Source organism: Hyla sarda, chromosome 1, assembly GCF_029499605.1.
Source record: "Hyla sarda isolate aHylSar1 chromosome 1, aHylSar1.hap1, whole genome shotgun sequence".
Classification (NCBI taxonomy): domain Eukaryota; kingdom Metazoa; phylum Chordata; class Amphibia; order Anura; family Hylidae; genus Hyla; species Hyla sarda.
Window position 1 is genome coordinate 221,049,554 of NC_079189.1, and position 72,089 is coordinate 221,121,642.

Here is a 72,089-nt window from a genome sequence, read left to right on the forward strand (position 1 = left end):
TCGCCTTCTAAAAATCATAACTCTTTTATATTTTCATCCACAGACTAGTATGAGGGCTTGTTTTTTGCGCAACCAGTTGTCCTTTGTAATGACATCACTCATTATATCATAAAATGTATGGCGCAACCAAAAAACACTATTTTTGTGGGGAAATTAAAACGAAAAACGCAATTTTGCTAATTTTGGAAGGTTTTGTTTTCACGCCGTACAATTTCTGGTAAAAATGACATGTGTTCTTTATTCTGAGGGTCAATACGATTAAAATGATACCCATTATTATATACTTTTATATTATTGTTGCGCTTAAAAAAAATCACAAACTTTTTAACCAAATTAGTACGTTTATAATCCCTTTATTTTGATGACCTATAACTTTTTTATTTTTCAGTATAAGCGGCGGTATGGGGGCTCATTTTATGCGCCATGATCTGTACTTTTTTTTGATACCACATTTGTATATAAAAAACTTTTAATACATTTTTTATAATTTTTTTTTTTAATAAAATGTATTAAAAAAGTAGGAATTTTGGACTTTTTAAAAATTTTTTCGTTCACGCCGTTCACCGTACGGGATCATTAACATTTTATTTTAATAGTTCGGACATTTACGCACGCGGCGATACCAAATATGTCTATAAAAAATGTTTTTTACGCTTTTTGGGGGTAAAATAGGAAAAAACGGACGTTTTACTTTTTTATTGGGGGAGGGGATTTTTCACTTTTTTTTTACTTTTACTTTTACATTTTTTTACATTTTTTTTTTACACTTGAATAGTCCCCATAGGGGACTATTCATAGCAATACCATGATTGCTAATACTGATCTGTTCTATGTATAGGACATAGAACAGATCAGTATTATCGGTCATCTCCTGCTCTGGTCTGCTCGATCACAGACCAGAGCAGGAGACGCCGGGAGCCGCACGGAGGAAGGTGAGGGGACCTCCGTGCGGCGTTATGAATGATCGGATCCCCGCAGCAGCGCTGCGGGCGATCCGATCGTTCATTTTAATCGCGAACTCCCGCAGATGCCGGGATCTGTATTGATCCCGGCACCTGAGGGGTTAATGGCGGACGCCCGCGAGATCGCGGGCGTCGGCCATTGCCGGCGGGTCCCTGGCTGCGATGAGCAGCCGGGATCAGCCGCGCATGACACGGGCATCGCTCCGATGCCCGCGGTTATGCTTAGGACGTAAATGTACGTCCTGGTGCGTTAAGTACCACCTCACCAGGACGTACATTTACGTCCTGCGTCCTTAAGGGGTTAAGGGTACTTTGGAGGTCACTTTGGAGGTCACCTGGTCACTGGGGTACTCTGGGTAACAATACAATCATGTGGTACAAAGACTTAAGTATATTACACTTATAATACATAACTACATATATACTGTAAATACTATAGGGTTTGCTGCAGGAGAGCCCCAAGGACATGCAGGGACTCTGCCTGACAGGGCAGAAATACAGCACGACAACATCCCGAACTGGGACATTACACTTATAAATCTTTGGTGTAACACAAGGTCTGGGAGCCGATCGTATTAGTGTTGCGCTGTCTATACTGGCATAACTACTGTGGCCAATGACCGATTATCATGATCACATGTGAAGCATAGTGTCATTTGCTCTAGGCTTATAAACGTGAACTGTCTATATGGGAATGGCGTGGATTTTAAAGCAGACATATGTGATATTTAGACAGACATGTAAAGGTTTTGGGAATAAGTATGTGAATAAGTATTGAGACTGAACCAAATTCTTATATTTTGATTTATGTTTTTTTCTTGTTTTCAGATTGTAAATGAAACGGTTCCTGGAAAGTCAGTCTGGTTGGGTGAAACCAGCTCAGCATATGGTGGAGGATCCCCAGGATTATCAAATACATTTATTGATGGTTTCATGTGAGTTGATCAGCATCCGCTACTGTAGCTACCAAAACTACTTTATGCATCTAAATGCATTCAAATTAACCAGTAGGTTAGTTTGAAAACACTGTAGAAATTCTACTCGTTTCTTCCTTTATACAGTGACCCCCCCGACCTACGATGGCCCCGACATACGATCGTTTCAACATATGATGGCCTCTCAGAAGCCATCGCGTGTTGAAGGCAGCATCAACATACGATGCTTTTGTATGTCGGGGCCATCGCATAAACGGCTATCCAGCAGCGCAGACTGCTTCAGCTGCCACCTGATAGCCGTTTACGGTGCCCCGCGTGGTCCGCTGACGATCACTTACCTGTCCTTGGGGCTCCGGCGCGTCCTCTTCGGGATCCCCTGCATTGTCGGCGCTCTCCGTCGTCGTCATCACGTCGCTGTGCACGCCGTCCCGCCACCCAATAGAAGCGGCGTGTGTAGCCACGTGATGGCGGCGACGTGAGAGCGAGGATGCCGGGGAAGCAGAGGCCTTGCCGGAGCGTCGGGGACACCCCGGGGAAGCGGCGACAGCGGTGGAAGGCGACATCCAGGGCAGCGGTGAGGAGCGGTGTTGGAGTATAACCTCCAATACCAGTGGTCTTCAACCTGCGGACCTCCAGATGTTGCAAAACTACAACTCCCAGCATGCCCGGACAGCCGTTGGCTGTCCGGGCATGCTGGGTGTTGTAGTTTTGCAACATCTGGAGGTCCGCAGGTTGTAGACCACTGTCCTATATTTTACATTGCACGGATCCCTCAACATACGATGGTTTCAACAAACGATGGTTCATTTGGAACGGATTACCATCGTATGTTGAGGGAGCACTGTATATGATTCTTCTTTTGACCATTTTCCAAAAATGACAATTGTGATTAGGGCACACTTATAGTGGGGTTTCAACAAGTGGTCCTGGAGAAATCTTTGTGTCTTTTTGTGCCATTTCAAGTGCTTTGGAAATACTCCAGTGCTTTCTTAACCTCTTAAGGACTTTAGGGCGCACCTGTACCCTGCATCACACCGGGTCGGTCCCGGCTGCTAACGATAGCCGGGACCCTGGGCTAACAGCGTGTGGCACCGATCGTTGTGCCGCGCGCTGTTAACCCTTCAGATGCCGCGTCTGAAAACGAAAGTAAACGCTTCCCGGCAGCTCAGTCGGGCTGATCGGGACATCACGATAAAATCGCTATGTTACGATCAGCTGGGACGCAGGCAGAGGTCTCCTTACCTGATTCCGCGGCGTCCGATTGTCGATTGATTGCTCCAAGCCTGAGCTACAGGCTTGAGCAATCGAGCCCCTATCTCACTGATCCCTGCTAAGCTATGGCTTTGCAGGGATCAGCATAGGAGATCAGTGTGTGCAGTGTTATAGGTCCCTATGGGAGCTATAGCAGTGCAAAAAAAAAGTGAAAAAAAAAGTTAACAAAGGTCATTTAACCCCTTCTCTAATAAAAGTTTGAATCACCCCCCTTTTCCCATAAAAAAAAAACTGTGTAGATAAAAATAAAAATTAACATATGTGGTATCACCGCATGCATAAATGTCCGAACTATAAAATGATATTATTAATTAAACCGCATGGTCAATGGCGTACGCGCAAAAATATTCCAAAGTCCAAAATAGCGTATTTTTGATCACTTTTTATATCATAAAAAAATGAATAAAAAGCGATCAAAAAGTTCGATCAACACAAAAATGGTACTGATAAAAACTTCAAAACACGGCGCAAAAAATGAGCCCTCATACCGGCCCATACGCAGAAAAATAAATAAGTTACAGGGGTGAGAAGATGACAATTTTAAACGTACATGTCACGGATCGGCAGGCTGGAGGTGGATCCTCTGTGTCAGAGAGGGTTTGGCGAGGACCGTGTCGGTGGACCGGTTCTAAGTAGCTACTGGTTTTCACCAGAGCCCGCCGCAAAGCGGGATGGTCTTGCAGCGGCGGTAGCAACCAGGTCGTATCCACCGGCAACGGCTCAACCTCTCTGACTGCTGAGATAGGCATGGTACAAGGGATAAGGCAAGAGCAAGGTCGGACGTAGCAGAAGGTCAGGGCAGGGAGCAAGGGTCGTAGTCAGGGGCAACGGCAGGAGGTCTGGAACACGGGCTAGGAACAAACAAGGGAACGCTTTCACTAGGCACAAGGGCAACAAGATCCGGCAAGGGAGTGCAGGGGAAGTGAGGTATAAGTAGGGAGTGCACAGGTGGAAACTAATCAAGGTAATTGGGAAGATTGGGCCAGGCACCATCATTGGTGCACTGGCCCTTTAAATCTAGAGAGCTGGCGCGCGCGCGCCCTAGAGAGCGGAGCCGCGCGCGCCAGAGCATGACAGCCGGGGACCGGGACGGGTAAGTGACTTGGGACGCGATTCGCAAGCGGGCGCATCCCGCTGTGCGAATCGCATCCCCGACGGCCATGACAGTGGAGCGCTCCCGGTCAGCGGGACCGACCGGGGCGCTGCAGGGAGAGAGCCGCCGTGAGCGCTCCGGGGAGGAGCGGGGACCCGGAGCGCTCGGCGTAACAGTACCCCCCCCCCTTGGGTCTCCCCCTCTTCTTGGAGCCTGAGAACCTGAGGATAAGACTTTTGTCCAGGATGATGTCCTCAGGTTCCCAAGATCTCTCCTCTGAGCACTCAACTCCAAAGGGTCCAAGATAATGTGGTCCGCGATTAAAACTGGGGACACGGAAGCGGATATACTTGGTGGAGAGCCACACAAAAACAGGAGGGGTTCTTCGTTTTCCTCCGGCAAGCTTCTTCACCCGGGATGAGGCTAGTATGAGGGATTTAAGAGTCTTTTCCCAGATGGTGGCGAAGCCCCGGAAAACCTCATCAACAGCGGGCACACAAGAAGGCGTGGGGGTGGGGAGGGAGGGAAGAGGGTCAAGCCCGGCACGGGGCAGAGTGTCAACAGGACGGGAGCCATGAGGAGGAGACACAGCATAGTCCAGACAGGCCTTGGGGAGGCCAGGTAAAGGGGGAGACACAGAGGCTTGACTGACGGGACTGGGAGCAGACGTGAGGCACTTCCTGTGGCAAGAAGCACCCCAGCTCCCGATCTCCCCGGTGGTCCAGACAAGGGCAGAAGATGGGGGTTGGAGCCATGGCAGACCGAGGAGGACTTCAGAGGAGCATTTGGGCAAAACAAAAAGTTCCATGCTGAAGAGCAGGGGTTCTGTGCGGTAACGCACAGTGCAGTGTAGAAGTAAATCTTCTTTCGTCCTGCGGCGAGTCCTCTCTTCAGGGGTCAGGCGGGACCGATCCAGTTGCATAGCCTCCTCGGCGGGAGGCACAGGGGTGGATTGCAAAGGATACTGTAAGAGAGGTGCTCCGGGCGGTGTGGCACATGGCAGGGCCTTCCCAGGCAGGAGACCACGGCAGAGTCTAGAGTCCTCATCAAATTTGTCCGGCAGGGACAAGCAGGGGTTAGGAGCGGCCGGTTGCTGCGGAGGAGTTGCAGGAGCCGGCGGAGGAGATGGTTGTTGCAGCTGCTGTGTCTGTGACTGAAGTTGCTGTATCTGCGGCAGCAGCTGCTGTATCTGTGGCTGAAGTTGCAGTGTCACGGTGGTCAAGTATGCCAGCTGGTGATTTCGTTGGGTGATCTTTAGGGCTTGCTGGGCGATCACCGTGGAAATGTCGGCAAGACTTGACAGTGGCACCTCAGCGGAATCCATGGCCGGATCTACTGTCACGGATCGGCAGGCTGGAGGTGGATCCTCTGTGTCAGAGAGGGTTTGGCGAGGACCGTGTCGGTGGACCGGTTCTAAGTAGCTACTGGTTTTCACCAGAGCCCGCCGCAAAGCGGGATGGTCTTGCAGCGGCGGTAGCAACCAGGTCGTATCCACCGGCAACGGCTCAACCTCTCTGACTGCTGAGATAGGCATGGTACAAGGGATAAGGCAAGAGCAAGGTCAGACGTAGCAGAAGGTCAGGGCAGGCAGCAAGGGTCGTAGTCAGGGGCAACGGCAGGAGGTCTGGAACACGGGCTAGGAACAAACAAGGGAACGCTTTCACTAGGCACAAGGGCAACAAGATCCGGCAAGGGAGTGCAGAGGAAGTGAGGTATAAGTAGGGAGTGCACAGGTGGAAACTAATCAAGGTAATTGGGAAGATTGGGCCAGGCACCATCATTGGTGCACTGGCCCTTTAAATCTAGAGAGCTGGCGCGCGCGCGCCCTAGAGAGCGGAGCCGCGCGCGCCAGAGCATGACAGCCGGGGACCGGGACGGGTAAGTGACTTGGGACGCGATTCGCAAGCGGGCGCGTCCCGCTGTGCGAATCGCATCCCCGACGACCATGACAGTGCAGCGCTCCCGGTCAGCGGGACCGACCGGGGCGCTGCAGGGAGAGAGACGCCGTGAGCGCTCCGGGGAGGAGCGGGGACCCGGAGCGCTCGGCGTAACAGTACACATTTTCCTGCATGTAGTTATGATTTTTTTCAGAAGTACGACAAAATCAAACCTATATAAGTAGGGTATCATTTTAATCGTATGGACCTACAGAATAAAGATAAGGTGTTATTTTGACCAAAAAATTCACTGCGTAGAAACGGAAGCCCCCAAAAGTTACAAAATGAATTTTTCTTCAAATTTCTCGCACAATTATTATTTTTTTCGTTTCGCCGTGGATTTTTTGATAAAATTACTAATGTCACTGCAAAGTAGAATTGGTGGCGCAAAAAATAAGCCATCATATGGATTATTAGGTGCAAAATTTAAAGCGTTGATTTTTAGAAGGTGATGAGGAAAAAATGAAAACGGAAAAACGCTGAGTCCTTAAGGGGTTAAAAAAATATGGTGGTGAGAATTGCGGGGGAGGGAGTTGTGCGGTATAGAAAAAAAGTCATACTTACCCTGGTCGCCCGCTGTTCTCGTTCTACTCCATCCTTCATGCTTCTGAGACTAGTGTTCGGAGCAGGACCTGCTCCAATCTCCCGGCCTGAACTGTAAAGGAATACCATAAAAGAAAGAGGAAACTAAACAATCGGCTTTAGTTTTATGCCCCAGACCATAGAAGGTGGAGGGGCAGAAGCAGTAGTCTGTGTGGAAAATAGTTTTTGAGGGGGCATAAAAATCTATTTGTTAAAGGGGAATTAGAAGACATCAGTGAGAGAGGGGAGAGCAGTCATCTGTGAGAGAGGGGAGAGCAGTCATCTGTGAGAGAGGGGAGAGCAGTCACCTGTGAGAGAGGGGAGAGCAGTCACCTGTGAGAGGGGAGAGCAGTCATCTGTGAGAGAAGGGAGAGCAGTCATCTGTGAGAGAGGGGAGAGCAGCCATCTGTGAGAGAGGGGAGAGCAGCCATCTGTGAGAGAGGGGAGAGCAGTCATCTGTGAGCGAGGGGAGAGCAGCCATCTGTGAGCGAGGGGAGAGCAGCCATCTGTGAGAGAGGGGAGAGCAGTCATCTGTGAGAGAGGGGAGAGCAGTCATCTGTGAGAGAGGGGAGAGCCAGGTGCAGTTGTTTAGCAGTTTCTCAATCTTCTATTATGGTGTACAGTGTTCAGACTATATTATTGCCTCAGTTGGTGGTGAAGCGGACCAGAAATGCTCTTTGTTCCAGACATTCTCAAACTGAACATCAATCTGTGCCAGTCCTATCATGGGTATTATTGGACTGTTTTCAGGCATCAGAAGGACCCAAGAGGTCATGCTGATATCTGAGCTATTGAGCTATTCTGGTAAGTTGGGGCACATTTAAAGGGTTTATCCAGGAATAGAAAAACACAGCTACTTTCTTTCAAAAACTGCTCCCTGTCTGTCTCCAGGTTGGGTGTATTTTTACAACTTGGCTCCATTGACTTCAATGGAATTGAGCTGCAGAACCACACCCAATCTGGAGACAGACAGGGAGCGTTAAAAAGAAAGCAGTTCTGTTTTTCTATTCCTGGATAAACCCTTTAACTTTCTATTTTAAGTAAATTTAATAAGAGTTTTTTTGTGAATTATTTACAACTCTAATTCTATTGTTGTTCTTTGATACTTCACACAGGTGGCTAGACAAGCTGGGACTGTCTGCTAAACTGGGAATTGATGTGGTTATGCGGCAGGCCTTGTTTGGTGCTGGGTCATACAATTTGGTGGATTCAAATTTTGAACCTTTACCTGTAAGTACTTACAAAGTAGGAATATGGTTTATAATAACTTGTATTAGTGCAATGCTTGTCATACAGTATTATGTAGCACCTCAGCCCTGTTGTGTGCTACATTTATACCTTCCTTTACCATTTGAGGTATCATAAAATACTTTTTAATGGTATACTGCTAGACTCATCTTTGCAAAGGGCACTGGCTCAACAGAGCTACAAAGTGTACATGATGTTTTTATTATTGCAAACAGAATACTTACAATTTCATAAAATTTTTATTTAGGATTACTGGTTGTCACTGGTGTACAAGAAGCTTGTTGGATCTATTGTACTGAATGCCAGTGTAAGAAGTTACAAAAAATTTAATATGACAAATATTAGGCTTTATCTTCACTGTACAAATATTAACAAGTAAGTATATTTCTGTGCTTTACATATTATTGAAATAGCATTATCCATTTATTATCTACTATTATACACTTGATGACATAAAAAATAATGCACTTAGATGGAAATATCTGATTGATGCAGAACTCTGCATGTCTCAGGCAGCTATATAAATAATTATAGGTGAGGTCTGATTAAATGCTGGTCTTGCCCCAAGAGTGCATAAAAGTGCTTCCTCTGCTGCCCTAGAAAGGATCTTAGAGGCCACTTTTGGGTAGCATACCTCTTGGTAAGAGATCGTTAACTGCTAGACATTCCTGTACTACGCACTAGTATACATTTTTACACACTTTGATAGGGATGCACACCATTGGACCGAGATGAGCAGGATGGTCATTTTTGACATATTGACCATCATCTAGGTCGTTATGACCAAGCTTTTAGGTGTTGGGTGCAGTGGTTACGTGAGGGCATGCACACATGGCGTCAAATGACACCGGTAGAGAGGATTGTTTGATTTGCAGACAAGCATGAGCAACTCTCACACTTTCCTTATACACCATTCAAACACTGGTGGCCCCTTCATGACATGCCCCTATCTTTGCCCAGACCATTTCCAGGCACTTAGCAAAAGGAAATTTGGAGTCATGGCACCCATTATATGTCCTGTCTTTGATGACATTTTCCTTCATTTGCAGTAATGTTGTAATTTAGAAACTTGGAATGTTACAAACTGGTATCATCTCTAACAACAAATCCAGGTTCTCATGTGGTTCCAACATTAGTTAAAGGACATCTATAGTGCAAAATAACTTATCCCCAATCCAAAGGATAGGGGATAAGTTATAGATCGCGGGTGGTCCGAGCGCTGGGGCCCCCCCGCGATCTCCGGTATGGGGCTGTGGCAATATACAGGAAAGGGGTGGTTCCATCCCCGCATGACGCGGCGGCTGACACGCCCCCTCCATGTACCCCATAGAGATACATGGAGGGGGAATGTCTGCCGCGGCTTTCTGCTGGGGACGAAACTTCACTTCCTGCAGACTGCCGAGGCCCCGTCCAGGAGATCCCGGGGGGCACCAGCGCTCGGACCCCCCGCGATCTATAACTTATCCCCTATCCTTTAAATAGGGGATAAGTTATTTTGCGCTGGAGTACTCCTTTAATAGTAATACAAGGGTCACTAAGGGTGACTGACAGTAGAAACCTAACAGCTCAACAATATGGACATCTTGTAGCCGGATGTGTTGCCCCTCATGGCAGGACTTCCAACTGCATTTTTCAGAAGAATAATTGAAGAAGATTGCAAAACTTCTTTGGCCTTAAATGGACTACTCCGACCCTAAGACATCTTATCCCTTATCCTTTGGATAGGGGATAAGATGTCTGATAGCGGGAGTCCCGCCGTCACGCCCCCTCCCATAGACTTGCATTGGGGGCGGAACTCCGGCCCCGTAGTCATGACCCGGCAGACCTTGGATAGGGGATAAGATGTCTAAGGGTGGAGCGCCCCTTTAATGTTTGCTAAATTTATCGCCAATCAAGCATTTATGGGACAGCCTGGGACAATAGCTTGGCAACCCATAAGTGTACAGGTGTCACGATACTGGTGGATACTGCTGGAGACCAATGGCAGAGACTAGGCCAAAATGCAGGAGACTTGCACAGGAGTAGCAGAAAGATAAGCAGAGATCCAGGCTTTTTTATAACAACATTTTTATACATTTTTAAACAGGGATCAATTTATGTGCGCAGGTAGGGCACTAAAAATGTAGCCGACAATAATAAAAATGGAATGTGTGTGTATGTTCCACTTTTTTTTAAACATTTTTTTAGGTAGTACTACTACTCCCAGCATGTAACACACTGTTCCATGATAGGAGTAGTAGTTACCAGTACTAATTGAAAGATCGCTGGCGTCCGTTGCGATCCTGTATAATGTATAGATGTGACCGGCTGCTCTTCTATGGTCCCCTGCACTGCCGTATATATACACATATTCATATTTCCCGCAGAGCTGTGATTAGCCAGATGGTTCCAGCCAATCACAATTCTGTGGGAAATAGGAATATGTGTATAAATATCAGTGCAGGGGACCATAGAAGAGCGGCCGGCCACATCTATACATTATACTGGAGGATCGCAACGGGTGTCAGGAGGAGTGACACTCGCTGCGATCTGTCTATTAATGCAGGTACTACAGCTCCCAGCATGGAGCAGAGTGTACTCCATGTTGGAAGTATTAGTACCTGCAGTAAGGGACAGATCCCAGCGGATGTCACTTCTCCTGACACCCGCTGCGATCAAAGTGACTGTCGGGATCAGCTGTTCTCCGGGCTACAGAGCCGGGAGATCAGAGCAGTATATATACATGGTATACATACTGCCCAGCAAGAACTTACAGTGAGCCTGCAATGTGTATACAGTATACACATTGCTGGCTCACTTAACCCCTTGCTGAGCTGTGTGCTGTGCACCAGCCCAGCAAGGAAAGAGTTAACTTACACTGCTGGACAGTGTAGGTTAACCCTTTGGGCGGTATACACTATATACAGCTATCTATAGATAGCTGTATATAGTGTATACAGAAGATGGAGAAGTCCCCTTACCTCCGTCCAGTCCCCGCGGGTCTGTGTAGCTCCGCCCCCTAGTGATGATGTAATTAGGGGGCGGAGCTACAGACGCGATTCAGGCTGGCAAGGGTATAAGGCTCTGTTAACATTGTCCTTATTGGATAATGGGAACAGACCCTTCTGCCAGTGTCTACCGAGACAGGAAGACTCCAGCTGTCGCTAAACTACAACTCCCAGCATGCCTAGACAGCCAAAGGCTGTCTGGGCATGCTGGGAGTTGTAGTTTTGCACCAATTGGAGGCTCCCTGTTTAGGTAGACATTGCATTATGGGCGCTCTCACCTGCAGAGAGCACAAAAAATGTCCAAACCTATTTTTTTTTTTTTCTTTCTTCTCGTTTCAGTACGTGTATGCAGAGGATTACGACGGATTCGATGGATTACCACGGATGAACAGGATTTTTTATATTTTAATAAAATGGTTAACGAGGGCTGTGGGGAGTGTTTTTTTTTAATAAAATAATTTTTCCAATGTGTTGTGTTTTCTTTTTTATTGAATATTCAGGCTTAGTTATGGAGGCTGTCTAATAGACAGAATCCATTACTAAGTCAGAGCTTAGCGCTAGCCCCAAAAACAGCTAGCGCTAACCCTCAATTATTACCCTGGTACCCACCGCCACAGGGGTGCCGGGAAGAGCCGGTACCAACAGGCCCGGAGCGTCAAAAGTGGCGCTCCTGGGCCTAGGCGGTAACAGGCTGGCGTTATTTAGGCTGGGGAGGGCCAGTAACAATGGTCCTCGCCCACCCTGGTAACGTCAGGCTGTTGCTGCTTGGTTGGTATCTGGCTGATACTGAAAATAGGGGGAACCCTATGCGTTTTTTTTTCCGTATTTTTTTATGAAAAAAAAAAACGCATAGGGTTCCCTGTATATTCAGTATCAGCCAGATACCAACAAAGCAGCAACAGCCTGACATTATCAGGGTGGGCGAGGACCATTGTTACTGGCCCTCCCCAGCCTAAATAACGCCAGCCTGATACCGCCTAGGCCATTTTGACGCTCCGGGCCTGTTTGTACCGGCTCTTCCCGGCACCCCTGTGGCGGTGGGTACCAGGGTAATAATTGGGGGTTAGCGCCAGCTGTTTTTGGGGCTAACACTAAGCCCCGGCTTAGTCATGGATTCCGTCTATTAGACAGCCTCCATAACTAAGCCTGAATATACAATTATAAAAAGACACAACACATTGGAAAACATATTTTAGATTAAAAAACACTCCCCCACAGCCCTCTTTAACCATTTTATTAAAATTAAAAAAATAAAGTTCCTCCGTCGTAATCCATTGAATCCGTCATAATCCTCTGCATACACTGATTTGAAACGAGAAGAAAAAAAAACACAAAAAAAATAGGTTAGGACATTTTTTGCACTCTCTGCAGGGGAGAGTGCCCATAATGCAATATCTACCTAAACAGTGAGCCTCCAATTGGTGCAAAACTACAACTCCCAACATGCCCAGACAGCCTTTGGCTGTCTGGGCATGCTGGGAGTTGTAGTTGAGCAACAGCTGGAGTCTCCCTGTCTGGGTAGACAGTGGCAGAAGGGTCTGTTCCCATTATCCAAAACGGACAATGTGAGCAGAGCTTCAGACTAGCCTGAATACGTCTGTAGCCCCGCCCCTAATGACGTCATCACTAGGGGGCAGAGCTACACGGACCGGCAGTGACAGAAACGAGGGAGGTAAGTGGACCTCCTGTTCTGTATACACTATATACAGCTATCTATAGATAGCTGTATATTCTATATACTGCCCAAAGGGGCTATAGGAGCAGGGAGTCCTGTCAGTCTGGTGACAGGATTCCCGGCTCCTGTATAGTATATATGGGTACACTATGCCCCCCTGTGTACTATACAGCCGGGGAGGTGAGAAGTGATGCTGTACATCCCTCCTCACCTCCCTACACTCTGTGGACCGGGTCCTCAGCATCCGACCTGCAGAGTGGTACCAGAAGGCAGTGAGAAAACTGCCACAGGGGACAAATTTGGCTGTTTCCACACACCAGGGAAAATGCCAGAAAAAACGCCAGAAAAACTTCCAAAATTCAGGAAAAACCTGTGGCAGTTTTTCTGGCGTTTTTGCTGGCATTTTTTTAGGTGTACAAAAAAAAAACAAGTGGAAACCTAGCCTTACTCTGACTATATTTTATTATGCACCTTAGCTATAGTGCTATTTTGACCTTAGCTATAGTGCTATTTTGACCATGTTTGGTTTATCTTGCACCTTGTATTTTTATCTTGTGATATATCTGTGTTTTAGCCATGGTTAATAGTCTTGTTTATTATAGATTTTAGTCTGAAGTATATTTGTCATTTGTTTAGGATTATTGTGTGTCTGTTCTGCTTTAATCTTGTTTCTTTGTCTGTGTTGGAAAAAGAGAAATATGGGGGGCTCAATCCAATATCATATGAAAGAAGCGGCTGCTACTCAGTGATAAAAAAAACAACAATTGATACTCAAGAGAAAAGCAACACTGAAACACAGTAGCACACCAGTATGTAATCTAAATAATCTTTATTGCACAAAAAGTCCTGTATACACACCATAAACTCGTAACAAAGACATATTAAAAACAATTAAAATTAAAGCTCACAAGACCCTAAAGCACAACCCACGAGAGGGGTCATGAACCCCCTCACCTAAAGTTTGATACCCGTCCTCAAAGCAATAAATATGTAGGTACACAAACAAATTTTCAAACTCCAGCTAGGTTAATATTTGCAATTATAAATATACAGTAAGTGTAGGATATGAGCTATTGATTCAGACCAACATTGGGGTAAAGTGACAAGTGCTAAACCTGTATATATAGGATTAATGTCCGTGTACAGATAGAATTCACATAGTATACCCCAAATATCAGTTTGCCACAACTCAGTCCCAATATACTTGCAAGTACCAGATCACAAAACAAAGGCAAGCGTCTCAGGCTGGAAAGGAGAAGAAATGCACAATGAAGTGGAGGACAGGGCCACAAAGGACCCCTTTTTGTGTAATGGTTAGCACTTGTCACTTTACCCAAATGTTGGTCTGAATCAATAGCTCATACCCTACATTTACCATATACAGTGACCCCTCGACCTACGATGGCCCCGACATACGATAATTTCAACATGCGATGGCATCTCAGAGGCCATCGCATGTTGAAGGCAGCATCAACATACAATGCTTTTTTATGTCGGGGCCATCGCATAAACGGCTATCCGGCAGCGCTGACTGCTTCAGCGGCCGCCAGATAGCCATTTACGGTGCCCCGTGAGCTCCGGTGACGATCACTTACCTGTTCTCGGGGCTCCGGCGTGTCCTCTTCGGGAAGGATCCATGGTCTGTGCTCTCCATGGTCGTCATCACGTCGCTGCGCACGCCGTCCCGTCATCCAATAGGAGCGGCGTGCGTAGCGACAGAGAGCGCGGTTGCTGGGGAAGCAGAGGCCTTGCCGGAGCATCGGGGACACGGCGACAGCGATGGACGGCAACATCCCGGGCAGCGGTGACGGTCCGGAGCGGCGGGGACAGGTGAGTACAACTATCTCTTACAGTGGTCTACAACCTGCGGACCTCCAGATGTTGAAAAACTACAACACCCAGCATGCTCAGACAGCCAACGGCTGTCCGGGCATGCTGGGTGTTGTAGTTTTGCAACATCTGGAGGTCCGCAGGTTGTAGACCACTGTCCTATACTTTACATTGCACGGATCCCTCAACAAATGATGGTTTCAACAAACGATGGTCCATTTGGAACGGATTACCATCGTATGTATTTATAATTGCAAATATTTACTTAGCTGGAGTTTGAAAATGTATGTGTGTACCTACATATTAATTGCTTTGAGGACGGGTGCCAAACCTTAGGTTAGGGGGTTCATGGCCTGCTGTATACTTATTCCTTATCTAGTCTTGTTAATTTATTCATATCTGCCGTTTATCCTGATTCCGGTTTCTGAACTGTATGGTAGTACGCTATATCCTGCCATTTGTATATTTATATCCTGTCGGGTTAATCTGGTTCTTTGGTTGTTTTCCTGTTTATGTTTCTGACCTGTTTCCAATCATGTTTAGTATTATTTGTGTACCTTTTATGCCCAATCCACTTTAGCATAGGAAGGGATCGGCACCGTGGTTGTTGATCCACTTAGGGTGATGGGCCAGTAGGCAGGGAGAGTGTTTCTAGGGACAGCTTAGGGCTCACTCTCCCTGTCCATCCCATCGGTCATGACACATATTATCTGTACATCAATAAAATTTGTTTTCTCAAATATACTAAAAGTATGTGGTGAGGGTATGATGAAGGGCAGATGTTATTACCCTAGGGGCAGATGTCCTTAACCCCTTGTACTCGTGAAGCCAGGGCGTGGTTAACCTCTGCACCACCTGAGGTATGGCCGCTGGATCCTGGGGTAGGCGTCGGGCAAATAATGACTCCGATGCAAAGTAACGGAACAACGGCAGCTTTACAGAGGTAGATAGGTGTTATAGTCTTTACAGCTCAGTTAGGCCCAAGGAGATGACCAGTGACTTTGGAGACTTGAGGGCTCGCTGGGACTTGTAGTGGAATTGACTGAATTATGCAGACCCACAATGAATTTAGCAGACTTGACTATGACTGACTTCACCCCTATGGTAATTTACCAGGCTTTAACTTTCACCTGTGGGGCACTTGGTGGTGGAAGCGAAGCTGTGTGGTTAGGCCTTGGGTCTCTTCAGAACACCGGACACTCTAAGGTCTCGACTGTTCTGTACTAGTGTTGAGCGGCATAGGCCATATTCGAATTCGCGAATATTCGCGAATATATGGACGAATATTCGTCATATATTCGCAAATATTCGCATATTCGTTATATCCTCGTTTTATTTTCGCATATGTGAAAATTCGCATACGCGAAAATTAACTTATGTGAAAATTTGCACATACAAAATTAGCATACGCGAAAATTCGCATATGCGGAAATTTGCATATGCTAATTTTCGCATATGCGAATTTTCGCACGACAGTCTCACACAGTAGTATTACAGCCTTCTTTACACCACACAAGCTGGAAGCAGAGAGGGATGATCACTGTGATGTGTACTGTGAAGGAAAAAAAAAAAAAAACGAATATTCGTAATTACGAATATATAGCGCTATATTCGCGCAATTCGCGAATTCGCGAATATGCGATATTCGCGAATAATCGAATTGCGAATATTCGCGAGCAACACTATTCTGTACTCAGCAAAGACTGGAACTCAAAAGAGCTAGCTAACTCCTCCCTTAGCTTATATAGGAGGACTTTTGGAGGGGTCCTATAGGTTACCTACAAGTCACCTGGTCACTAGCACCTTCCTTGGTTACATATCTTAACAGGACTTAAAGGCATATGCATCTTAATAAAATACATTAACCATTTGTATGTACAATCACATAACCAGAGTCTTGAGGAGTGCGGGGCCAGGGGCTTGGACTGAGCCCACCTGAAAAGGACCATAGATTGTACAGAAGGGCCACTTCTGTACTGATTGAAACCATGGGAATGTTTTTAAACTCCCCCCCCCCCTGTCACCTCTGTAACAATGTTAGCAGTTTGAGGGACTTGAAGGGGAACTCCGGTGGAAACAAGTGTTTTCAAATAAACTGGTGCCAGAAAGTTAAACAGATTTGTAAATTACTTCTATTTCAAAATCTGAAGGTTTCCAGTACTTATCTGCTGCTGTATACTAAAATTGTAAAAAGGAGCAAATCCCCATAGAAAACCTCTCCTGCTCTGGACAGTTCCTGACATGGACAGAGGGGTCAGCAGAGAGCACTGTTGTCAGACTGGAAAGAACTTCATACATTTCTCTGACGTATATCTGTAGTAGACAGCAGCTGTACTGGAAGGGTTAAGATTTTGAAATAGAAGACATTTACAAATCTGTTTAACTTTCTGGCACCAGTTGATTTGAAATTTTTTTTGCCACTGGAGTACCCCTTTAAACCCGCTGACTGACTCCCTTTAAGTACATAGTTTGAAACATTAAAAATCGCAAATGTAAGCATGACCTTCCTGAGTAACAGACTAGTACTGAAGGAGAGAGGGTCCTGCCCAGAAATATTACAATCTACGAATACCGTATTTACAGTAGCGTATCTGACGTGATTCCTTTCTTTTCCTTTTCTTTTAATATTGCTGTCTTGAATAAGGATTTTCCTATAGTGTATATTTCTTAAAACAGATTGTACTTGTATTTTGCATATTGAATTGTAACTCTGTTTTCTTCTATGACATCACTTCATCAGTCCTAAATACAAAATGGGAGATGTTACATTGTTTGCAATAAACTTGAACAACCATACTCAGAAAGTGCACTTACCAAGCTTCCTGTCTGGAAAGTATGTGGACCAATATCTCCTTTCCCCCGGAGAAGGAGGACTACTTTCTTCGTAAGTTCTATGACAACGGAAAGTTCTATGAGACACCCATATACTGTGCATTAATATGGTCAGTAACACTATAAGGCCCATTTATCCAGTCTAATAGGTTTAGGCATACAGGGGAAGATTTATTAAATCCTATGCAGAGGAAGAGTGGATTGGTTGCCCATAGCAACCAATCAGATTGCTTCTTTAAATTTTAAAAAGACCTTTGAAAAATTAAAGAAACAATCTGGTTGCTATGGGCAACTGCATTACTCTTTCTCTACACAGGTTTTGATAAATCTCCCGCACAGTGTCACTTTTTGAACGACACCCCCTGCCTCTAGCCCCACTTGTTAAAAGAGGCGCAAAGGAGTCTAAAGGGCATAATAAATGTGGTAAAAGGCATATATGCTAGATTGTAGTCATAGTGAGTCTGCCATAATAACTTTTTTCTTGTGCTTCCCTTCATTCAATTTATAAAAAAAAACATATAAAGTTATTTCTCATGGGGCACCATATGACATTTAACACCGAGAACAGGGGAACTCAGAAAACAGATTTGCCTTAAAGGGGTACTCCAGAGGAAAACCGTTTTCTTTTTAAATCAACTGGTACCAGAAAGTTAAACAGATTTGTAAATGACTTCTATTTAAAATCTTAACCCATTTCAGTGCTTATCAGCTGTTGTATGGTCTACAGGAAGTTCTTTTCTTTTTGTGTCTGACCAAAGTGCTCTTTGCTGCCACCTCTGTCCATTTTAGGAACTGTCCCAGAGTAGGAGAAAATCCTCATAGCAAACCTCTCCTGCTCTGAAGTTCCTATAATGGACAGAGGTGTCAGCAGAGAGCACTTTTGGTCAGACAGAAAGGAAATTCAAAAAGAAAAGAACTTCCTCTGGAACATACAGCAGCTGATAAGTACTGGAAGGGTTAATATTTTAAATAGAAGTAATTTACAAATCTGTTTAACTTTCTGGTACCAGTTGACTAAAAAAAAATGTTTTCCAGTGGAGTACCCCTTTAAGATGTTAAAGGGGTTATCCAGGAAAAAACTTGTTTTTATATATCAACTGGCTCCAGAAAGTTAAACAGATTTGTAAATTACTTCTATCAAAAAAATCCTTTCAGTACTTATGAGCTTCTGAAGTTAAGGTTGTTCTTTTCTGTCTAAGTGCTCTCTGATGACAAGTGTCTCGGGATCCACCCAGTTTAGAAGAGGGTTGCTATGGTGATTTGCTTCTAAACTGGGCATTTCCTGAGATAGGTTTCATCAGAAGAGGACTTAGAAAACAACCTTAACTTCAGAAGCTCATAAGTACTGAAAGGAATAAGATTTTTTAATAGAAGTAATTTACAAATCTGTTTAACTTTCTGGAGCCAGCTGATATATAAAAAGTTTTTTTCCTGGAATACCCCTTTAATGTTAATAGTTAGTGCTATATATATTATTGTAAAGTGGTGGTATACCCATTTACCATCAGGCCCCTGTGCCGCTGCACAGGTTGTAAAAATCACATGCCCATCCATTGTGTGCATATATAAAGAAAAACCTATTAAAAAACTATTGTAGTAAATCAGTATAAAATGCCAAATGTAACACAGTGGGCCCCATTTACTTAGAGTGTTGGGTTTTTACTACAGTGGTCCCTCAAGTTACAATATTAATTGGTTCCAAGATGACCATTGTATGTTGAAATCATTGTATGTTACCATAACTCTATGGAAACCTGGTAATTGGTTCTGAAGCCCCCAAAATGTCATCCAAAAATAGGAAAAAGTGAGGATTAAAGAGAAATAAGTAGATAACTAATACAGATAAACCAAATCCTTACATATAAAAGTAAGAAAGTTCTGCTGGGAGCTGTAAATTACTGTCTATTTCAATGATTCCCAACCAGGGTGGCTCCAGCTGTTGCCAAAGGCTGTCCGGGCATGCTGGATGTTGTAGTTTTGCAAAATCTGAAGGCACCCTCGTTTGGAAACACTGGTCTATGTAGAGGACAGGAGTTTCTTCAGGGTCCTGTACAGAACACACAATGTCCTAAAAAAGTAAAATGGAGCCGCCCTCACCTGGTGTCCAAAGGAGCAGCTAACCCTGGTACAGGTAAAGAGTAGTACAGAACATGTAATACCTCCCTGTACTGTAGGGGGCGCTACCAGACAGCCAGTCAGTGCATGTACTTTAGGAATACAGGGGTTTTACCAGTAAATGTCCATTCTGATTGGTCGCTTCTTCCAGCCATTGACACGCTTCGCAGATTCCATAGCATTGTATGTTGAGTCTGGTTTCAAGTTACAATGATCCAGAAAAGACCACTGTATGTTGAAAGTATTGCATGTTGAGGCCATTGTAAGTTGAGGGATCACTGTAGTGGGAAATGTTGTTTCAGACTTGCCGGATTCCTCTCCATTTACTATGGGAATTCACAGATTTACAAGTCGGGAACATTTTCTGACCAGCTTTTTCTAAGTGGCAATTTCCAGTCCTTTATTCACAGCATTTTCTGCGAATTCAATAGTAAATAGGTCGGGCTGTGAAACCACGCCCCTTTTTGGGACACAACCATTTGAGACAGACCACGCCCCTTTTTTTGGCTTTTCAAAATGCATTGTCAGATTTTCCTGGTGCACACTGTCGCACACTGTCTCAGACATGTCTCAGACACTATGCGCCAAAATAACTTGACAAACTTGACAAAAACTAGTGGGTTTAAAGGGGTACTCCGGCGCTAGGACATCTTATCCCCTATCCAAAGGATAGGGGATAAGATGCCTGGCCGCGGGGGGTCCCAGTGATCTTCCACACCGCACCTCGTTACAATCAGTCCCCGGAACATGTTTGCTCCGGGTCTGATTACTGGCGATCACGGGGCCGCATTGGGATGTCATGGCCTTGCCCCCGTGTGATGTCTCGTTCCGCCCTCTCAATGTAAGCCTATGGAGGGGGCGTGGCAGCTGTCACGCCCCCTCCCATAGGCTTGCATTGAGGGGGCGGAGAGTGACGTCACACGGGGCGGAGCCGTGATGTCACTATGCTCCGTCCCCGTGAGTAATCAGAACCGGAGCGAGCACAATCCGGGGGCTGATTCTAACGGGGTGGGCCGTGGAAGATCACGGGGGTCCCCAGCAGCGGGACCCCTGCGATCAGGTATCTTTTCCCCGTTTTATGTCTCAGCGCCGGAGTACCCCTTTAAGCTTAGTAAATGAGGGCCAATGTACTACTGTATTGTTTTCTTCCCTTATTCTTCACTTATTTAGTTAATATTAACTATTAATATATCTTTTGTTAATTGTAGTCTTTTTACATTGGAATAACTAAGTCTATTATTTCTCCTCTTCATCTAGAACCATCTTGTTGAATGGAGACATTTTAAAGATGGAGGATGAAAAAACGTTGCCAGATTTGAATGGGAAGCAGCTGGATCCAGGCTTACCTCTTATTCTACCTTCTATGAGCTTTGGATTCTTTGTTGTAAAAGGTGCTATGGCCAGTGCTTGCTTATAAGTTCTCTATAAAGATCTAAGATTATTATTTTACCAGATTAATATTATTTTCATCTCCTCAGGTAAACATTTTTTTTGCTGCTATAACTGAAATAAAAAGATTTGTTCAAACAATTCAATGTGTAACCTGTTCTTTTACACTTAAATGCGACTTTGCCATGATCTGTTATTCTCACAAAGGGTATGACCATAATAGGTGCAATGGTATCCCCCCAATAGTCCTGTTGGCTTTCATATTCTAGTGCTGCAATTTGATTTCAATTCCATTAACACATATTTATATTTGATGTGCCTTTCCCAAATTAGCTAGAAATCGTAGATGTATAACAGTATATATAGTTTTTTTCACTATTGCGTTACCATGCGATTCAATTTAGTCTGAAAAATATTCTCTCATGTACAAAAGATGCCTTAAAGGTGTTCTCCGGTGCTTAGACATCTTTGGATAGGGGATAAGATGCCTGATCGTGGGAGTCCCGCCGCTGGGGACCCCTGTGATCTTGCACGTGGCACCCCGTTTATAATCAGTCCCCCTCCCATAGGCTTGCATTGAGGGGCGGAGCGTGACGTCACACAGGGCGGAGGCGTGACGTCACACGGGGGCGGAGGCGTGACGTCACGCGGAGGCATGAGGTCACACGACGCAGGCCCTGTGGTCGCCGGTAATCAGACCCGGAGCGAACACACTCCAGGGACTTGATTATAAAAGGGGTGCCGCGTGAAAGATCCAGGGGGTCCCCAGTGGCAGGACTCCCGCGATCAGGCATCTTATCCCCTATCCTTTGGATAGGAGATAAGATGTCTAAGCACCGGAGAACCCCTTTAAGGTCTATTCACATGTACAGTATCTTGCACAGATTTGATGCACAGGATTTGAAACTGCAGATTTCAATGTAAACTAAATGAGTGAACAAAGCATCGAATCCTGCGCATCAAATATGCATAGAAAAATGTACATGTGAATACACCCTAAGGGTACGTTCACACGTGCGGATTTTCACAGCGTATTTCACTGCAGATCCACCGCTGAAGGACCTCCTATAAGCTGCCTTCTTACGCAGCTCCGAGCAGACACACTGCGATGTGCGAGTCGCAGTGGTGTACTCGCACACATCGCGGCCGCTCCCCCTGCTCAATGAGCTAGGCAGAGAGCTACCGCGATGTGCGAGTATACTGCGCAGGCGCGCAGCGACTCTCACATCGCAGTGTTTCTGCTCGGAGCGGCGTATTGCTGCTCCAAGCAGCCACATGTAAAGGCAGCATATAGAGGTCCTTCAGGGGTGGATCCGCAGCGAAATACGCTGCAAAAATCTGCACGTATGAACGTTCCCTTAGAGTCTATTCACAAAGTATCCTGTGCAGATTTGATGTGCAGGATTTTATCCCGCAGATTATAATGTAAACTAAATGACTGAACACAGCTTTAAATCCTGTGCATCAAATCCTGCGCATGAAATGAGCGGAATCCTGTACATATGAATACATCCTTAGAGTACTTCAGACGTGCATATTTTTGCTGCAGCAGATTTTGCCTTCCACTGACTTCAATGGGCAGCAAAATCTGCTGAAGTAGATCTGCAGCAGAAAATAGGCACGTGTGAATGCACCCTTAAGGGTCTCGTTCACATGGCGGAAAATCCTTACGGGATTCCGCATGAATTTTCCGCGTGGAATTCTGCATTCATTTATTGTCCATTAACTTTAAAGGTATTCTGCACTGTCATTCACACAGCAGAATTTCTGCATGTGAAATTCTGCTGCTGAATTTGTTTTCCGCAGTCCGAAAAAATATAAATCTGGTCTTATATATTTCCGGACTTCTGCTGCGGAATATCATTGAAGTCAATGGGGCTGAATTTCTGCTTAATTTGTGCGGAATTCATGCAGAATGCATGCGGAATGAGAGCCCGTGCGGAATCCGCACAAACTATTACTGTTTAGTTTAATAAAATCTATCTTTTTTTTTCACACTCGCCCACAGACCCCCAGCCGGGGGAACTACTACTCCTATCATGGAAATGAGTCTGTTCCATTATGGGAGAAGTAGTAGTAGTACCGCAGCACTGCAGGTGTCCCGGGTGGCTGCTGAGCAATGTAATGAGATGCGGAATCTGTGTGAACATTTCCGCATGGATTCCGCACAAATTTGTGTTCAAAATCTGCAGAATTCTGCAACGAACCATTGAGGAATCAGAATTCAGGTAGATAGGCAGAAATATGCACGTGTGAACATACTCTTAGGGTACGTTCACACGCGCGGATTTTCAGCATATTTGACGCTGCAGATCCGCTGGTGAAGGCCCGCTCTATGCTGGCTTCACATGTGCCTGCTCGTAGTGGCAATACGCCGCTACCAGCAGGCACACTGTGATGTGCGAGTCGCAGTATACTCGCACATCGTGGAAGCTCTCTGCCTAGCTCAGAGCAGGGTGAGCAGCTGCGATGTGCGAGCACGCCGCGCACATCGCTGCAGTGTGTCTGCTCGTTGCGGCGTATTGCCACTACGAGCAGGCACAGGTAAAGCCAGCATAGAGCGGGCCTTCACCAGCGGATCCGCAGTTAAATACGCTGCAAAAATCCACGCGTGTGAACGTACCCTTAGGGCTCGTTTACACAAGCGGATTTTGCTGTGGATTTTAGTGCGAGTTTTTGCTGCGGATTATCAGCTGCTTATTTTCTACAGCTTTTTTACTGCTGCTTATTTTTTGCTGGTAAGTCAATGATGATAAAATAAGCAGCTGAAAATAAACAGCAGAAAATAAAAACCAGCAGATCAGCTGCGAAAAGTCTGCGCAAAAATCAGTTTGTGCGAACGAGCCCTTAGAGTACATTCACACGTACAGGATCTACTGCATATTCTTGCTGCATATTTTGTGCAGCTGATTTTGCTACTCATTACCTTCAATGAGTAGCAAAATCAGCATCAGAAAATATGTAGCAGATCCTGTACGTGTGCATACACCTTTAGGGTATGTTCCCACCTGGCGTATACGCAGCATATTTCACACTGCGCAAAATCTGCAGCAGCAGCGGGAAGTACGCTGCGTATCCCTCGCTCACCATACACACAAGGCTTTCAGGCGGCAAGCCCTATGTGTGTAGTGAGTTTTGGAGGCGGAGCTGCTTGTCACAGACACGACGGCACACGGCAAACTCACTGCACACATAGGGCGTATTTCCTTTCAAACTCGCAGCATGATTCCCGTTGCAAGTTTGAAAGGTGACTGGCTCTCCCCCTCTGTCAGCTGGAAATTTATGACAAATCCGCCACATACCCCACTGTCAATAGGGTCTGCGGCGGATTTTCAACAGCGTAAATTGGCTGCTGAAAATCTGCTACGGACAGGCCGCAAAGAGCCTTGATGGACTCTGGTCTCATTTCAACCTTATGAACTATGATTGGGACATTGCGATTTTTTCGCGATAGTCCTGATTAGCTCCGCTGAGCTGCCGGGATATTTTCACTTTCGCTTTAGACGTCGCAATCAACTTTGAGTGCAGTGTCTAAAGTGTTAATGCCGGGCATCGGCCCGATCGGCCATGCCCGCCATTAGCTGTGGGTCCTGGCTGCCCGTATCAACTGGGACCCACCGGGTTTAACCCATTCTTCGCTGGTGAGAACTGTTTAAACCCGCTAAACCAGACCAGGGCGTACAGATACGGGGTACTTAAGAACTGAGGACAAGCAGGGCTCTGTACACTGAGCACAAGCAGGGCTCTGAACACTGAGGACAAACAGGGCTCTGTACACTGAGGACAAACAGGGCTCTGTGCACTTCGGACAAGCAGGGCTCTGTGCACTTCGGACAAGCAGAGCTCTGTGCACTGAGGACAAGCAGGGCTCTGTGCACTGAGGACAAGTAGAACTCTATGCACTGAGGAGAAGCAGAGATCTGTACACTGAGGACAAGCAGGGCTCTGTACACTGAAGACAAGCAGGGCTTTGTACACTGAAGACAAGCAGGGCTCTTTACAGTGAGGACAAGCAGGGCTCTGTGCACTGAGGACAAGCAGGGCTCCTTGCAGTGAGGACGAGCAGGGCTCTTTGCAGTGAGGACAAGCAGGGCTCTATGCAGTGAGGACAAGCAGGGCTCTGTGCAGTGAGGACAAGCAGGGCTCTGTACACTGAGGACAAGCAGGGCTCTGTACACTGAGGACAAGCAGGGCTCTCTACACTGAGAACAAGCAGGGCTCTGTACACTGAGAACAAGCAGGGCTCTGTACACTGAGAACAACAGGGCTCTGTACACTGAGAACAAGCAGTGCTCTGTACACTGAGAACAAGCAGGGCTCTGTACACTGAGAACAAGCAGGGCTCTGTACACTGAGAACAAGCAGGGATCTGTACACTCAGGAAAAGCAGAGCTCTGTGCAGTGAGGACAAGCAGGGCTCTGTACACTGAGGACAAGCAAGGCTCTTTGCAGTGAGGACAAGTAGGGCTCTGTACAGTGAGGACAAGCAGGGCACTTTGCAGTGAGGACAAGAAGGGCTCTGTACACTGAGGACAAGCAGGGCTCTTTGCAGTGAGGACAAGCAGGGCTCTATGACATACCCCAGGCTCACACAGCAGGATGATTGACAAGCCAGGAGCCTGCACAGAGTCCTGCCCTCACTTCCTGTATTTAGACTCCTCATGGAGACACACAGGCAATAGCTGCAGGGACAGCATTTGTTCACCCCAAAATATACACATAATTGTGTGAGTAATTTTCACCAGCAACCAATCACTGCTCAGCTTATGAGCTCTCGTAAAGTGAAAGCTGAGCTGTGATTGGTTGTTGTGGGAAAATCGCTCTATTTTTTCTCTCATAAATCTGAGCCATAATGGTATTATATACATTATTTTAAAAGTTTTTGCTAATGACAGGTACACTTTAAGTTTGAACATTAGTGCTACAATTTAGTGTATGCTAGTTCCCACAAAACGTCTGTGACCTAGTGTCTGCTTGTGAAAGAACTATGTTGCTCCATTTTTTATTTTATATTTATTTTTCAACCTCAGAACTGAGAGGGATGGTAAATGTCCGAGTAGTATGTGACAACCAAGCTGCAGAGCAGATGAAGTCTTCACCAGTAATATTATTAAGCAGCAATTCTGATTATAGGATTACATCACGTTGCATATGTAGCTCAGTATTTTTCTGAATGAAATTTTCACTGTGACCACTAGATGGCAATCTTTAACTACTCTATAGGCAGAATACATGAGACTGCACCAGGATACGTCATCAATACACACCAGTAGTGCCTAGGAAAGCTAAACTGCCATGGTAACCAACATGGGAGCGAACACAAACAAACTGTTAGTGCGGTGTAGACAGTAAGTATTGGAGGATAGTTACTCATAGTTATCTCTGTGTTGTATATTGTGCAGACATTTCTTCTAGTCTGTGTATCAGTTATGTGTGTAAACGGTCCCAGAAATATATGTATTTATTCATTAAAGAAATATCTTCCATCCATAGAGCTATGATGTGAGCCATGTCTGTTGTCACAGGACTGAGAAGTGACTCCCAGCTGCCTCGCTATCCTTGGTGAGTATATATACTAATATACCTAGTCTAATACTCTGCAAACTAAATGGAGAGAAATAATCCATCTATCTATCTAAAGTATCTATATCTATCTAAATATCTATCTATCTCATATCTATCTGTCTATCTATCTCATATCTATCTGTCTATCTTTCTAAAGCATCTATCTATCTCATATCTATCTATCTAGGTACAAGAAGATAACTGCGGCACTCCAAAAGTTTTTTAGTGCCGCAGTTATCTTCTTGTACCGGTTTACCTATGGGGACCCAGGACCAGGGATCCCCGCTCTGAGGTGCACCCAGCTTTTATCTTCCCTAGGAGTGCTGCTACTCTCTTCTTTTTTGTATCTATCTATCTATCTATCTCATATCTATCTATCTATCTATAATATCTATCTATCTCATATCTATCTAAAGTATCTATCTATCTCATATCTTTCTGTCTATCTATCTCATATCTATCTATCTATCTATCTCATATCTATTTATCTATCTATCTCATATCTATCTATCTATCTCATATCTATCTATCTATCTATCTATCTATCTATCTATCTATCTCATATCTATCTATCTATCTATCTCATATCTATCTATCTCATATCTATCTATCTATCTATCTATCTATCTAAACAAAGAATAAGTCAGCCAGCACTTTAGTTGATACCAAACTATTATATGGACCTGGCCTACAGGTGCACGCTACTAGGCTAGATATACAGCAACAGAAGAATGCAGCAGCACACTGCCAGCACAAGGATATAGGTGAAACATGAATATGCAGTTAAAACATGGAGAGCTATACAGCTATGGTGTAATAGATGCAAATGTGAAACTTTGAAATAGTGAGGCACTTAGCTCGCAGATTTGTCTCTGCCGGCAGTCAAATAGCTTGGACCGTCCCACCGCGATAAGGTGGCCTCCTTGGGACGGACCCTACACTGTGAATATGCCTCTGTGTGAACAGTTCAGTAAGCATGGCAGGATCTGGAACATCCAAGACACCTTATATACACACCTGATAGAGGTGGGTGGGGTGCAAGGCCAACATGGAGGTAGCCACTCCCCCGTATGTGCAATACAGACAAAGAATAAGTCAGCCAGCACTTTAGTTGATACCAAACTATTATATGGACCTGGCCTACAGGTGCACGCTACTAGGCTAGATATACAGCAACATACGGGGGCGTGGCTACCTCCATGTTGGCCTTGCACCCCACCCACCTCTATCAGGTGTGTATATAAGGTGTCTTGGATGTTCCAGATCCTGCCATGCTTACTGAACTGTTCACACAGAGGCATATTCACAGTGTAGGGTCTGTCCCAAGGAGGCCACCTTATTGCGGTGGGACGGTCCAAGCTATTTGACCGCCGGCGGAGACAAATTTGCGAGCTAAGTGCCTCACTATTTCACAGTTTCACATTTGCATCTATTACACCATAGCTGTATAGCTCTCCATGTTTTAACTGCATATTCATGTTGCACCTATATCTTTGTGCTGGCAGTGTGCTGCTGCATTCTTCTGTTGCTATCTATCTATCTATCTATCTATCTATCTCGTATCTATCTATCTCATATCTATCATCTATCTATCTCATATCTATCTATCTATCTATCTAAAGTATCTAAATACCAAACAAATTGCTCCAGCAGCACTCCAAATAGTTTAAAGCAAAAACGGTGTTTTATTGACCCAAGGTCAGCAGTGGATGCGACATTTCAGCGGCATCTCGCCGCCTTTCTCAAGCATAAACTAGTGCTCAACAGTTTTACAATATATCAGGTGCACAATCACAAAGTTCAATAAAGCAATTACATCAAAATATAAAAGAAAACGTGATAAAAACATCATAAAAAAGTGCATATACAATGACCACTGATATATATATTCAAAACAATCATATCCATTATACATAGTGACATAATTCAGTGTCCGTACTATACAGACATAGAGTGCATTAATAATGGTGACAGGTGCAGAAATTAAAAACAATTAAAAAGCATTGATGATGGGGAGTGGAAAACATATCTTCCCAGCCTGTATCTATGTGTCGGCGTGCTTAGACACCATCAAAGTTATCCATAGTAAGAATCCCGGCATCAAACGCCGGGTCACATGATCTGTCACGTGTGTAGGTCTGAATGTGCGCCTGTGCACCTACACTGGCATTGAATGCCGTGGATACGCATACATACGCATATGCGCATGCGCAAAAGCGCACCTATCATGATCAATAAAGACTTTGAAATACAAAATATGTGTATAAGGTAGTGTGTATGTATGTGCAATGTAGTGTGTTATAAAGATGAAAATTAGTGTGTGTATATATAGTAATAGCATGTATGTGGATATGTGTCATCCTAAAAAACGCATGTGTGTGCGAACAAATACCAATAAAATATTAGTAAATAGACAAGCACGATTGCATTAATGCAATCAATGCGATCGTGCATAAATATGTGGCCAAATGCTGCTCAACCCGTACCTGACCACATATCATATATGTGAATTGTAAAAACCGTATGTATGTGTGTGAACAGGTACTAATAAAGTGTTAGTGAATAAACAAGCACGATCACATCAATATAATCAATGTGAACGTGCGTGAATATATGGCCAGATGCGTGACCATATTCAATAATAATATATTAACCACAACTAAAAAATATATTTTTACATAAGAATAAATTCTTTTATTTTAATTTTAAATAACCAATATGTGAACAGATATTGTTCTGTGGAGAAAAACTCCACAGACAACTAAAAAAATAAGCGTGTAGTATGGAAAAACTAACCGTGTGAAATAATGAAAATACAAATAATAAAATACCATGCGCTATACTCAATATTAAGACTGTCCTATTATGTCACTATGTATAATGAATATGATTGTTTTGAATATATATATCAGTGGTCATTGTATATGCACTTTTTTATGATGTTTTTATCACGTTTTCTTTTATATTTTGATGTAATTGCTTTATTGAACTTTGTGATTGTGCACCTGATATATTGTAAAACTGTTGAGCACTAGTTTATGCTTGAGAAAGGCGGCGAGATGCCGCTGAAACGTCGCATCCACTGCTGACCTTGGGTCAATAAAACACTGTTTTTGTATTAAACTATTTGGAGTGCTGCTGGAGCAATTTGTTTGGTATTCGGATGTCTATACCTGATCTGCGACTGGGACCAGGTTATTATCCACAGGCACCCACCATCTCTATTTACTGAAAAAGTTGTGCTGCTTCCACCATTGGTTCTTATCTAAAGTATCTATCTATCTCATTTCTATCTATCTCATATCTATCTATCTCATATATATCTATCTATATCATATCTATCTATCTCATATCTATCTATGAAGGGGAAAAAAAAAGACTAGGTGAGCGAGTGGAAACATTGCCTTGTAAAGACACTTGTAATAAACAACACTATGAAGGAGATTTATCATTCTTTCCAAACGTATGGCTTTTTTTTAACTTACTTTTGCTTACATGTGACCTATCTATCAAATAGTCGCACAACCTTGATAAATAAATCACACGTAAGCAAAACTTGGGAAACCCGCTTACAAAAGCATTTTTTAAAGCAGAAAAATTTCCCTTATGTTAATAGCCGAAGTTCTTTACATAGTTACATAGTTAGTACGGTCGAAAAAAGACGTATGTCCATCAAGTTCAACCAGGGAATTAAAGGGTAGGGGTGTGGCGCGATATTGGGGAAGGGATGGGATTTTATATTTCTTCATAAGCATTAATGTTATTTTGTTCCAGGAATGTATCTAATCCTGTTTTAAAGCTGTTAATTGTTCCTGCTGTGACCAGTTCCTGAGGTAGACCGTTCCATAAATTCACAGTCCTCACGGTAAAGAAGGCGTGTCGCCCCTTGAGACTAAACCTTTTCTTCTCCAGACGGAGGGAGTGCCCCCTCGTCCTTTGGGGGAGTTTAACCTGGAACAGTTTTTCTCCATATTTTTTGTATGGGCCATTTATATACTTATATACGTTTATCATATCACCCTTAAACATCTCTTCTCAAGACTAAACAATTGTTACTCCTTTAATCGCTCCTCATAGCTAAGATGTTCCATGCCCCATATTAGTTTAGTCTCTGCACCCTTTCCAGCTCTGCATTGTCCCTTTTATGGACAGGTGCCCAAAACTGAACAGCATATTCCAGGTGAGGCCGTACCAATGCTTTATAAAGGGGGAGTATTATGTCCCTGTCCCTTGAGTCCATGCCTCTTTTGATACATGACAATATCCTGCTGGCTTTGGAAGCAGCAGCCTGACATTGCATGCTATTCTGTAGTCTGTGATCTACAAGTACACCCAGATCCTTCTCTACCAGTGACTCTGACAGTTTAATCCCCCCTAAGACATACGATGCATGCATGTTCTTAGTACCCAGATGCATAACTTTACATTTATCCACATTGAACCTCGTTTGCCAAGTGGATGCCCAGACACTTAGTCTATCCAAGTCATCTTGTAACTTATGCACATCCTCTATAGACTGTACTGTATTACAAAGCTTGGTGTCATCTGCAAAGATAGAAACAGAGCTGTTAATGCCATCCTCTATATCATTGATAAATAAATTAAACAACAGCGGTCCCAGTACTGAACCTTGGGGTACACCACTAATAACCGGGGACCAATCAGAGTACGAATCATTGACCACCACTCTCTGGGTACGATCCATGAGCCAGTGTTCAATCCAGTTACAAACTAAAATTTCCAAACCCAAAGACCTTAACTTACCTGTCAGGCGTCTATGAGGGACAGTATCAAACGCTTTAGCAAAATCCAGAAACACTATATCTATACCACAGCCATTCCTTTATCTACCCTTTATTACCAGTAGCGTGCTAGAGAGTGATGGGGAGGGGGGTGCGTACCGCATCAGGTGACACCCTGACTGTCCTGACTGGCACTAAATAGCTGCACTCCAACTATCCCACAACAACCCATCCACCCTCCTCAGAAATTAAAAAATATTAAAAACATACTATGCCGCACCATGAATATCTGTACTCTGGAGGCTTTTTTGTTTAATTCTGAGCCCGCATTTTGTGACGTTGGTGGGCGGAGTCTTGCGTCGCTGCGCTGAGGCCGGAGTTTACGTCAGGAAGGAAGACAGCGCAGCACCAACAGGCACATAAACAATAGTGAAGCCACAAAAAAAAAAAAAGTCTCGAGATGTTACCCACCCCAAAATATGCATGAAGCTGTATTACTATGGATGTTTTTTTTAAGGAACAATTTTAGTGCCCCATATGGGTTATTTACGTAGGCTGTAAAAATTCTTACACAATTATTTTGTGCCTTATTCTATTTTAACACAACATTAATTTTAAAATTTAGTGGGTATGCCAGCATGTACGTGTCCTAATATTAACAAGGTGTGAAGTGTGTATTTTCAACCTTAAAATGAATAGAGTTATTTGTTATATAACTCATTTTTTTCTATAATTAAAGGGGTACTCCGGTGAAAAACCTTTTTTCTTTTAAATCAACTGGTGGCAGAAAGTTAAACATATTTTTAAATTACTTCTATTAAAAAATCTTAATCCTTCCTGTACTTATTAGCTGCTGAATACTAGAGGAAATTCTTTTTCTTTTTGGAATGCTCTCTGATGACATCACGAGCACAGTTCTCTCTGCTGACGTTATAATAATAATAATAATAATGCTTTATTTCTTGTTGTCCTTAGTGGGATTTGAACCCAAGTCCCCAGCACTGCAAGGCAGCAGTGCTAACCACTGAGCCACCATGCTGACCTTAGCATGCATCTGCTATGCATGGTTGCTAAAATGGACAGAGATGTCAGCAGAGAGCACTGTGTTCGTGATGTCATCAATGTTCCAAAAAGAAAGGAATTTCCTCTGTAGCATTCAGCAGCTAATAAGTACTGGAAGGATTAAGATTTTTTAATAGAAGTCATTTACAAATATGTTTTACTTTCTGCCACCAGTTGATTTAAAATAAAAAAGGTTTTCACCGGAGTACCCCTTTAACATGAACATTAATGTAGTAGCTTTGTTTCATGATGCAGAACAAGAACAGTTGTTAAAGTGGGTGTTAATGTCCTTTTCTGCAGACATATGCACTTTCTGTAAGCCAGGGTGGACCTGGAATATATATGATACTTTTAAATGGAGATGCAACTTTTTTTCTTCATAAATAGCGACTATCGCATTTGATAAATTCATGACCACTACAAAGTAAAAAAAAAAATTACTACGTGACCAGATTTCAGAAATGTGCTTTGGAATAAGCAAAAATCCAATCAAACTACACGCGACTTTTTTATGCAAAAAAAAATCTACTACAGAGCTTGGTAAATCTCCTATGTTTTTTTCACTATGCTGGAGTGCTGTGGAGAGACTTCAATTGCTCTATCTATCTAATGTCTATCTATCTCATATCTATCTATCAAGCTTTCTCAAGGGTGGACACAGACAGCAGAGGGCCCCTGTGCAAAGAATGTGCCTGCCCCCCCCATACGTCAATTGTTGAGGAACCCCCCCTTCATATGTAAGTTACTCAGGTGGACCCCCATATGTCACTCTGAGACAGTGAAAGATAGTCCCATCAGACCCTGAGATCAGACTAAAAATAAATAAATAAATAAATAAATAAAACTTACCTCTCCTGCTCCACTGCTCTCCTTGTCCACCGGGGTGTCCCAAAGTGAGCGCCTTCCCTGCTGGTCTCCAACAGCCCACGCTGCACAGTCATGTGACCTGACTCAGCCCGCGCTGCACAGTCACGTGACCTGACTGCGTACAGCGTCAGGTCATAGTGCGCGCTGTACACTGGAGGCCGGAGGGGTAAGTAGCGCTTCTCCCCACTGCCTCTCTTGCATTTTAGTGAGCGCTTCCAGAAGCACTCACTAGAATGAAAGGGCAAGAGATCGTGCTGCCTGGGTCCAAGAGTGAAATGTGTCCCCCCTACCAAAAAAAAAAGTACAATGCCGTAAAAATTGAACTGCAACACACATTAATCTGCAGCATTAGGTAGGCAGCAGTTCCCCCACATTAGGTAGCATAGTTTCCCCACATTAGGTAGCATAGTTTCCCCACATTAGGTAGCATAGTTTCCGCACATTAGGTAGCAATTTCCCCACATTAGGTAGCATATACACCCCACATTAGGTAGCATAGTTTCCCCACATTAGGTAGCATAGTTTCCTCACATTAGGTAGCATAGTTTCCTCACATTAGGAAGCAGTTTCCCCACATGGGTTCTTTAGTTCTGTATACACTATGGAAAAAGGAGCTGACATTGGCCAGGTCAGTGCTGGTAACACATCATGTAATGTACTGAACTGGCTTAATGTAGAGATGGTACAAGGTAAGTTAAGTGATATAAATGTAAGCAAATCCCCAGGGCCGGATGGACTACACCCAAGAGTTCTTAGAGAGGTAAGTTCAGTAATATCTGTACCCCTGTTCATGATATTTAGAGATTCTCTGGTGTCTGGTATTGTGCCAAGGGACTGGCGCAAGGCGAATGTGGTGCCAATCTTCAAAAAGGGCTCTAGGTCTTCCCCAGGAAACTATAGACCGGTAAGTTTAACGTGCATTGTGGGTAAATTGTTTGAAGGACTTATAAGGGATTACATGCAGGAATACATAGGGGATAACTGTATTATAAGTGATAACCAGCATGGGTTTACTAAGGATAGAAGTTGTCAAACCAATCTAATTTGCTTTTATGAAGAAGTGAGTAGAAGCCTTGACAGTGGAATGGCTGTGGATATAGTGTTTCTGGATTTTGCTAAAGCGTTTGATACTGTCCCTCATAGACGTCTGACAGGTAAGTTAAGGTCTTTGGGTTTGGAAATTTTAGTTTGTAACTGGATTGAACACTGGCTCATGGATCGTACCCAGAGAGTGGTGGTCAATGATTCGTACTCTGATTGGTCCCCGGTTATTAGTGGTGTACCCCAGGGTTCAGTACTGGGCCCACTGTTGTTTAATTTATTTATCAATGATATAGAGGATGGTATTAACAGCTCTGTTTCTATCTTTGCAGATGACACCAAGCTTTGTAGCACGGTACAGTCTATAGAGGATGTGCATAAGTTACAAGATGACTTGGATAGACTAAGTGTCTGGGCATCCACTTGGCAAATGAGGTTCAATGTGGATAAATGTAAAGTTATGCATCTGGGTACTAATAACCTGCATGCATCGTATGTCTTAGGGGGGATTAAACTGTCAGAGTCACTGGTAGAGAAGGATCTGGGTGTACAAGTAGATCACAGACTACAGAATAGCATGCAATGTCAGGCTGCTGCTTCCAAAGCCGGCAGGATATTGTCATGTATCAAAATAGGCATGGACTCAAGGGACAGGGACATAATACTCCCCCTTTATAAAGCATTGGTACGGCCTCACCTGGAATATGCTGTTCAGTTTTGGGCACCTGTCCATAAAAGGGACACTGCGGAGTTGGAAAGGGTGCAGAGACGCGCGACTAAACTAATATGGGGCATGGAACATCTTAGCTATGAGGAGCGATTAAAGGAGTTACAATTGTTTAGTCTTGAGAAGAGACGTTTCAGGGGGGATATGATAAATGTATATGAGTATGTTAATGGCCCATACAAAAAATATGGAGAAAAATTGTTCCAGGTTAAACCCCCCAAAGGACGAGGGGGCACTCCCTCAGTCTGGAGAAGAAAAAGTTTAGTCTCAAGGGGCGACACGCCTTCTTTACCGTGAGGACTGTGAATTTATGGAACGGTCTACCTCAGGAACTGGTCACAGCAGGAACAATTAACAGCTTTAAAACAGGATTAGATACATTCATGGAACAAAATAACATTAATGCTTATGAAGAAATATAAAATCCCATCCCTTCCCCAATATCGCGCCACACCCCTACCCCTTAATTCCCTGGTTGAACTTGATGGACATATGTCTTTTTTCGACCGTACTAACTATGTAACACATTAGGTAGCATTTACTCCCCACATTAGGTAGCATAGATTCCCCACATTAGGTAGTATAGTTTCCCACATTAGGTAGCATAGATTCCCCACATTAGGTAGCATAGATTCTCCACATTAAGTAGCAGTTTCCCCACATGAGGTAGCATAGCCCCACCCCCAATGCACAGACAGACACACATACACAGACACACACACCTACACACACTTACCTGGCCATCGCTTCTCCTCTCCGGCAGCAGCCTGACGAATTATGTCACTGATGTCCTCCTGCGTGGATCTCGGAAGGAACGTCCCTTGTCATACCCGGGTCGGCCGGCTGCAGACTTGCTGTCTAAAGTGCCGCTGTGCTAATATGCGCCACGGCCGCTTTAGGATGGTGAGCAGCAGCGGCAGGGCCGGCCCTACCATGAAACTACTAGGCCCCCCCCCCCAAAAAAAAAGGGGCCTAGTAGGTTCCCTGAAGTAGTAGGCCCCTGAAAAGTGCCGTCTGGGACCAAAGGTCCCACCGGGTCCCATGTAGGGCCGGCCCTGGAAAGGGCGGCGGGCCCCCTCATACGCTGCGCCCCTGTGCAGCTGAACTGGCTGCACCGGCGATATGTCCACCCCTGAGCTATCCTTCTCATATCTATCTATCTTATATCTATCTACCCATATATCCGATATCTATCCATCATCTATCTATCTATCTCATATCTATCCATCATCTATCTAACTATCTATCTCATATCTATCTATCCATCATCTATCTATCTATCTATCTATCTCATATCTATCTATCTCATATCTATCTATCTACCCATATATCCGATATCTAGCCATCATCGATCTATCTATCTCATATCTATCTATCTATCTATCTATCTTTCTCTCATCTATCTATCTGTCCATCTTATAGCTATCTATCTATCTCATATCTATCTATCTCAGATAAATAGATAGATAGATATGAGATAGATAAATATATACAAGATAGATAGATATGAGATAGATAGATATGAGATAGATATGAGATTGATAGATAGATAGATATGAGATTGATAGATAGATATGAGATAGATAAGATATAGATAGATAAGAGATAGATAGATAAAATCCACAAAAAGGACCGCACTCCCAAAAGGTGTTTGCGGGTGCAAGCTGGTCGGGCCTGGGTCGAGGGCCCCTGCAGATAACCAGTTCAACAAAACAGCAGCACACCGGAATAGATGAAAGCGTGTCAGGCTTTATTCATCAGATGCCACAATGTTTCAACCGTCTCACACGGTCTTTGTCAAGCCCGTGTGAGACGGTTGAAACGTTGCGGCATCTGATGAATAAAGCCTGACACGCTTTCATCTATTCCGGGGTGCTGCTGTTTTGTTGAACTAGATAGATAGATAGCTATAAGATGGACAGATAGATAGATAGATAGATATATCTCATATCTATCTATCTCATATCTATTTATCTCATATCTATCTATCTATCTATCTATCTCATATCTATCTATCTATCTATCTCATATCTATCGATCTTATACTTACCAACTTTGGATTTATCTCATATCTATCTATTTATCTATCTCATATCTATCTATCTCATATCTATCGATCTTATACTTACCAACTTTGGATTTATCTCATATCTATCTATTTATCTATCTCATATCTATTTATCTCATATCTATCGATCTTATACTTACCAACTTTGGAGAAGGGACATCAGGGAGATAATAAAAAGAATTGCATGAAGCATCAAACATTTTTCCCTGAATTGACAAAAAGTGCATATAAGCCCGTTCCTCATACCTAGGATTTACTACAGTCAAAAAAGAAAAGATCTTCATAGAGCATGATAACAGCGTGACTGCAGCATGCACAACCTGATGGTTTGGTATTCTAGCTGCAGCTGACGTTTTTGAATGGATGCCATCCACAGATGACTGGTACAACTATCTAAGCAAGAGATAAAAAAATAAAAATGGGTCTCCAGCCCACAACACAACTTGGTGAGGAAGAAGAGTCTTAGACTAAAGGAGGTTGCTTCTTTCCTAATTTTGTTTGCGCTATGCATTGTATTCCCATTTTTTTTCCTGTTTAACCCCTTGATGCTATAAGGCAGTTATAATTAACTTAACATACACTGTCATAAAAAATATACATCACCAAGATGGTGCATATGCAGAATTTTCTGGAATTTATTATAGGGCCTAAGTGATTGCTTTTGTATATTTTAAGAAATAAATTTAATTTCACATTAGCTAAAATTATATTCTTATTATATACATTATATATATATATATATATATATATATATATATATATATATATATATATATATTTATATATATGTATATAGCCAAATACACAAATACATAAATAAATACACTCATTAATTAATATTGTCTCTTGTAGAACTTGTGTGTGATGGTTGTGGTATTCACGTGTACTCCATTTATATTGCAGGTATAAAGAGAGGCTGCATAAAAAATTTCTGAAAGAGTCCAACCAAAAACTGCACCTTTCTGGTGCCCTCAATACCCACCAATGGAAATTCTTACCAAAAGGAGTTGACGATTTTCGAGATGGCTATCCCACTGCTACTGATACTCCTCATAATACTGCCACTAAGGGGCATGCTCTTTTCCTTCAGAATGTTGCCGATGACCCAAAACCTATTCAGAAAGACAAAAAGAGGTTCACCAAAGAGCAAGCTTACTTCTCTAAGCTTATTCCACAGCAGCAGGCACGCAGAGAATACATTGCTGGGATAGAATACGGCCTTGCACAGCACCCACTAGCTCTGTATCCTCACCTAGAGGAAGGAGTACCACCTGACGTAAGAACCATATTTATATTCATTCATGACAAAAAATGGGAATGACCATGTAAAAAAGAATTATACTTAATGAATAACACATTATAAAACAAATGGGGGTAAGTCAATAATTGGGACAGATTTATCACACACTGGCAGTTGGCGCATCTCGCTGGACTTGTTAGACATTTTTTTCTTCCTTATGCCACCTCTTTGAAATATGGCACATCTTAACCACATCCCGTGAAGAGTGCCTAAAGTATATAATACATTTGGCATGTATGCAATTTGAGCTAGAACTAGTGCTACATTTTGCATTGTAAATCTCCCCCCAATGTATATATCATATTTATTCAAGATTTAGTTTTTTCTTGATTGCTTCTTTAAAAAAAATCTATTTATTTGGTATATTACCCCTTTAAAAACAAATGTATTTGCTAGATTGAAATGTAACTGCACATTTATTACTTCATTTGTGAAGCTGTTTGAAGAAATTGTGGGCATCCTGGACCCCGAAATGAGATTAAAGAGTCCTTCAGGATTCTATGAAACAATACCAGAGGACCAGGAACAGGAGACTTTCCCAACACCAACAGAGCAACAGGAAGTACAAAGTGTGAAATCGCGTGAAGCAAGCACAAGGCTGTCATCATTGTAAGTAAAGCTGCACCTTTTTGATTTCCTCATTTTAAGCACCATGTATACTGTATACAACAAAGTACTGTGTTAGACTGTATGGACCACATATCCACAGAAAACTAAGGGCGGTGGAACAGGATGACTCTCCCAAATCAGAACGAAAGACATTCAACAGAGTTTCTTTGATGGACTGTAGGGGACGGTCACAGCTTTTATTAAAACATCCGTAAATATCTGTGAACTGTAATAACAATAAACAACCTTTACGGTTTGTGATGCTTTCAGATAATGTTGGAAGAAGCGGTATGCTGGCCGTCATATCTGCCTTAAAGGGGTACTCCTGTGGAAAACTTTTTTTTTTTAAATCAACTGGTGCCAGAAAGTTAAACAGATTTGTAAATTACTTCTATTAAAAACTCCCCTCACCTGACCGTGCACCCTTGCCCACACAATCAGCAATACCTGCACCTATGCGACCAGGTATTGCACATAATGCAACAAACTTTTATTCTGATTTATGAGGAATTGTTACGATTCGGCAGGCTGGATGTGGATCCTCTGTGTCAGCGAGGGATTGGCGTGGACCGTGTCGGTGGACCGGTTCTAGGGTTGCTACTGGTTTTCACCAGAGCCCGCCGCAAAGCGGGATGGGCTTGCTGTGGCGGTAGCAACCAGGTCGTATCCACCGGCAACGGCTCAACCTCGCTGACTGCTGAGAAGGCGTGGGACAGAAGGACTAGGCAGAGGCAAGGTCAGACGTAGCAGAAGGTCGGGGCAGGCGGCAAGGTTCGTAGTCAATGAGGATAGCAGGAGATCTGGAACACAGGCTTTGGACAACACTAAACGCTTTCACTGGCACAAGGCAACAAGATCCGGCAAGGAAGTGCAGGGGAAGTGAGGTAATATGGGCATGGATCAGGTGGAAGCTAATTAGGCTGATTGGGCCAGGCACCAATCATTGGTGCACTGGCCCTTTAAATTTTAGAGAGCTGGCGCGCGCGCGCGCGCCCTAGAGAGCGGAGCCGCGCGCGCCAGAACATGACAGCCGGGGACCGGGACGGGTAAGTGACTTGGGATGCGATTCGCGAGCGGGCGCGTCCCGCTATGCGAATCGCATCCCCGCCGGCAATGTCAGTGCAGCGCTCCCGGTCAGCGGGTCTGACCGGGGCGATGCAGAGAGAGATGCTGCGAGCGCTCCGGGGAGGAGCAGGGACCCGGAGCGCTCGGCGTAACAGGAATGTTGTTTTTGTTCTAAGGTATGTTTACACTATGGAATGTCCACGTGCACAATTTTTTAGCACAATGTGCTCAATTTTGTTGTATGAACCTTAACATTAGTGTGAATGGGTCTTATGCTGACTTATTCACACTGCGGAATTTCAGCCATGGAAAATCCTGCCATGGAAGTTGATTAGCCGAAAGAATGACCATATTCATTCTTTCAGCGGAATTACACATGGACTGCATTGCCGTCAATGTTGACAGTGCAGGTCCGTGTAGTCCTAGTGCCAAAGGATTTCTGGTGGCAGCTGCTCAGAAGTAATCTTTGAGCAGAATCTTTTGTACAAAGATTCTGTAGTGTGAATATACCCCTACAGGGAATCTGTCATCAGGACAATTGTGCCCTCTCTGAAGGCAGCAACAACCTGATGTCATGGGCCCTAATTAATTGGTGCTGTACTTTTTGTAAAAACTCAGTTCATTAGCTAGGCCTACAGAGCATGTACACGCTCTATAGTCTGTATTATTCATGAGCTGACTCTCTGGACTGGCCACCAGAAACTGATGGACAGCTTTTGTCAATACTGTGCAAAGGCAGAAGCGGTCAATCAGTGGTAGGTGAGCATGAATATTGTGGCCCACAGGGCGCTTATGTAAGAGAAACCCAGAATCAGGGCCTAGTCACCAGGTTTAAACTGCCCTCAGATTCACTTTATCACGTATGTGTTGTGATTAACAGTCCTTATTATTACAGGAGTGAGCAGTCCAGGCTCAAAAATCCATATAAATGGCTTTCTAACCAAGAACCTGCATCTGAAGAAAAGTCCAAGACAACACAACCTTTCACTCCTGCACTTGATGAAAATGTCAGACAAGTGACTAAGGAATTTTGCGATTGGGTAACTTCTTTGGTAAGTTCATGAGTAAATTCATACAATACAACTTAGACTAGTAAATATATGATACATAGGAAAAATAAAATGTATGTTGAAAATTGATGTTACTAACTCAACACACAGCAAAACCGTAAACGTTTGGGTCCGCGGACAGACTGTAAGCAAATAATCAGATGGGCCCTGCCGATAAGGGGCTCTCTAGTGTTGACATATGCTGTGCATTGGCCTTTCTCTGTAAGCATCATCCTCTGGGTTAGCATTATTGACTCCTTTTGTGCGTGTTTTCATTTTTACTGTGTTGGAGAGATTATAATATAGTGAGATTTACGAATATTACTACATGAGTGATCAGTAGCAGAGCTGAACTTTTTCTTACATTATATTATTCTTGGCTTTGTATTTGTTTTGTTGAGTTCATTTTTGCTTTTTGCAGTGGTTTTCGAAGGCCACCTTATTAAATGATTTACATAGTCTGTTCTTATGTACAAATGCCCTCACACCTCATAAATATTAATAGACCCTTCGCTCATGTGAGTGCAAGGTGGGTAGGCATATGGGAACAGAGAGGACGGAGGCATGGAGGGTCTGTATACAGCTTCCTGCCTTCATTTCATGGGGGGGATTATAGCAATGGTGCCTCTATACAGTCTGGATATCTGGAAGCAGACCACAGATCTACGTGAGTTAGGCTGGGTTCACACCACGTTTTTCAAATACGGTTACCGTATACGGTTTTCCGCTAAAAAACGTATGGCAAAAAACGTATGCAACCGTATACAACCGTATGACTCCAAATACAGTTTTCCCCCGTATATGGTTCCAAAACGTATGTACGTTTCTATCCGTTTGCATCTGTTTTTGCCAACGGTTTTGCTATTTTGTTGGAATTAGTTTTCAAGCAATTTAATAAAGTTACTATTGTTCTATTGAAATTCCTTCTGCGCATGTGTCAACTCCAAAAACGGATTCGAAAAACCGTGTGCAACCGTATTCTGAAATTCTGTGTACGGTTCTCATAGACAACAATGTTAAAAGAAGCGCATACAGTTCGCATACAGTTTTCCAACCGGAGGCCAAAACGTGGTCGACAGCGTTTTTGCCTACTGTTGAAAAATCGGCAAAACCGTATCCGAGGCAAAACGGATGCAACCGTACACAACATTTGGAATACGATTTACAATGCATTCTCTATGCATACGGTTTCGGATACGGTCGGATACGTTTTTTTGCGGAATACGGTTACCGTATTTGAAAATCGTAGTGTGAACCCAGCCTTATACCTCTTTTTTAATCTGGTTCACCTGCACTATAACCCTGTTTATTGGGTTTAGTGCAGATGAAGAAAATATCGGATTCACTTTAAATAGCACTGAAAGTGCAACGGTCACCTTGAATAGGTTTGTGAAGCTGCACACACAGTGTAGTAATGCTTCACAAGCCTATTCTAAGCATACTTTTAGGGTCTATTCACACGTACAGTATTCTGTGCAGATTTGATGTGCAGGATTTCAAGTCTTTCAGTTTACATTGAAATCTGCAGCAGAAAATCCTGCGCATCACGTCTGCGCAGAATACTGTATGTGTGAATACCGCATCATTTGTCCACGTTTATTTAGTATAACACGTTTTGCACTTTTTCTTGCACTTTGGGTGATTCGAGAGCACGTTCCTCAGCTGAATATTTACAATAAACATTTTTGGACATTTGCTTGTGAAGCCATACTGCGTTGTGTGTGCAGCTTCACAAGCCTATTCGACAGTCACGCTTGAAAATATAAAAATATAGTTTGCATAAAGAAATCAACATATCCATCAAGTAATCTAGTAGTATATACAGTATATGAACATATATTAAGGAATATTAGTGCCGGCTTTGAAAACAGATGACAAATGTTTGTATGTGCAAAAAACACAATAGCTAAAACTATACATACCGTATATAACCTGACACTGTTTAATCCATTTTCTTTATGGTTCAGAAGAATTTACATTGGAGGTATAAACAGCTTCCTAATCTCGATATGTAGTTATACTTTTACTTTTTATTATTTTGCCTTTGTTTTGTTCACTTTATGTGTGTCATGGAAGAGAGCAGTTTGTCAACACATGCTATTATATAGATTATGCTGAAAGCAGAAGGCTGGAACAATACCCCACTTAGAAAGTGGACTAAACTGTTCACACATAGAGAATACTACAGTATATTCAAGTTTGTAAATGTAATAATATTAAAATATTGTACATCTAAAAATGTCAGTTGATCCCATGCAGTTATATAGAGCTATAAAGAGTTTGTTTTGGCATTCTCTGCAGGGAGGGGAGGCATGCAAAGTCAGTGAATCTGCCATCTTCAGTTTATTTGCCAGCGGTTATGAGACAAAGCCTGCTCTCAGTGTCCCAATACATGTAGTAGAACTCAACAATGTACCCCCAGAGTTAAGAATGTCTATAGGAGTCTCACAACAAGGCACAGAAAAGACCTCAGATTCAAGAAATGCACAAAAATCCAAGGTAAATCTTCAAACTTTTCTTTTTTTTTTTCTTTTTAAACAAAAGGTCTATCCTTTCGCCACCAATGTTAAATAAGTGGGGGTCTGACTCTGGGCACCCCTGCCAATCAACTGTATAAAGGGGCTGCTTGGTTTGTAAGTTTGGGTGAAAGCCTCTTTTACTCAATGCTAGAAATACTGCTGTACAGTCTGTAGTGGCTGTACCTGGTATTGCAGTGATTTTCTTCAATTCCAGAAAACTCCCTTATTTGTAAGTGTCACGATTCGGCTGGCTGGAGGTGGATCCTCTGTGCCAGAGAGGGATTGGCGTGGACCGTGTTGGTGGACCGGTTCTAAGTTGCTACTGGTATTCACCAGAGCCCGCCGCAAAGCGGGATGGTCTTGCAGAGGCGGTAGCAACCAGGTCGTATCCACTGGCAACGGCTCAACCTCTCTGACTGCTGAGATAGGCGCGGTACAAGGGAGTAGACAAGAGCAAGGTCAGACGTAGCAGAAGGTCGGGGCAGGCGGCAAGGTTCGTAGTCAATGGTAATAGCAGGAGGTCAGGAACACAGTAATGGTAACACAGAAGGAAGCTTTCTCTAGGCACTAAGGCAGCAAGATCCGGCAAGGAAGTGCAGGGGAAGTGAGGTAATATAGCCAGGGAGCAGGTGGAAACTAATTAGGGTGATTGGACCAGGCACCAATCATTGGTGCACTGGCCCTTCAAATCTCAGAGAGCTGGCGCGCGCGCGCCCTAGAGAGCATGACAGCCGGGGATCGGGACAGGAGAGTGACTTGGGATGCAATTCGCGAGCGGGCGCGTCCCGCTATGCGAATCGCATCCCTGCCGGCAATGTTAGTGCAGCGCTCCCGGTCAGCGGGTCTGACCGGGGCGCTGCAGGGAGAGAAACACCGCGAGCGCTTCGGGGAGGAGCAGGGACCCGGAGCGCTCGGCGTAATAGTAAGCAGTCCATGAGAAATAATGGACTTAAAACTTGGAAAAAATCTTCCAAAATATATTGTCATTTGCATCTCCTTTCCTCTGTCCCCTTTTGTGTCCTCTCCATTTCATTATTATCTCCTATGGTTCTTCATGAATTCCCACTGTTCCCTGCTTCCTTCTCTGTTCCTTGTTCCTTCCCATGATCCTTTACCTCCTGATTCTTTTTCTGGCCCTCCATGCTCCCCGCTTCTTTCTCTGTTGCATTAGCTCCAGGGCTTCTTGCCCTTCATTGATCCTTGCTCTTTCCTTTGGTCCTTCATGGCCCCTGATTCATCCTCTGTTCTCTATGCTCTGGGATGTGTCCTGTGGACTTTTATATTCCCTCCATCATCCAGCTTGCTTGCTTCTTCCTCCAATATGCCAATATACCAATTACTGGTGATTGAAAGTACATTCTAGATATGTTTCATTATTTTGTGTTATAAAAGTATTTTAAATGTAGCAACATCTTATAGAGATATATCTATATATATATATATATATATATATATATATATATATATATAAATATATATATGTCTTTTTTTTTCTTTAATAGGAGTCCAACACATACTGTCCAAGTTTAGTAAAAACAAGATATGGAGCTTGGTACCTTGATCCTGAAATATGGAAAAGACAGAAAGTTAATGAACCATTGAAAGATCCAGCCTTAGAAAAGAAAGAAAAAGGTGCACGTTCACCAGAAAAGCTAAGCCAAAAGGTAATATCTTAATATTTTTTTATATATATATGGCTTGAGTCTTGTGAAAATAAAGCTACTGGGCTGACTTCATCTGGTCCCCATTGGTCACCACTGTTTCCTGCTTCCAAGATGAGTTATCTCAGCAGGAAGCGCCCAGTTACCCAGTCACAGATAAAATACTCAGTACAAAAGTATATGGTAGTATGACATCTTTTCATGGACAATATTGATAGATAAGGATCTGAATCAGAATTCAGACGTATTATTCAGTGACTTACACATTATAGCATATGACTACTGGAGTTAGGCTGGATTCACATTGTGGATTCTCCAGCTGGAAATATTTAATCCGGAGATTCTAAAGGCAGACATTGTCATCCCCATAGACCGAGATCATTCATTCAGCGGCAGAATTTCAGATGCGGAACATCTGCAGTGTAGACTCTGTAGTGGAATTCTCTTTAGAGCAATGTGATTCTGCTGCACCATTAGTAACGTGAACCTAGCCTTTCATTTCCCAAACACAAAAAGATCCCCTGGGTGGGTCAGGAATCACAATTGAACAAAATTTTCAAAAACCCAGGGCTTAAGCCCGGGGCACAAGATCCCTTTTGTGAAAACCCCCCTTTAAAATGTAACTTTTATTACTATAATATTAAAATAATAGTGACAGGTGATTTACAAACCAGCAAAACAGTTCCAGGTGTAGAGATCTATTTAGGGATAAACCCACTTATAAATGATCATCGGGGTCTGCAGTTCTGGAATACTGTATTGCTAATTAAAAACCTAAATGTGGCCGTCCTCTACAAGTTTCGGCGCATCAGTGCCGTCCTCAGGAGGAATATGCGGCAAACACCCCTCCACGTGTTCTCCCCAGCCTTTTATGTCATAGGTATGCAGCCTCTGTGACAGCCCATCTGCCAATCACTCTCCTCTGTGCATCGGACCAATAAACAGGTGTAAGTTACCTATATCTGTTCTCTCATCATCCAATAGGAGCTTCAGCTCACCTATAAACAGATGATGGCATCCTCGGCTATCATCTCGGAGTGCTCATGTGACCGCTCATATGATCTAGCGCTGATCTCGCGTTTCCTTGCGCATGCGCGTGGACTTAGATGTCAGATTCTGTATAAGACGCATACAGTGCTTGCGTGCAGCCCAATACAACTGTTTACTGTGTATTCTCAGTTGTAAAATTCTTAAAAGGTAAATAAATGAATGGTGTGTAATGATTAACATACAATATACATGAGTCCTGTGCATATGATTGCTTATTACATGAAGGTGTCTTAATAATAATACATTTCTGTGTTGATGTTTGTCCTTATGTATCAGCCCAATGTGTATCTGCAGTTTACATATTATTGATGGAACTATGATGGTAAATAGAATATATATAGAACCTATATGTATATAGATATCATACTGTCAAAACCAACCTTAGATGGCAAACATTACTATCCATTCCACATATTCTGTTCTCAATATATGTGTAAACAGAGAACATCTATAACATGATATATGAACCCTACAGAATATATATTTCTTCAATACATATTTAAACACAATATCATTAATCCTCTACAAGGGCAAATCATCCCCAATTGGTTATCAGTATATCCTAATCCAACAACCTTTGTTATTTAAGGAGATGGATAAATAAGGAGTAAGGAGATGGATAAATAAGTAACATATGCATAATATTTCCCATACGGAAATGTAATCTACACTGAGTCTATACATTTTCTCATCTACACCATACATAATGGTTTGGGGTCATGATGCACACTAAATTGAATAACCTTAGGCCAAAGAATTGGAAGGAACTTACGGGAGGGGACCAGAAACGTCGATAACAAAAATAAATACCAAGATATGAACATATATAGCGGATCAAGAAAAACAGCAAAAGAAAAGCCTTCATTAAGGCCTCGCGGGGGTTATGCTTTTTAATCTGTGTATCCATCTGGCTTCTTCTCTCAACAATTGCTGATCGATATTCCCTCGTCTCGCACCCAGATGTAGCTGACACAGCCCCAAAAAATGTATATCTTTAAAACTACTTTTATGTAGCAATTGCATGTGGCGGGATATGGGGGTATCCTTCTTAGTTCTGATGGAGTTTAAGTGTTGTGAGATACGTCTCTTGAATTCTTGAGTAGTCTTGCCTACATAGACACTTGGACAAGAACACATGGCTACCTAAATGACATTCCTGCTACTGCAGTTGATGAATTGTCTTATGTCGTAGGTTCAAGAGTCTATGGGGTTAGTGAATACTTTAGTTTTGATAATATAAGCACAGAAGGAACAGTGGCAACATGGAAAAGAACCTACAGTTTTGTTGCTTAACATCGTTTGTCTTGGACTATGGGTCTCCAGGAGATTATGGACCAATATGTCCCGTAGGTTAGGTCTTCTTCTAAATGTAATACTAGGCCTGTCTCCAATCAGTGGTGCAAGATCTCTATTTGTAGAAAGAAGGTGCCAATATTTCCGCAGAATACTCATGATTTTGTGTGTATAGCCGTCAAAAGAACCTATACACAGTATACGGTTTGATTGTTCGTTCTGATCCAATAAGGTAAGTGTTGCTCTTCTATCAGTGGCCCTGGCACGTCGATATGCCCTTTTCAGATGTTTTTTCGGGATAATTTCGCTGTCTAAACCTCTGATATAACCTCCTACTTTCCTCCTCAAATTTTTCATCTTCAGAGCAATTACGACGTGCTGTATGCTGGCCTTGAAATGGTCTGGATGCCAGCTCCCCCAATGTAAAATGCGTTGGCAGATGTAGGTTTACGGTATACCTGTGTTTGAATCTTTAGATCCTCATCAATATAGATGTGGAGGTCCAAGAAATTTATAGAAGACCCTCCAATTTCATTAGTGAATACCATCCCTATGTCATTAGCATTTAAAAGGTGAACAAAATCAGTGAAAAGCGAGAAATCTCCATCCCACAGAATGAGGACATCATTGAAATAACGACCCCAGAAAGTGATATGATCCGTGAAAGAACTTAAAGCTTCAACAAAAACAATAGCGTCTTCCCACCACCCTAAAAACAAATTAGCATAAGTACAAGTGCACAAGAAGACCCCATAGCTGTATCCTGTGTTTGGTGATAGAAAGTGCAGTTGAATAAAAAATTATTGTGAGTAAGAATAAACTTCAATAAATCAACAACAAAAGCATTGTGTCCAGAGAAAAAGGTACTTTTGGTGCTCAAAAAGTGTGTGATAACGGTGATCCCCAAGTCATGCTGGATATTGCTGTATAGACTCTCAACATCGAGGCTGATAAGTATGGTAGTTCTTGTTACAGTAATATCTTGAAGTTTTAACAGAGTATCCTTAGTATCTTTGAGATATGATGTTAATGTGACTACGAAGGGAGATAGCACCTTGTCTATATAGTTTCTTGCCCCCTGCGTAAGACAATTGTTCCCTGAGACTATAAGTCTGCCGCGAATTGGTGTGGTATTTTTGTGCGTTTTAGGCAACGCATAAAACGTTGCATAATGGGATGTGCATTGTAAAGAAATGTTTGTTCATCCATAGATATCAATGACTGTTCCCTAGCATTTGCCAATAAAGTTTTAAATTGGGCCAGGTATTCACCAGTGGGATCAGATGGTAGTGTCTCATATTTCTCTTGATCGGAGAGAAGTACCATGACCATGGAGACATAGTCGGACCGGTCCATAATCACCACGTTCCCCCCCTTATTGGAGGGTTTTATGATTATGGACTGGTCCGATCTCAATGTCTCCAAAGCCTGCCGCTCCCCCATTGACAAATTAGAATTTATAAGATGCTTCTGTGGGCGAATAGCTTCGATGTCAGCTGTAGTTTGAGCAACAAACGTCTCAATATTGGCATATTGAGAGAAAAGTGGGGTCATTAGAGACCTTTGTCTTAGATCAGTATAGGGTGCTTCAAAACCTGCAAAACCTGTAGTTTTAAAGATATAGGTTTTTTGGGGCTGTGTCAGTTACATCTGGGTGCGAGACGAGGGAATATCGATCAGCAATTGTTGAGAGAAGAAGCAAGATGGATACACAGATTAAAAAGTATAACCCTGCAAGGCCTTAATGAAGGCTTTTCTTTTGCTGCCTTTCTTGATCCGCTATAAATGTTCATATCTTGGTATCTATTTTTGTTAGTGACCATTTTGGTCCCCTCCCGTAAGTTCCTTCCAATTCTTCGGCTTTAGGTTATTCAATTTAGCGTGCATCATGAACCCTGTAGTTTAACAAGACCATTATGTATGGTGTAGATGAGAAAATGAATAGACTCCATTAAAGGGTAGCTCCCACCATCAGTTTTTTTTTATTCTGTCCCTGCTTATTGCCTATCTATCCCTAACCACCTCCCTGCCTTTACATATTTTTTTTACTATATTAAAATGGCTTTTTGTCTGCCTGGTAGTGTGCTCACTACCAGGCAGACTTCCCAAGCAGGCACCACGTCACTGATGCCTGCTGGGGCCGACACTTCCGCCCTTAGCTCACTATACAGAGTGCTTCCAGCTGTTTCACCACTACAACTCCCAGCTTGCCCTGACATCTACTGGCTGTCAGGGCATGCTGGGAGTTGTAGTGGTGAAACAGCTGGAGGCACCCTGTGGTGAAAACAATAACTTTGTGCAGAGCAGCAGCAGCAGTGCTGCCCCCCCCCCCATACCTCTTGTGCACCGCTGCGGCGTGTAGATGCTGGGAGGCGGGGCCGGCGTGTCAAGCAGCGGCGGCGCTCCCCCGAACCCCCCCCCCCCCCCAATACCTCTAGTGCAGAGGTATATGCTGGGAGACCGGGCCGGCATGTCAAGCAGCAGAGGTGTGAGGTGAAACATCTCACAGCGGCGCTCCCCCGAACCCCCCCCCCCCCCAAAACCTCTAATGCTGAGCGGCGGCGGCGCGTCAAGCCAGGGAGCCAATGTGCTCTCAGCGCTTGCTCCCCCCTGTCTGATTGACAGGCAGGGAGCGAGCGCAGGCAGAATGAATTAGGACTGATGCACAGCCAGCATCAGTCCGAATTCAGGCATGACGTCACGCCAGCCTGCAGCCGGCCACTAGGAGGGAGACCCCTAGTGGCCGGTTTTCAACAGTAAAATAAACTATTTTAATGAAAAAAAATGTAATAGGTTTATATTAGAGATATGTTGTAGTACATAAGTAAGAGATTACATTCCCGTATGGGAAATATTATGCATATGTTACTTATTTATCCATATCCTATAATAACAAGGGTTGTTGGATTAGGATATACTGATAACCAATTGGGGATGATTTGCCCTTGTAGAGGATTAATTATATTGTGCTTAAATATGTGTGGAAGAAATATAGGTTCATATATTATGTTATATAAGTTCTCTGTTTGCACTTTCCACATATATTGAGAACAGAATATGTGGAATGGATAGTAATGTTTGCCATCTAAGGGTGGTTTTGACAGTATGATATCTATATACATATAGGTTCTATATATTCTATTTACCATCATAGTTCCATTAATAATATGTAACCTGCAGATACACATTGGGCTGATACATAAGGACAAACATCAACACAGAAATGTATTATTATTAAGACATCTTCATGTAATAAGCAATCATATGCACAGGACTCATGTATATTGTATGTTAATCATTACACACCATTCATTTATATACCTGTTAAGAATTTTACAACTGAGAATACACAGTAAACAGTTGTATTGGGCTGCAAGCCAGCACAGTATGCGTCATATACAGAATCTGACATCTAAGTTTGCGCACATTTGTGAGGAAACGCAAGATCAGCGCCAGATCAGCCCTCCGAGATGATAGCCGAGGATCATCTGTTTATAGGTGAGCTGAAGCTCCTATTGGATGATAAGTGAACCAATATAGGTAATATACACCTGTTGAGTAATGACGCTGCATACCTATGACATAAAAGGCTGGGGAGAACACGTGGAGGGGTGTTTGCCACATATTCCTCCTGAGGACAGTGCTGATGCGTCGAAACTAGTAGAGGGCGGCAACATTTAGGTTTTTAATTAGCAATAAGAACTGCAGACCAGAACTGCAGACCCCGATGATCATTTATAAGTGGGTTTATCCCTAAATAGATCTCTACACCTGGAACTGTTTTGCTGGTTTTTAAATCACCTGTCACTATTATTTAAATATGAGAGTAATAGAAGTTACATTTTAAAGGGGGGTTTTTCACAAAAGGGATCTTGTGCCCCGGGCTTAGGCCCTGGGTTTTTGAAAATTTAGCTTTTCATTTGTCTCTGTGTAAAACTGACAATATAGTGGACATATATAAATGTAGCAGCGCTAAAGTCTTTTTTGGGCACAATGATAACTCATTGAATAAAGATAAATAAGTTTATCTGTAGTTTCATGGAAATCTACAGATAACAGCATTGTACCATGTCAACTTGTGCTAAATGTTCATTTGTAGTTCTTCCTTTAGACAGTTATATGTGCTCTCACTTTGTTCAAAAGGTTTTGTGATGTGTCATGATGTCATTGGCTCCACCCCTACCTGTAATTTGGCGGTTTTTAAATGTATTTATATGGAAGCTCATTCACTGTATGGTATCCTGATCTGAGGAAGGGAAAGATCCTCCCGAAACGCGTCATCACAATTTTATTTATTTTATCTTACCAATAAAAATGGTTCCACTGTGAACTTTATACCTTACTTTGGTCCCATTTTGTCATTCTGAAGGAGCCACATCGCCATCTACAAAAGGTATTTTTCTAAGTTCCTCTGCATATGATGGAGAGAGATGGTTCAGTTGGAATGCAAGTATTCTACTACAGAAAGCATTTTCATCTAGTTAGCAATTATATAGCAATTTATGCCTTTTATGCTTTTGGTAGTTTGCATAATCAATGTTATACTGAAAAAAACCACAGTTCTCTTAAATTGTGTACAATAGAAATATTCAATATATCTTATTGTAGGATGAAGAACTTCTGCAGCTTCATGGAACTGTTGCCTTTAAAGATTTTATTGAGAAAAGAGGCCACAGAAAACCAGAGGTGTGTACTGCCAGTCCTATGGGATGTCATTTATCTAGTTAGTTAATTTAAATATCACGATAATCTTTTGACAATAATATTGACACAATCAAATTCAATATAAAGAGCATTTCACTTCTTTTAATTAAATTGGCCATGAGCTATAACTGCATGTGCTACTAATACTACAGTTAAAGGGGTACTCCGGTGGAAAACTTTTTTTTTTTTTTTTTAAATCAACTGGTGCCAGAAACAGATTTGTAAATTACTTCTATAAAAAAAAATCTAAATCCTTCCAGTACATATTAGCTGCTGATATCATGAGCACAGTGCTCTCTGATGACATCTCTGTCCATTTTAGGAACTGTCCAGAGCAGCATATATTTTCTATGGGGATTTTCTCCTACTCTGGTCAGTTCTTAAAATGGACAGAGATGTCAGCAGAGAGCACTGTGCTCGTGATGTCAGCAGAGAGCTTTGTGTTCCAAAAAGAAAAGAATTTCCTCTGTAGTATCCAGCAGCTAATAAGTACTGGAAGGATTAAGATTTTTTAATAGAAGTAATCTACAAATCTGTTTAACTTTCTGGCACCAGTTGATAAAAAAAAAAGTTTTCCACCGGAGTACACATTTAAGCTAAGTTCTCACTTTTTTTTTTGGGGGGGGGGGGGGGGTAGCACAAACAGACAAAAAATTGTCACAACTGCCACACAGTGTTTTTTTTTTGTTTGTTTTTTACAGCAAAAAGGTTTTGGCAGGGAGTCAATAGAGCATTAAAGACCAACAATCCCACTTTGCATTTTTAGGTTTGGCGGTTTTTCCCTTTTTCAATACAATACACTTTAAAAATAAATTATAACTAAAATCACTTTGCCACAGCCCTCATTAAAGGAAAACGGTCATCCTGTTCACCGACACGAAACCCTATATACATACCTGCACTATGGAGATCTGTCCCTCCGAAGACTGTCGTCCATGTTCCCTGAGCCGGCTCAAAGTAATTATTAATTGTCGCGGGTCACGTGAGCGCTCAGTCAGCGCAGCGCTCACATGACCTGCGACAATGAATATTCATATTGAGCCGTGGGCCCAGAACGGAGAATCTTCAGAGGGACAGATCTCCGCAGTGCAGGTACCTATATAGGAGTCAGTGACCCCTCATCGATCTCCTTTTCATGACAGCCAGAAAAGCCGCTTCGGATAAGACATTATCCTAATGGTCGTGAAATGGTCAGGGCTTACTGGCTTTAAGGGCAGGATACTGTAACTGTTGTCTTTCATGGTAATCCTGTCAGTGACGGTAATGAGATGACTACTGAATAACAAACTCTAGATAACAAGAAATGTCAGCCTTTTATAAGGCTATGTTCACACAGTTTTCTTTTTCAGGCATGTTTCTTTTGTAAAAAATGCATCCGTAAAATCGCGTCTGCATTCTTAACATGAATGTGCTCTATGAGAAAGTGGTTGTCTGTGCACACAGTATGTAAAAAATAGGGACGCTTTTTATGACAGTCATGCGTGACCTGTTACTTGATAATGCAACTGTAAAAAAAAAATAAAATGCACATTTACAAATTAAAAAACGCCTAAAAAAAAACCTGTGTGAACATAGCCTCAGGCTTTGCATTGTGTGGAAAGATTGAAAGGGGTACTCCCACCCTAGACATCTTATCCCCTATCCAAAGGATAGGGGGATAAGATGTCTGATCTCGAGGGCCCAACACGGGGGCGGAGTCTTGACTTCACGGACTTCCGTTCTCATAGTCGTGACTCAGACCCTCCAGCGCTTCCGGACAAAAGACAGGTCGCGTGCAATACTGCGGGGGTCCCCAGCGGCGGGACCCCCGAGATCAGACATCTTGCAGTACCTCTTTAAGGATTTTGTTTTAACATGTGAGATAAAAATAAAAAAAATCGCTAACAATTCTTTAAAATATTTGCCAGTATTGATGATGGTGTTAACAAATGTTCCCTATGCCCCTCAGCATAATGTTTGGGCTTCCCCCTTTTTGAAGAGGCAGCCTAGGGCTGGGTAAATAACAGTTCCTTACATAAAAATAGTGGCACTGAAGTGTTAATTTGTTTAAAGCCAACAGAAAGAGATGAGCAGTTAGTTTAGTTGTTTAGGTCCTTGTGTGACTATAGCACAATCCCTATGGGTCCTAGCCTTTCTTTTTATATGCAAAAAGGAATGACTGGGGAAAGAAGCAAGCCTTATACAACTATGCTAACACATCTGTGGGTCCACAATTGAACAACCTCAGGGAATCTATGTCAAGTGCTTTCAAAAACCGGATCGGATACTTTTACAATTGCTAGGGGGAGATTTCAATATGTAGTGAAATCTAACAGCAAACAGTCCTCCCATAAAAAATAGAAGGGTCAACGCCCTATTGAACAGCAAGCACAGCAGGGCACAGGAATAGGCAAGCTAATGTTTCACCCAGAGGCAGTTAGCCAACTTTGTTTTCCCCTGAAAAGGCATATATAGCATAGAAATGATAGAATGGGGTTGCCAAATTCTCTTTTCCTACCAGAGTGAAGGTCAAGCACATCTGGTTACGTAGCCATATTAAAGGGGTTGTCTGGTGAAAGAGAACTTATCAATTATCCACAGGATTATCTGTGATCTCCAGAAAGGGCCCCAGCTCTCACAGAGAGTGTGTGCTGCACGTCCTCCATTCATTTCTATTGGAGTACCAAAGATTCTTCTCACGGTGCAACCTAAAATGGATAGTCTTCCAGATAGTCTTCCAGATTTAAAGGGGCACCCCACTCCCCAGCGCTCGGAACATCTAGCTCACAGTTTACTCAATTACATCACGGACGCTCTCGGTCTAGCTCAGGAAGCAGGGGGAGCAATCACAATGTCTGTGAGTAAACTGCGAATGCGCGTGACTCACAGATCCCTGCACATCTGCTTGTAGTGGTGGATTGCTGCTACGAGCAGACACATGGGCACAGCAATGGGCTCACTCTAGGGACTATCCTCGGCATATCTGCAGTGTCAAATATGCTGCAGATGCGCTACGTGTGACCCTGCTCTATAACAGAAAGTTATATCTTTCTTAGGCTATGTTCACATCAGCGTTCGGAGCTCCGTTAAAGGGGTAGTCCAGTGGTGAAAAACGTATCCCCTATCCTAAGGATAGGGGGATGAGTATCAGATCGCAGGGGGGTCCGAGTCGCGATCTCTCTGTACGGGGCCAGATAGTGCGTATTGACCACCGCACGAAGGGGCGACCGATACACCCCCTCAATTCAACTCTATGGCAGAGCCAGAGTTTGCCGAAGGCAGCGCTCCGGCTCTGCCATAGAGTTGTATTGTGGGGGCGTGTCAGCCACCGCTTCGTGCAGTAGTCAACACGCCCCCTTCCCGTGGGCTGTCGGGGCCCCATTCAGGAGATCGCGGGGGGCCCCAGCGGTCGGACCTCCCGCGATCTGAAACAGCGGATACAGTTTTCACCACTGGACTACTCATTTAAGGAGCTCTGTTTGCTGATTCCAATAAAATGACGGGACTTTAGCAGAGAAAAAAATGTTGTCTGCTAAAATCCTACTAACTAATGGACATCTAATGGAACCCCAACAGACCTTATTCAAAGTGAATGGGACCTGTCAGGTTTCGTTGGTGTTCACTGTCACAACCTCCATCCCAGCCCCATTATTAGCAGTTGTAACAAGGCTCCACAACACTGATGTGAACATAGCCTTATACTGTATAGTCCAATCATAACTGTTCCAGATAAAGGAGTTAATTTACTAAACAACAGTTACATTTCTGTTTCAGTTTCTCAATAAACTGTTCTGTAAGAAGGAAGGTATCACCTCCGACAGTGCCATGGTGACTGAATCCAGAGCAGCTTCTTCTGCAAGAAACACATGGTACCGTTCCAGCTCAGCCTCCACCCATGAAGACAGTATAATAAACTGACTTGCTGCCTAGTATACCTGATGTGCTTATATCTTTATGGAAATGATAGAATAATAAACATCTGTAAAGCAGAACACTTAATATTAAGAGACTAATTTTACATAAGAGTATCATATCGAACAACTGAAGTAGTAATGTTTTCTCTGTAAGGCATTGTTTATACAGTATATCCTTGCTCTCTCTCTCTCCCTCTCCGTCTCTCTCTCCCTGTCCCATCTTGATTGAGATATAGGCCTTATAAAGGCCTCTGATTGCCATAGGAACTGAACGGTAACCCACAATTATGTTACAGGAGGGCCCCGGAACTGCCTAGTGTGTGGTGTGGTGGCTGACTGCCTAGAAGTATCTAGTTGGTTAAAAGACTGGAGTTGGAGTTAGCTGTAGTTGTCAGCCATTGAGAGCAGCCAGAAGCCACCATGTATGGAGAGAGCTTGACTCTTGAGCTTTATCCATGCAACCTTACACCACCATGACGTACCAGTAGGTGGGGTATTAAAGGAGTTCTGTAGTGTTAGATAACTTATCCCCTAACCTTTGAATAGGGGACAAGTCATAGATCATGCGGGGTCTGACTGCTGGGACCCCCGGCGATCTACTGAACGGGGCCCGGCAGTCTGCTGGAAAGGTGCGTGCCGACCCCTGCACGGAGCGACGGCTGACACGCCCCCTCCATGTATCCCATAGATATACATGGAGGGGGAGTATCAGCTGCGGCTTCCTGCGAGGGTCGGAACGGCCACTTCCGGCAGACTGCTAGAGCCTCGTTCAGGAGATGGCAGGGGTACCAGTGCCCCCACAATCTATAACTTATTCCCTATCCTTTGGATAGAGGATAAGCTATTTTTCACTGCACTACTCCTTGAAAGGGGTAAAATGCAAAAAAAAGGCATGAACCGGACAGGATTAATAGTAAGGGTAATATAGCAAAGAAGAAAAGTTGTCCAGCGAGGGAATAGTGCAAAAAATTTCTTTATTGTTAAAAGCCAGCAAACAGGATAAAAGTGACGCATTTCAGGTGTTCATCTGCACCCTTAGTTGTACGACTAAGAGTGCAGATGGACACCTGAAATGTGTCACTTGTATCCTGTTTGCTGGCTTTTAACAAAATAAAGAAGATTTTTGCACTATTCCCTCGCTGGACAACTTTTCTTCTTTGCTATATTACCCTAGTGCCTGCCAGAGCACAGTCCGGGCAAGGGACATGCACACGGTGAGCTGGATTTTTTCTACTATCTCTGTTCCTAATAGTAAGGGAACATTCACAAATACTTAATTCGCTGCAGATTCCGCATTGCACATTTCATGTTGTGGACTTGATTTTGTGGATTTCACCTATTTACTTATATTGAGTAAATTGGCAGTGTCAAATCTGCAATAAATGAAATATATATGAAAGTACCCTGAATATGGATTTGAATCTAATTCTGTTTTTGTAAAAAAATTATAATAATTTATATAGATGCTCACTATATATATTTCCACATACTGTACATATGTGTCATCACTATGTACCTTCAGATGTAGATACTCATTCTGACTGCATACATACTACATGCAAGTATATGTGCACCTCATGCAGCAAAATTATTTTTGTGTAATTTTTTTTTAATTCAAATGGTGCCAGAAAGTTAAGCAGATTTGTACATTATTTCTATTTAAAAACGTTAATCCTTCCAGCTGCTGTATACTACAGAGGAAGGTCTTTGCTTTTTGAATTTCTTTTCTGTCTGACCACAGTGCTCTCTGCTGACACCTCTGTCCATGTCAGGAACTGTCCAGAGTAGAAGCAAATCCCCATAGCAAACCTCTCCTGTTCCGAACAGTTCCTGACATGGACAAAGGTGGCAGCAGAGGGCACTGTTGTCAGACAGAAACAAACTATACAACTTTCTTTGTAGTAGACAGCAGCTTATAAGTATTGGAAGGATTACGATTTTAAAATAGAAGTAATTTACAAATATGTTTAACTTTCTGGCACCAGATGATAAAAAAAATATATATATATGTTTTCCAGTACCCCTTTAAGGTGAAAAACATGGAGTGACCCAGAAATGACTGGGAGCAGTGTGGGACTGAAGTTCCTGAAATTAGGGCTTATCCTACTTTTTGTATGACTACTTATTTATCATTGCACACCCATGGTTTTCTAGACTTCTGGGGCCCTACATAAGGGGTACATTATTGTGTCACACCTTGGTCCCACTGGAGGATCCTTTGGTACTTTGGTGGACCAGACCAGCCCTAAGTGGGAGAACCAAGAAAGCAGAAGAGGAGGGTTTTACATACAACAGTTTATTGAAAAATACCTTTGCAGTTCTTATAACTTCTTAATATAGTGTTAGCACAAATATTACTGGCTTCATCATGCTTTTACGTGATTTACCCCTGACAGGATCTGGTGTAGTCCTTTTATTATTAATGTGATGACGTCTCAGCAGCTCCCTGGCTCCTCCCTTTGTCCCAAAACAATGTATCATCCTCTGCTGTCTCAGGAGGCTTGTCCGGATCTTGTCTATGAGTTGAAGCCCTGCCCCTTGAGTGATGTCACCACCTCTGACCAGCCCCTACAGCCTACATCACCATCTTCCTGTCATATACACAAATATATCATTATTGGGATATTTAGGTTTGTTCACACTTGGTGTTTTATTACTGTGGCAGTACTGCACATTTTTGGCCTATTTTGTAAATAACCAAATCGCTGAAGTGTTTTGCTGCAATTTGCAGTACATTTGCATAATTTTTCAACAATTTCCCTAAATTGCACTACCGTGACAGTAATGTTGATAAAATGCCAAGTATGAACACAGCCTTGGGAAGAATGAGGTGTGATTACAACATCCTGCCTTGTGATAAATGATTCCTCAGCCAGAGGAGCAGACATGGAATGACTGCAGCAGGTGCTGCAACATCACTGATTGTGTGATAGTCTGCTGTGAAATTAGTTGTTCTGCAACACCTTTAGGCAGAGATCTGGCAGAAGTGCTGTGGAAAGCAAGTAAGCAGGGTGGGAAGGATGTGATGAAAAGCAATGCACTATAGGTATGGTAGTACTGAGCAACTGTTCAACCAGGAAGTACAGGACTAAGAAAACAAATGGATTTTTTAGTGGTTTCAGAACTGGGGTAGACAGGCAAGGCTATAAAAGTGGCTCCATTACAAACGGATGTCAAGGGCTCTTTTTTTTTTTTTAAACTTTGACCGCCCTTAATGTCCGTTATTGTAAAGGAGCCTAACGGGAGTCATAATGGGCAAAGAGGATCCCATTCACTTGAATGAGATTCCTCTAACGTCCGTTATAACTCCCGTTATTGCGGCTGAAGATAGCGGGAGAAAAAGAAGTCTTAAACACTAATTTTTCTCCTGCTATCTTCCTAACGGACATCACCTACCGTGCACAAAACGGTAGTGTGAAAGGAGTCCAAGCAATGCTATATGCTTCTGCAACATTGTTATTTTTTTTACCTGATGATGAAGTCCCCCATTAAAGGGAAATGGTTATTCTGTTCACCTACACTAAACCCAATACCCTGGGTTGTAGTGCGGGTCAACAGGAGTCCGTTGAAGGGTCACTGACTAAAATATGTACCTTCAGTCCAGCGATATGTCCGACGCTTCTATCTTCACCGAATTGCACGCTGGAGGCGCTCTCTGGTCACGTGAGCGCTCAGTCAGCGCATGCACTCATGTGAACAAAGTATCCACCTCACTAGACAATGATATTCAAATTGACCTGACGAGCCCGCCTACAGCGTACAATTCGGAGAAGATAGAAGAGGAGCCACATATCTCCGGACTGAAGGTACATATGTTAGTGAGTGATCCTTCCTCGGACTCAGTATATAGGGTTTAGTGTGGGTGAGCAGGATGACCGTTTTCCTTCAATACTTTTTTTCTCAATAGAAGTCTATGTTAGGGTGCATTCACATTTTGGTTTGCGAATCTGGCAGCCTGAGACAAAGTGAGAATATTAAAACCTCCTCCAGCTGTTTCCACGCTGTCCCCCATTGATTTAAATGAGCCGCCCAGAGTCAACAAGTGTCTCCAGAACACGATTTTCAATCTGGTTCAAATACCTGGTACAGTTGGAAAATGATCCGGCCGGACACTAGCTAAATTCAATTGGGTATGGTGCGGACCCAGCAGGAATATGGCAGGAGGGTTTTTAAAATTCTCCTGCTGCAACCGGCTGCCGGATTTTCAAAACGAGATGTGAACATACCCTTAGGCTATGTTCACACACCCGGAATATCCGCAGGTAAAATCTCTAGAGATTGCAGGTCCCTTCTTTCCTCGGACACAGAAATCAGAATTTTTGGGCCATAAACATCTGGTGTGGAAATTCTGTGCAGCAGAATCCCATTGAATATAATGGGACTCTGCTGACCCGGCAGAATTCCAATGCCAAATTCCGTCCGTATGAACATAGCCTGTATGCTTGTCTGCTTATGTACTGTACTGGATGCTTTTCATGTATCTGTCACATAGTGTGCCATAACCTGCTGGAGTTCTACAAGAAATGTTTATTGTTAGTGATGAGCGGCAGGGGCCATATTCAAATTGGCGATATTTCGCGAATATATGGACGAATATTCATCCTATGTTCGTGAAATTCGCAAATTCACTATGTTCTTTCTCTCTATTTTTTTCCATGCGAAAAATTTGTAATAAAATTAGCATAATGCGCATGCGCAATTATATCTTTCACCTAAAAGAAGGGAGGGGTCAGTGTCCAGTCTGGAAGTGCCGATATTCGAATAAAAGAAAAAAAAACACGAATATTTGTCATTATGAATATATATATATATATATATATATATATCATATGCAGTGGAATAGACAAATAGAAACATCCGTACTCACCGCTGGGTAGGAGACTCGAAGCTCCTATATGGAAACGCCGGTGGACCGGGGCTTCAGAGATGCGTGGGCGCTCAGAGGCAATCACCAGAAATTTCGCGCAGTGCGCACTTCTTGCGGCCTCTAAAAAAACGAATAAAAATCACTTTATCACTATATTGTAAATATTTGCAAAATTGTGAAGTGCCGATATTCGCAGTAAAAATTAGCATTTCGAATATTCGCGCCCAACACTATTTATTGTATTCCCTGCGGTCACGTTTCTCCACATTCGGTATCTGGATTTCTGCAGCACATCCCTGACCCCTTGCAGATTTGTTTCTCAAGTACATTATGGGATTTTGAAGAATCCAATTGACTTGAATAGAAGGTGTTGTTTAACCTTGTCAGGTCTGAATAGAAATAAAAACCCTGCTCCCTCTCCTGGACCTGTTTCCCTCATTTCATAGTCCAGCATCATGGGGTGAACTTATATTTTGGGTCCAGTAAAGACATGCAGCCCATTGCAGGATTTGGTTTGTACTTCTTATGATAAACCAGTTACATAACTGGGATTACAACTCTCTAAACCAGTGTTTTCCAATCAGGGTGCCTCCTGCTGTTGCCAAACTACAACACCCAGCATGCCTGGACAGCCTTCGGCTGTCCAGGCATGCTGGGTGTTGTAGTTTGGCAACAGCTGGAGGCACCCTGGTTGGGAAACACTGCTCTAAACATAGATGATTCGCTTGGCCTGTGATCCGTTTACGTGTAATGACGATCTCTGGGAGTTGATCCTGTAAGTGAGCTGGATCAGGGAGGGGTTTGATCTCTCTCCAGCAGCTGATCCTCATATAGATAGATGGGAGGAGAGAGCAGCTCACTGGTCTATGTGCTTGTCCTGGGTGGACCGGGTGTGATGCAAGCGGCTGCAGTTGATCACTTACACAGTCCCATACAAGGAGAGCAAGGCTCGGCATCACGTAGCAGCATGTGGCCCGTTCTGGTGCTGGGTATATTGACGGCCATTATCGCCTGGGTCTGGTACCGGGGAGGCGGAGAGGAAAAGAAAACCGAAAGTCCCGTGGTGGAGCCGACCGTGACACCAGAGAGGGCGCTGGAGAGCGAAGAGTCCGAGCGCCGTCCTAAAGAGTCCGAGCGCCGTCCTAAAGAGTCCGAGCGCCGTCCTAAAGAGTCCGAGCGCCGTCCTAAAGAGTCCGAGCGCCGTGCAGCTGGTCCTGAGAGGTCTGAGGCGGCCTCCGGAGAGCAAGAGGTTCCTTGTCCAGAGAGCCAAGAAAAGAAAGTTCTAAACCCCGAAGTTTACCAACCCAGGTGTGAACAGCAGCCCAAGTTAGAAGTCCAAGAACTGCCTGATGTGGAGCATCCCAAAAATGGGTCTGAAGGACCAAGCAGTGCAGCAGCTACTACTGTACCTCCAAAGGTGCAAGAGGAGGCAGGTGTCCCAGAACTACAAGGTCCTATACAGAAGCAGGAAAACCATGTGCCAATGGAAAAGGGGCTACATGGCAACCTAAAGGAGCACCTTCCAGATCTCCAAAGGGAAGAAGAGGCACAAGCCCATGCACAGGAGCACCTTCCAGATCTCCAAAGGGAAGAAGAGGCACAAGCCCATGCACAGGAGCGCCTTCCAGATCTCCAAAGGGAAGAAGAGGCACAAGCCCATACACAGGAGCACCTTCCAGATCTCCAAAGGGAAGAGGCACAAGCCCATACACAGGAGCACCTTGCAGATCTCCAAAGGGAAGAAGAGGCACAAGCCCATACACAGGAGCACCTTCCAGATACTTCAGAGAAATATGATGAACTAGTCATTTTAGTGGAGCACCAGACAAGCGTTCCAGGAATACAGGATAGTTTATTAAAGGACCGACTGAAAGATGTAGTGCAGGCCACCAAAGCGTTTTTAGACAAGAATGATGACTTACCCAACCATGAAGGAGATATGCACCCTTGTGACAACCCAGACGTGAGGGAGCTCCTTAGTAATGGAGATGAGGTTTATCCCCCATTGAAAAAGGAGGTGGCTGAAGAGGAGTACCCTCAAAATGTAGACAAAGCAATGGTGCAGGCCAATGAAGACCTAATGGCAGAACAACATGAAGCTCGAAGATTACTAGTTGACTCCTGTCAGGCAAGCAAGTCCGAGCAGGGTAAAGAATGTGTGCGCTCAGTAACTGCAAGTCAGGATGGTGTCTATGTCAATGGAGAAGTGGAAGGAGCAGAACATGCAGCAGGTTGGTTGTTGTCTTTCTAATTACTATTGGTTGTGCGGTTGTACTTGTGAATTCTATATATACCTATAATAGGTTTAAGTCCCCACCACTGAAGCTTGCTGTATATGCCTGTTGCTATGTTGTCTCAAGGGTCCAGATTAATCAACCTGAGTGAGACAAAATGTCTAATTTTCCCACAGCAGCCAATCACGGCTCAGCTTTCATTTTACCACAGCAGATATGAATTGAAAGCTGAGCTGTGATTGGTTGTTGTGGGTAAAATCTGACCGTTTCTATCCCAGACAGACTGATAAATTTGGGCCACTGTTTTAATGTAAAAATAAGGGTCTATACGCACTTATATCCGGCAATCTGGTGTAGTTTCCCTCCAGCACAGTAGAAAAGCACCGAAGGGAAACTGATCCCATTCTTTTAAATGGACAGTACAAAGCATCTGGCGCTTCAGTGGAAACACCAAACATCTCTGGTAGAACGCCTCATGTAGCATTTTCTGATATGGACTGTTTGACATCTGGTATCGGAGCCATTGAAGCCTTTAACCCCTTAAGGACAAGCCCATGTTGACCTTAAAGCGTACCCGTCAGATCAAGCATTTTTTTTTTTATATATCACTCGGCACCTAATCCTGACCATGTGAATCAGATTTTTGTCTAACACAACATATCTCTAATATAGTTTAGAGTCTCCTTCCTAGTGGCCGGCTGCAGCCTGGCTTGACGTCGCGCCTGAATTCGGACAGATGATGGCCGGGCGATCAGTCCGAAATTCATTCAGGCTGCGCTCGCTCCCGGCCTGTCAGACAGGCAGGAGTGAGCGCTGAGAACAGAAGAAGCGCGCATTGGCGCCCCTGCTCCCTGGCCTCGCAAGCCGGTCCCGCCTCCCGGCATCCCGTCACTGCTGCCAGACTGTCCTGCAGTTTGGTATGAGGGGGGAGCGGATTGCGCGGCGGGGTCGGGCGGGGTATTATAGCATGAATTTTGCACTGTTGACTAATATGAGGCCTTGAATCTGCCAGACCATTGGTTCCAGGTATCGCAGATCACAGCAAATCACTGACAAGTAGCAGGGAGGGAGGGTGTTGCGCTGTGGCCATGGAAAGATACTGTTTTTAACACAGGGTGCCTCCAGTTGTTTCACCACTACAATTCCCAGCATGCCCTGATAGCCAATAGATATTAGGGGAAGCTGGAAGTTGTAGTGGTGAAACAGCTGGAGGCACCCTGTGTAGAAGAACTAAGGGCGGAAGTGTTGGCCCCAGCAGGCATCAGTGACTGCTGGGAAAGTCTGCCTGGTAGTGAGCACACTACCAGGCAGACAAAAAAGCATTTTTAGTATAGTTAAAAAAAATTGTAAAGGCAGGGAGGGGGTTAGGGATAGATGGACAATAGGCAGGGACAGGAAAAAAAAAGGATGGTGGGAGATACTCTTTAAGGACCAGGCCAATTTTATTTTTGCTTTTTCGTTTTTTCCACCTCCGCCTTCTAAAATCGATAACTCTTTACAGACCCATATAAGGGCTTTTTTTATTTTTATTTTATTTTTTTCTGTGTGACAAATTGTACTTTGTAATGAAACCTCTCATTTTACCATAAAATGTACGGCGAACCCCCCCAAAAAATATTTTTTAGGGAGGAAATTTTAATGAAAACCACAATTTTGCACATTTTGGAGGGTTTCATTTTCACACTGTACAATTTACGGTAAAAATGTGTTCTTTATTCTGTGGGTCAATATGATTTAAATGATACCCATGGCTAGATACTTTTATATTTTTGTACCGCTTAAAGTCTAAAACTTTTTGTACAAAATCTGTAATCTAAAATCGCCCTATTTTGATCACCTATAACTTTTTCATTTTTCCGTATATAGGGCGGTAAGAGGGCTCATTTTTTGCGCCGTCATCTGTATGGTTTATCGATACCACATTTGCATATATAAAGCTTTTATATAATTTAACTTTTTTGAATAAAATGTCACAAAAAAAGCAGCATTTTTTGATTTTTTTTTTTTTTTTTTAACGTTTACGCCGTTCACCGTACGGCATCATTAACATTATATTTTGATCGGACATTTACGCACGGGGCGATACCAAATATGTTTATAAAAAAAAGAGAATTGCAGAGGGGGGGGGGGGGGTGATGGAAATGGGGGGGGGAAAACTGACAATTTTCATTTTTGTTGGGGGAGGGGATTTTTCCCTTTTTTTACATTTTTCTACATGAAAACCTGCCGTGTATGACGCGAGTACCGCTCCGTAAATGTACGGTCATACACAGGACGTACATTTACGTCCGTGGTCGTTAAGGGGTTCATTTCTCACTAGTCTGAATACCTCTCAAAGAGAGGGGGTGTGGCCTCACTGTGCAGGTCTCCGCCCCCTCCCTGAGTATGCTGTCTGCTCACATCTCCCTTAGCATTAGCAAAACAACTCCCAGCTTGTCCTCACTGACAGTAGCGGAACACAAGCTTACAGTGGGAGGATTTTTCCTCCAGCTGTGAGCCCTGCGCTCCCAGCTGTCAATCAAGGAAGTCTGTCCATGACATAGATGATGACGCATGGACACAGCATCAACCTTTAAGGGGTAAACCCCTTGTGGGGAAAACCCTTACTAGAAACCCCCCCTAAAATTATCTTTATTAAGTCCTATATTAAAAACTACCCCTTTGAACACACAGTTTAAAATTATCAGCGGAGTCAATGGATTCTTATGGGAGAGGATAACCTCTCCTAACTACTCAAGTGCACAGATATTAGTGCACAATATACTAACGAATTAGCATTAACAGAAGTCTAGTAGTTAGGAGAGGTTATCCTCTCCCATAAGAATCCATTGACTCCGCTGACAATTTTAAACTGTGTGTTCAAAGGGGTAGTTTTTAATATAGGACTTAATAAAGATGATAATTTGGGGGGGGGGGTTTCTAGTAAGGGTTTTCCCCACAAGGGGGTTACTTCTTAAAGGTTGATATTTATTGCCCTGGAACTTTCAGGGATCCTTTTTTGTTCTATGCATGGACACAGCAGGACTAGTATGTGTCCAAGCAGGCAGGGGGGGGGGGGGGGGGGGAGTTCTTTGACTGGATTTATCACTATGAAATACTGAAAATGTTTTAATGAAAGCAATTGCAAAACCTATTGGTTATACATGCTTTACATCATATCAAAAGGTTTTTGTATCTGACAGTGCCCGTTTTTTGTGCGGCCAGTTGTCCTTTGTAATAACATCACTCATTTTACCATAAAATGTATGGCGCTACCAAAAAAAAATACTTTGCAAAGTTGCTTTCTTTAATTTCCCCACACCATTTTGTTGGAAGGTTTCATTTTCACGCCGTACAATTTATGGTAAAAATGACATGTTCTTTATTCTGTGGGTCAATATGATTACAATGATACCCATGATTACATTTCTATTGTTGCGCGTTAAAAAAAAAAAAAAAAAAAAACGCTAACTTTTTAACCAAAACAGTGCGTTTAAAATCCCTCTAGTTTGACTACCTATAACTTATTAATTCTCAAGCGGCGGTATGAGGGTTCATTTGTTGCGCTGTGATCTGTACTTTTTATTACCACATTTGTGTATATAAAATTTTTATAATAAAAAAAAAAAAAAAAATATATATATATATATATATATATATATATATATATATATATATATATTTATTTTGTGACAAAGCATCAATTTTGGCTTTCTTTAATTATTATTATTTTTTTTTTTCATTCACATCGTTCACCGTACGGGATCATTAACATTTATATTAGTTTGGACATTTACGCACGTGGCAATACCAAATATGTTTTATTAATTACATTTTTACACTTTTTTTGGTGGTAAAATGGGGGGGAGGGGAAAGGGACATTTAAAATTTTTATTGGGGTGAGGTTTTTTTTTTTAAATTTACACTTTAATAGTCCCCATAGGGGACTATTTATAGCAATCAGTTGATAATACTGTTCAGTGCTATGCATAGGACATAGCACTGATCAGTGTTATCGGCTATCTTCTGCTCTGCTTGATCTCAGACCAGAGCAGAAGGCGGCGGAGGCAAGTGAGGGGACCTCTGTCCACCATGTTAGCTGATCTGATCCCTGCGGCCGTGCCACGGCGGATCAGATCAGCATATAATTTAGCCGCGCTGCCGCCGTGATCTGTATTGATCACGGCATCTGAGGGGTTAATGGCAGACATCTGCGCGATCGCAGCAGGTCCCGGCTGCTGATAGCCTGCCGCACATGACCCGATCATCGCTTCAATGCTCGCGTTCATGTACAGGACGTAAATGTACGTCATGGGGCATGAAGTACCACCACACCAGTACCTACATTTATGTCCGTGGTCATTAAGGGGTTAAATTACCAGAAGCATCTCATCTCCACGTACTGCTGCATGCAGTTTGCAAAGATGGTAACCAATGACAGCTCATTTTGAGAAAAGATAGCTAAGCTGTGGTTGGTTGCTATCGGAGACAAAAATTTGACCCTTTGGGGGAGATTTATCTAAACCTGTGCAGAGGAAAAGCTAACCAGTTACATAACACCCAATCAGATCGCTTCTTACATTTCAAAGAGGCATTTTTGAAAATTAGAGAAGCAATCTGGTTGCTATGGGCAACTGTTTAGCTTTACCTCTGCATCCGTTTTGATACATCTCTCCCATAGAGGGGAATTTATAAAGCTTCTACTGTGACTTCTCCATATCTGGGGAATGGCATCACGGGTCTGATATACTAACCTTTGATGGAATCGGCTTCACCCGTACTATTGGGGGATGTTTTCACAGATTTTCCACAATTCCACAGAAATTACGTTCAGTAAAGTTGGCTGAACAGAACTGCGGCATTCTGGTCGAATTCCTGTAGAATGTGTTTTCAGAACACAGAATTCCTCTGAAATTCAAGCCTCATTAATTTTAATTGGATTCCACCATGGAATTTCGGGCTGATCTTACATTTGTGCAGAAAGCAGAATTTCCACTGTCTGAATGGGACAGAGGAATCCCATTCACATCAATAGCCATTAACCCCTTAAGGACTCAGGGTTTTTCCGTATTTGCACTTTCGTTTTTTCCTCCTTACCTTTTAAAAATCATAACCCTTTCAATTTTCCACCTAAAAATCCATATTATGGCTTATTTTTTGCGTCGCCAATTCTACTTTGCAGTGAAATTAGTCATTTTACCCAAAAATTCATGGCGAAACGGAAACAAAATCATTGTGCGACAAAATCGAAGAGAAAACGCCATTTTGTAAATTTTGAGGGCTTCCGTTTCTACGCAGTGCATATTTCAGTAAAAATGACACCTTAACATTATTCTGTAGGTCCATATGGTTAAAATGATACCTACTAGGTTTGATTTTGTCGTACTTCTGGAAAAAATCATAACTACATGCAGGAAAATTTAAACGTTTAAAAATGTAATCTTCTGACCCCTATAACTTTTTTATTTTTCCACGTACAGGGCGGTATGAGGACTCATTTTGTGCACCGTGATCTGAAGTTTTTATCGGTATGATTTTTTTGATCACTTTTTATTCATTTTTTAATGGTATAAAAAGTGACCAAAATACGCTTTTTTGGACTTTGGAATTTTTTTTTCGCGTACGCCATTGACCGTGCGGTTTAATTAATGATATATTTTTATAGTTCGGACATTTACGCACGCGGCGATACCACATGTTTTTCATATTTATTTACACTGTTTTATTTATTTTTTTTATGGGAAAAGGGGGGTGATTCAAACTTTTATTAGGGAAGGGGTTAAATGACCTTTATTAACACTTTTTTTAAACTTTTTTTTTTTGTAGTGTTATAGGTCCCATAGGGACCTATAACACTGCACACACTGATCTCTCATCCTGATCACTGGCGTGTATTAACATGCCTGTGATCAGCATTATCGGCGCTTGACTGCTCCTGCCTGGATCTCAGGCACGGAGTAGTCATTCGTCGATCGGACACCGAGGAGGCAAATAAGGGCCCTCCCGGTCCCGATTTCGTCGCGGCGGTCCCGAACAGCCCGACTGACTAGCCGGAATACTTTCACTTTCGCTTTAGAAGCGGCGGTCAGCTTTGACCGCCGCTTCTAAAGGGTTAATACCGCACATCGCCGCGGGTCCCGACCGTTGATGAGCGCCGGGACCGACGCGATGTGATGCGGGGTCGCAGCGCGACCCCGCTTCATATCGCGGGAGCCGGCGCAGGACGTAAATATACGTCCTGCGTCGTTAAAAGGGGAAAACTGATATATATATATTTTTTTATATATATATATTTTTTTTATCAACTGGTGCCAGAAAGTTAGAGATTTGTAAATTACTTCTATTAAAAAAACCTTAATCCTTCCAATACACTTTATGGGCTGTATACTACAGAGGAAATGCTTTTCTTTTTGGATTTCTCTGTCACGACCACAGTGCTCTCTGCTGACCTCTGCTGTCCATTTTAGGAATTGCCCAGAGCAGCATATGTTTGCTATGGGGATTTTCTCCTGCTCTGGACAGTTCCTAAAATGGACAGAGATGTCAGCAGAGAGCACTGTGGTCATGACATCAGAGAAATCCTAAAAGAAAAGCATTTCTTCTGCAGTATATAGCCCCTAAAAAGTACTGGAAGCATTAAGATTTTTTATTAGAAGTAATTTACAAATCTGATTAACTTTCTAGCACCAGTTGATTTAAAAAACATTTTTTCCGCGGGAGTACCCCTTAAAATTTATAGCAGGATTCTGCACAGAAATTCTGCAGTGTGAACATACTCCTAGAGTAGGGTCACACTTGCCATATTTTGCTGCATATTTGCTGCTATGTATTTGCCTTCTGATTTGAGGTCAATGGTAACAAAATCAGTTGAATATTTTGCTACCCATTGACATTAATGGGTAGGAATATACGCAGCAGCAAAATACAGCATATGTGACCCTACTTTTAACCTGTATAAGCAGATTAAGGCAACTGTTTCCCTTAAATTGTGTGTGTGTGTGTGTGTGTGTGTGTGTGTAGGGGGGGGGGGGGGTAGGAGGAAGGGAACACTTAAACAACACAATGTAACTCAGTCAATCACACTTCTGTGAAATCACACTGTCCACTCAGGAAGCAACACTGACAATTTCACATGCTGTTGTACAAATGGCACAGGCAACAGATGGAAATTATAGGCAATTAGCAAGACACCCCCCAATAAAGGAGTGGTTCTGCAGGTGGTGACCACAGACTACTTCTCAGTTCCTATGCTTCCTGGCTGATGTCTTGGTCACTTTTGAATGCTGGCGGTGCTTTCACTCTAGTGGTAGCATGAGATGGAGTCTACAGCCCCCCACACAAGTGGCTCAGGTAGTGCAGCTCATCCAGGATGGCACATCAATGAATGCTATGGCAAAAAGGTTTGCTGTGTCTGTTAGCGTAGTGTCCAGAGTATGGAGGTGCTACCAGGAGACAGGCCAGTACATCAGGAGACGTGGAGGAGGCCGTAGGAGGGCAAAAACCCAGCAGCAGGACCTCTACCTCCGCCTTTGTGCAAGGAGGAGTAGGTGGTGGACTGCCAGAGCCCTGCAAAATGACCTCCAGCAGGCCACAAATGTGCATGTATCCACTCAAACGGTCAGAAACAGACTGCATGAGGGTGGTATGAGTGCCCGACATCCACAGATGGGGGGTTGTGCTTACAGTCCAACACTGTGCAGGACGTTTGGCATTTGCCAGAGAACACCAAGATTGGCAAATTCGACACCCGCACTCTGTGCCCTTCACAGATGAAAGCAGGTTCACACTGAGCACATGTGACAATCTGAAGACGCTGTGGAGAACGTTCTGCTGCCTGCAACATACTCTAGCTTGACCGGTTTGACGGTGGGTCAGTAATGGTGTGGGGTGACATTTCTTTGGGGGGGGGGGGGCGCGCACAGCCCTTCATGTGCTTGCAAGAGGTAGCCTGACTGCCATTAGGTACTGTGTGAGAGATCCTCAGACCCCTTGTGAGATCATATACTGGTGTGGTTGGCCCTGGGTTCCTCCTAATGCAAGACAATGCTAGACCTCATGTGGCTGGAGTGTGTCAGCAGTTCCTGCAAGAGAAAGGCATTGATGCTATGGACTGGCCTGTCCGTTCCCCAGAACAGAATCCGATTGAGCACATCTGGGACATCATGTCTCTCTCCATCCACCAATGCCACGTTGCACCACAGACTGTCCAGGAGTTGGCAGATGCTTTAGTCCAGGTCTGGAAGGACATCCCTCAGGAAACCATCTGCCACCTCATCAGGAGCATGCCCAGGCATTGTAGGGAGGTCATATGGGCACATGGAGTCCACGCACACTACTGAGTCTCATTTTGACTTGTTTTAAGGACATTTCATCAAAGTTGGATCAGCCTGTAGTGTGGTTTTCCACTATGATCTTGAGTGTGACTCCATATCCAGACCTCCATGGGTTGATAAATTTGATTTCCACTGATAATTTTTGTGTGATTTTGTTGTCAACACACACACACACACACACACACATATATATTACAAATTATTGTGTATATTATATACCTTTTTTATTTTTTTATTTTTTTTTAAATACATACACACGTCAGATTTTTTGCTGTTACAAAGCAACCTCCAGCATGCCCTGGCAGCTGAAGACTGTTAGTGAATGCTGGGAGTTGTAGTTTTGCAACAGCTGCATTGGACAGTGGGAGTGTACATCCTCAAACACTGCATTGCAGCCAGTCACTGGCCTCAGATCATGACCTTTCTCATGGCATAGGACCAGGAGCAAGCGGGCTGGAAACCCTCTTTAAACACACCATAAATGCACTTTACATTTCTGGTATACGTCAGCATCCTGTTAAAGGGATGCCAACGTATACTGCAACATACTGGCAATGGCTCCATTTAAAGGGGTATTCCGGGCAAAAACATCTTATCCCCTATC

The 72,089-nt window shown here is 43.3% G+C and overlaps 2 protein-coding genes across 5 annotated transcripts in view; both read left to right on the forward strand.

Moving 5' to 3' along the window:
- HPSE (heparanase) overlaps positions 1-20,985 on the forward strand; it is a 147,161-nt gene extending 126,176 nt beyond the window's left edge. For all 4 annotated transcript variants that reach the window (XM_056568783.1, XM_056568784.1, XM_056568785.1 and 1 more), the window contains 5 exons: positions 1,791-1,897; positions 7,897-8,011; positions 8,277-8,404; positions 17,262-17,405; positions 20,726-20,985. In XM_056568783.1, coding sequence (XP_056424758.1) covers positions 1,791-1,897; positions 7,897-8,011; positions 8,277-8,404; positions 17,262-17,405; positions 20,726-20,885 — 654 coding nt within the window. In that variant the 3' untranslated portion in view covers positions 20,886-20,985. The remainder of the gene's footprint in view (positions 1-1,790; positions 1,898-7,896; positions 8,012-8,276; positions 8,405-17,261; positions 17,406-20,725) is intronic.
- Positions 20,986-26,055: 5,070 nt separating this feature from the next.
- Positions 26,056-56,551, forward strand: FAM47E (family with sequence similarity 47 member E). Its single transcript, XM_056568788.1, has 9 exons — positions 26,056-26,205; positions 26,351-26,419; positions 37,833-38,205; positions 38,666-38,838; positions 40,799-40,955; positions 43,254-43,451; positions 44,974-45,135; positions 52,084-52,161; positions 55,933-56,551. Exons 2-9 carry the CDS (start codon positions 26,367-26,369, stop codon positions 56,074-56,076), a joined length of 1,338 nt encoding a protein of 445 aa, XP_056424763.1. The 5' UTR covers positions 26,056-26,205; positions 26,351-26,366; the 3' UTR covers positions 56,077-56,551.
- Positions 56,552-72,089: the final 15,538 nt, after the last annotated feature.

What these genes read in the sequence shown, in the direction of transcription:
- FAM47E (XM_056568788.1), top strand. Translation starts at nt 26,367, where the DNA reads ATGTCTGTTGTCACAGGACTGAGAAGTGACTCCCAGCTGCCTCGCTAT. An exon ending in GCGATTGGGTAACTTCTTTG is followed by an intron (nt 40,956 to 43,253) that starts GTAAGTTCATGA and finishes CATTCTCTGCAG; the next exon opens with GGAGGGGAGGCATGCAAAGT. An exon ending in GAGGCCACAGAAAACCAGAG is followed by an intron (nt 52,162 to 55,932) that starts GTGTGTACTGCC and finishes TTTCTGTTTCAG; the next exon opens with TTTCTCAATAAACTGTTCTG.